Genomic DNA, 72089 nt, shown 5'->3' on the forward strand with positions numbered 1-72089 from the left:
GCTCACCTCATCCTTTGTATGTCTCTGGAGTCTGGTGCTGCTCTGGAAATGTCCTTTTTTGGGGGTATCTACCATCTGCTTTTGAATCAAATTCTTCCCACTGAACAGCAGTTCACTGCTCTATTTTCTCACATCAGCTGGTCCACTGAGTATTGCTGGGTCAAGGGTAAGGGAGACTCACCCTGGTAGGGCTGCAAAAAAATAATCCACCAAGGAGAACCAAGAGAAAGAAGGAAAATCCATAATTGGATTGTGCCCAGGCACTGAATAATTTAGGACAAAAAAATGAAAAAAAAAAAAAAGATCTGTGAGTTGACTGAAGAGACCCATACCTGCAAGGTATTTGGAACTGGCAAACATTTCAGCTGCTCCTCATAAAATGCTTTTGTCAATGGTTTACAATCTGTGCATTTGCTTCCTGCATGATGAAACCAAACAGAGACATGCACACGAGAAACACACAGGCATTAAACTGTCTGAGTTAAATTCATCCTTTGTGTAATTCCAGCAACATTTCTCTGCTGGATTTCAGTGCTCAACATATACAGAAGAATCTGGATTGATTTGAACTTGTATGAACCAAGCCAAATTTGTAATTACAAGGCCTGGCAAGGCATATATCTCTTTCCTGCTTATTTTGTATTTGCCATTGTTAACAGTGAGTGAGTTCCCCTGTTATTCACACGCCAGTCTCAAATCTATGGAGACTTTGGGGAGATGAGGAGCTTGATCTGAGAGAAATTGAAAACATAAGGCTCAAATTAAAGCACTCTGCAAGTAAAGTGAAGGTTTTTAACTATCAAAATGCAGGAAGCAGTGGGTGGCAGACAGTATTTTCTCTCTGTTTAATTTGACAGTTTAGAATATCACCTACTATTTTGTGAAGGAAATTGGTACATTTAGATTAAATCTTGAATTATATACCATGCAACACTGTCTTAGACATGGCTTCTCCTTTCATTACAAACTGCTTCTATGAGGAATTATTCCTCTTACTGCTTTTTTTCCTCTATATTCACAAGATTTCTGTGCTCACACCCTTTTTACAAACATCATACTATACTTCTCAGAGCAGATTTGTTTTTTCTTTGTTTATCTGCTGCATGTTATTCTTACAAACCTAATAGTATTTCCCCTTCCAGTTATACTCAGTTTCACCCCATAAATACATAGTAAGGGCAGTAGTTCCTACAGTCAACCTGTGTATTACAGGTTGTAGGACTCTCCTGAGCTGATTTGTGTTTCATGTAGAATACTGGCTTTTGAATTATATTCAGTCTGTATTTAAAAACTGATCTTGTCATAAGATGCGTTTTCACCACAACCAGTTTTTGCATCTTATCTCCATTGTATCTCCAGCCTTAATTTTCATTTTCTTGCTTTGTCTGCTGAATTGAATAACCCATTAACAAGGTTGTATTCCCTTGTAAGTACTTACAAACTCTTCAAATTTCTTTTTAACCTCTTCTTTCATTAACTAAATAGATTAAGTTCCTGCAGTGCTGCTAACAGATGCTTTCTCTTGTTCTTTAATCTTTCTCTGTGCTGCTTTGTTCCCACTCCGTTACCAATGTCCTTTCCAGAACACAATATTCCAGTTGTGATTACATCAATGTTCAGTGCAAAACCAGGACCAGCTCCACATCTTTTTAAGAGATCTGGGGCTCCTTTTTTGGCCACAGAACTGAACTGGGAACACATGTTCTTTCCTAGGAATTATGTTCCTACTTAGATGAGATGTCACATTCATAAAGAACATTGTTTCTCCAAATTGAATCCCCAGAGATGCCTAACTTCCTTTGTTTCAAAGACATATGACCACCAGCTGGTCTGATTAAAGTGTTTTTTTATTTATATCCACCTTGCCAGGTGGTAAAATTTGGCTAAGCATTGAATGTTTGCTTTTATATTTCCTCTTTTACGTGTCTTTCTGTTGGCCTATGTATATGTGGGAGAAAGTGGGCAATTTTTGATGTGCAGTAATATCATACATCACTTCTGACGCATCACAAAGTGCTCTAAATCCCTCTGCATCAGCCATCCATCATCTTAATTATATATTCCTCACCCAGTCTTTGTGTTATCTACAGTTCTCATCAACGACAGCTTTATGCTTCCTTCCATGTCTCAAGCAAAAAATGTAACTGGTGTAGGACTGGATCCCCAGTGAACTCCACTGAAAGCACACATCCCTGCAGTGACATTCTGGTATGTGTGCACTTGCCAGTTTTAATCCCTTTAATGTGTGTGCTGTTGATTCATGGCATCCCCAATCAACGTTTTTTTGCAGTATATGGTACTGACTGTTTAAGATGTCTTGTAGAAGCCCAAATATAGTGACACCACTAGCTCTATCAGGCAATTTTTAATCTCATCAGAGAAAGATATCAAGTTAGTTTGATGGATTTATTTGCCAAAAAACCCCACTGAGTGGAGATAATTATACTGCCTCCCTCTTATGCCTTACTAATTGGTTCCTGTATCAGCCTTTCCTTTGTTTCACCTGAGATTGATGGTAGTCAGTCTGAAAATCTGGAATTACCTGAGTTGCATCACTTATTCTCTCTTAATTTTTGTTTTTAATACTGGTGTTACCTTACTTTTTCTCATCTTCTCCAACTTTCCTGGTATTACAAGTTTATTGAAAAGATCAATACCAATGGTCTGGAGAGGCTTACATATAGACTCCTTTTAGACTCTCATATATTAATTTTGAGACTTAGTGCTATAAATATGTCTAAAATCAGTAGCTCTTATTTGATGTCTTCTGATGCACTGTTAGAGTGAAAATTGCTTCATGATTTTCTTATGAAATGAACACATCATCTGATCCCTGGCCAAAGATACACCAGTTACTCATTCAACACTTCTGCATTTTCTGGATTATTCTTGGCGATTTTATAATTTTCAGTCCTACTGTTAGTATTCCTTTTGCTCCCTTTATGTTCAAAATGTCTTTCTGACTACTGACAACCCTATTTACCACAGATTTGCATTCTTTACTCCACTTATTTGCTTTCTTGTTTTAAAAGTCCTAGTTTGTAATCTCTATCCAAGTGTGCATAATCAGCAATATTTTTTTCTTTTGTATTCGTTTTTTTCCAAATGTGACCTTTACTTTTACAGAAAGCAAGGATTGTTTTGTAGCTGGTGTTGGCTTGAACGTCAGTGGCCAGTCACTCACTCACACTTTTATCCCCAGTCATTTGGGCCTGTGAGGGCTGGCAACTTCCTTTAAAAGTAATCCCAATGAAGAAATGAAATATGTGAAATAAAGTGAAATAAAAGTGAAGGAAGTGAAATAAAAGCAAGAGTTTTGTAAAGAGTATAAGCTTATAAGAGGTGTCACCTGTGAGAGGCTGTTCCTCAGTGACTGTTCAGACAAGAGTACCCTGTCTTAGGCATGAGAAAGCAGTTTAGCTGTATTAACAAAAGCTGTGCTGGTACCTGGCCTTTATGGCCAGAGAACTGCCCTGGGTCATTGTAGTTGCAAATGCAGATTTCCTGTGTGCTTCCAACTGTCTGGTTGGGTTTGAGAAGACTTTGTTTGACTTTTGCCCACGTATTGCTGCTATATGTACTTAATAATCTAAAACCTGGGAATATAAACTTAATGATAATATCATCACGGCAATGCAAAAGCAGTGCCATATTAATTTTGTACTGCCAGGTCAGTACATTAAAAGCAAATGTGTTTTTTCATTGCAATGGTGAAGCTACCACAGTTGAACAGCACCACTGAGTGTAAGAAAGCCCCAATAGGGACTCGTTTGATCATTGGTTTGACCTTTAAAAGTGGATAATTTTTTAATGTGATTTTGCTTCTGCTCGATAAAAAAAATAAATGTCTGGAAACTTCTGAGAAATGTGGAACTTCTCTGAACAATTAAGATCATAACAAATACTGAACAGGTATCCAAGCTAATGCCAGAAATCTTTGCAATTAATTTTGTGATTGTGTCACAAATATAACTGGAGAAATTTCAACTGACTACAAATCTCCAGCAAGTCTGCTATGAAATAAATAAGTGAATTGGACTATGCATGTGAGATTTTGTTTCTTCAGAACAATGCTTTGTTAGTTCCATTTAAACACAATGAAGTTTTCAAATGATCACAGGTTTGGCAAGTTCTTATAAACCCAGAAACAGATGTATGACTGATTTAAAATATAAGGTTGCAGAAAAATACTGTGGTATTCCTAAGGTATGGATACCTTAGGAAAATCAGATTTGTGGGTATAGTGGATGTCTTTCCCCCTCCTCAATGAAGTATATTTTTCTGCACTGATTTCTGATTATATTTATTTGATACTTTGATCCGTGTGTACAAATGATGAGTTTTGTGCCAGTGTGTTGGTTGTGAATGATTGCTGACTCTTTAGCATTGAGGTGACAGTCTTCCATTACCAGGAGGCCACAAAATTGTTGGGGAGGCTTGTGGACAGTGCTGGCTGATGACAGCTTAATTACCTCAACTGCTTCAAACATACATGGACAACAAATGGGAAGGAAAGGATCAAACCTGTATAAACAACAACAGTGCTGTCTCACAGCCAAACCTTTCAGGATTCAAAGGATGGGTGCCCTGCGTAGCAAGTCTGTGCTTTGCCAGATGCATTTTGCAGAGCAAAGGCTAAAAGCTGTACTAAAATATCCCCCTGTGAAGCTTTGCTTGAAGCTTTGGAAAAGCGGAGCAGGGTGAACACCTATTTGCTCTCCTGTCTGTAGACCATCCCCCAGCTATCTGCAGAGCTGGTGCTGTGCATGTAGCAGGGCTGGCATTGTGCCACCTTTGGCTTCCAGCCTACAGCTGGTCCTTTCATCCGATCCATGCTGATGCTTCCCAAAATTTGGTTCTCATTTGAGCACTACAGCTCGCCTTTGTCTTTTCCTGCTTTGGGTGGAGGTTAGCATACTGCTTAAAGGCAGCCAAAAGTATTATAGTCCATTCTTTTTCTCATGAGGGAATGTAGAAAGAAAGACATTTCCACAAGATCTTAAACTCAAATATAATCATGATGATTACAGAGTGGGTAACTCCATATTTTCTTACACAATCTCCCAGCAGGCAACAATTAACAGGTGAGACCACAGATAGCTCAGCAGCACCATATTACACCTCAATGTCTTCTATTTGTACAAATAATATCACAGCTAATTTTCATAAAACTATGATCTCTGTATTTTAAGATGACACTGAGAGAGTAGGATCTCCTGGAGGATTCCCAGTTACAATGGATCTCTATCTTAGGTGAATTGCTCTGCAGCCTCCTATCTTTTTTCATTTGATGATAAGGAGTGTCTGAACCAGTCCTTAAACCAAGAGCCTACTTTGCCTTTGGATAACCAAATCTCACTCTGTATTACCCTGAAATTAAACAATCTATCATCCCTCCTCCAGGCTTAGATCTCCTTTCAAAAAATGCTGCAGCTCTGGCACTTAGGGTTTCCTGTGCTGCATGCCATGACAAGCAATAAAGCATTCAACACATAAAATTATGAAACCATACCAGAGAAAGTCAACTCTCAGCTGTGTCAATGTTGCAGGACAGGAAGCAAAAGTAATTATGTGAATTTGCTAGGAGAGAAGATGGGGGATTTTGAGTATAATATCTACATTTTAAGCAGAGGGATGTTTTTCAGCTCCACTGCCTTGGATGTAGATGAATTCACTTCTGTACACATATCAGTATGTGGTAATATTCTGCAAATGAACGTACAAAGAAGACTTTTTCAGAAGCCTTTGCTTCTGAAAGATGTCTTTCTTATATCTGCCTCTCTGATTTACTCCCTGCAGGTAAGAAGTGTGACAGTTCTCTGTGTGTGTGTGATTGGATTCTTCAGTCCTTGGCACAATCTCATCAACCTCTGATATCTCTTACGTTTCAGGCAAGTCTTTGTTGCTTCAGTTTCAGGCAGAGTCACTCAGCACAATCTTACAGTACAACCTGTCTGGATTTCTCTCACTTTTCCATCTTTAACATGATTGAAGTCAAGACGTATACCGAAGCAGAGAATAATTAATTCTAGTAATTCTGTCTATATTTAAGTCATGACAACTTTGCCAAGTTCCTCATCTTGTGCACATGAACAATTGCTTTTCCTCAACGTGGAGAATTTGTTTATTTCACTTTAGATGCTTAATTCATTTGCTTTAAATAACTACCTTCTTGTAAGCTGTTCCATACTGACTTTGGTCTCAGCAGTAGACGTGTTGCCAGAGGTAGCATTCGGATCTCCATCCTACTAATCTGTCAGGGGTTTTTGTAGTCCTGAGGGAACGGAAAAGGCAAGAAGGTATAGGAAAACAAATGTCATTACAGTTGCAAATATTGGGTTTTGTTGCTTATTTGAGTATCATTGTGTTACTGTCAAAACTGTGCACTGCACCATATGTCCTCAGGACAATTGCTCATGCCCTTCTGACCTTGTTGCAGCATTTCATAAATCTCTCTGGCTGTGTTTTCTGGAAAAGAAAGCAACAACTTTCATTATGAGATTCCACCAGGCTTTATTTTTCTGATTTCCAGTTATACGTTGCTGTGATTGTGAGTCAAACACTTGCAGGGCTTTTGCTGTGAAGCTATGAAAAACATTGCTTTAAATAAAAAAGAATTTATTTGTTTTACATCTTGGGTCTGCAGCTCACAGGCAGATAGTTGTCCAGGAGCCCTTGTGCATCACCAGAAGAAGTTCAGACCAAGGAGAGCTGCTTTTCCCTTCCCTTCCTTGCTGGAGGGCAGGAGGTGTCCTGCAGACAGGTCAGTGGCTCGGTGTGGCAGCTCGGTGCCTGTGGTGTCACATCAACACGTCATGTGAAGGCACTCCCTGCCTCAGAGTGTGAATCACAGAGTGGTTTGGGCTCACAGAGTAGAAGGGGTCTTAAAGATCATCTAGTTCCACCTCTCTGCCACAGGTAAGAGAACCTTGCACTAGTCCAGGCTGCTCAGGGCCTGATCCAAGTGGGCCTTGAACTTCCAGGCACGGGGGACGTGCAACTTCTCTGGATAATCTATGCCAGTGCCTCACCACCCTTAGAGTGACGAATTTCTTCACAATATCTAATATAAACCTACCCTCTTGCACTCTAAAACCATTAAGCCCTCATCCTGTCACCCACCTCCCTGGGATCAGTGTTGGGCTCTCTTGGTGCTGCACTAAAGGTGACAGAGGGGCACAGGGAGTCACCCCAGAGTGGCAGATGGTGCCAGTTGATGATTTCATTCCTGGCCTGGAATGCACAGCAGGAATGCCGTGGGACTGCTGCAGGACACTGCTGATCCTCACAGTTTGCTCTAAGATACAAAACTGCAACTGCTGGTTAGGATGTTCCTAAACCAGTTTTAAAGAAGTTGGTAAAAGTTTCCTGGGGAAATAACATGACATACTCCTCCTGTTCTGACAGTTCCAGAAATCAGCTTTTATATTTCATTGAGGGAAGGATAGATGCCCCGTTGGTTCGATCCAATAACTTTATTTCTCTTATATTTTCATGCTGTTTTACTTAGCCAGGCCGTACTTTCTGGTGGAGTATTACAAATCTGCTTAATGCCTGCTGGACTTGCAAGGATGCCTCTTGAAAGAAGTACTACTGCTGAGCAGACAGGAAGGGGGGTTGCTTTAGGATTAAAGGGTGTTCTGTTCAACTCTGACTGGTAGGTACAGGCAGAGGTGAATAAAACTCCTGAAAAGGGCACAGAATTTGAAAATGTGGTTACTGGTGTGATGTATAAAAAGCACAATGAGAAGCTTTTCTGAAAGTATTGCTAAGAAGATTGAAATCAGCAACACTGTAAGGTCTGTGAGAGCCTAATTTTGTGAGATTAACAACCCCAATTCCTATCCAAATAGGTTCCGATAAATTCATGTGACTGCTGAATAATTATGCACTGCTTATCTGACTGAACTTCCAGTCCTAAAGATTCAGCATTTCTGGACGGTTTGCTAAGCTATGGAAACCTTTAGTGAGACATTTTAACTGCAAGAGCACAGGCAACATCAGCTGATAAAATCTGACATTACCACGTCTCTAGTACCACATAAATATTTTCTTCCTGGGGCTCCAGTTTTTAACACTTTCTCCCTAGTAGGAGATTGATCTTGTTCCCATATATGAAGCAGGGACTATTAATGAGGTATTATGGAATGGTAGTTTAGGATCACTGATGCACACTGCCTTATTTTGTTACAGTGAAAAAATGACATTATGCATATTTGTAATAATGAAGAACAGCTTTAGTTCCATTCCTGCTACAGAAAACATGTGATAAATAATGTTCTGTCCAAAGTTAAGCACACTAAATTTTGTACTAATTGAGGCAAATATCATGCTCCTGTTTAGTGCAATCAAACATATTACCATTAATAAATGACTTGAATTTTCTTTCACATTTATGCTGCTTGCAGAACAATATTATCTTTTTATATGTTGCTATCTTAGAAGTCTTTCTGTTCTTAGTATAGTCTGAAATTTGTACAATAAATTGCTGTCTATTGAATCTTTAAGTGTCATGACATTAAAATGTAGGCAAAATTTAACTGTCATTTTCCTTTTTACTTTTTTTTTCCCCATCAGTTCTATACCTGACATTGATACCTGCTCAGAGCTTTGAAGCACCCATTTCACATGTAGTTAAATAGCTATTTATTCATTAGCTAGGGTGTTAACAAGGAGATGCACATCTGCAAGCCCATAATATGTGGCAAAGAGAAAATGAGGATATCTAAGTGCTGCTACACACGAGCTATGCCCAAGTCCTTCTGCTCTCTCTCTCAGGCTACATTCTTTAAATCAATTTGGTTCTTGCTATCTTCCTCCACCAGCTTTTCTGAGTCTTACTCATTTCTTTCCAAATACCCTAGCCACCTTCTTGTTCACCTTTATGGCCCATCTTAAAGCTGCTTGTGGAAAGTGCAGCTCTGCCATTTGCCAGAGCACAAATGCCTGCCTGCTTCGTGCAAGGACAGCAACACTGGGCAAGTATCCAGGCTGAGGAATCATCAACAGGTAAAATCAAAACAGCAGGAGACCAGGAGTCAGGAAACCAGTTGTAAAACATTCATTAAGATCACTGAGACCCAGGGACTCTTGGTCCCCCTGGTACACCAGAGACTACATATGTCTGTAACTTTAGGTATAGGGCTTATTTCATTAATATAAAAGCACCAGTATTTTTTGCATTAAGATTACACTGATGATTGTGTTATCTAAAGTATGTTTTATCCATTATTTAAGGTTAATATATGTATTAAGGTAGAAACTGGATGACTCTGTATGGATTTGCAGTGGAAGAAAGGAATTTTTTGAAACAGGATGTTGTAGGATGGCTCCAAACATAAACGTTTCCAAATTCAAGAAAGATACGAGGTGTGAGCTTTTCCTAAATGATGAAATGGGGCATAGGCACATATCTGGAGCTGAGCAGTGCCTCAATACTTTTACAGAAATAGGCACTGTGGAAAGCAGGGTATTCAAAATTCTGGGTTCAGTGTTCTGGACTTCCCATATTAAATGCTGAAACTGTATAGAAAGAAGTGTTCTCCTGGAGGTGCAGTGGGGCTGGCAAAGTTTAACATCTCATAAACCTTTAGGACACTTGAGATCCAAATCCAGCACAAGCTATTTCATCCAATGGGAAAACACAATAAAAAATGAGTTGATGTGGTCACGCTGCTCCAGGGAAAAAAATTTCTTCCCAGATCCTGCCCAACAACCTGCAGTTGCAGGAGCTGCTGTCTCGTATGGGAGGCAAAACTGATTCCTTCTCTTGCATTAGAGAGAGAGTTTTCCTCACTCGTGTTGTGAAGCAAACTGACTGTTAGTGTGGCCTGCACCTTGGTGTTTTGGGTAGCTGCTGATCCAGACCCAGAATTTTGTAAGACTTAGCAAGTGTGATTCCTTAATAATTTTCTGTGAGGGAGAAGCTTAGTCCTTGTACCTCATTGTTAGGAAAAGAGAAGAGATGTGTCCAGGGTTTCTGGAGATGCTGACTGCCTGGGTGGTGGTCTGTGCCAAGACGTGGCAATGTGACATAGTGCTGCACCAGGGAACACAGACACACATAGCAAGGAATGTGGTGATGGGGGAATGTCATTGCTCCTTATCGCCCAAGTGAGTGTGCAGACACCAGACTTCATGCTTATCTTTCTGTGCTGCTAATCTGTTGGCTTTTTCCTCTTTGGACTGCCTTGAAGATTGTATGGAAAGAGTGGTGCTAGTGGGAGAGAAGCAACCTCAGTTATAAGTGGTGAAAGAGTTTAATGCTGAGAGAATCTCCTCCAGTTGTGTGAGCTGGTGGGAGATGGTTGTGGCAGAATCATGCAGAAGCTGGTGAGAGCTGTGACTGTGGCACACCTTCCCAGATGCTTCAATCTCCAGTGCTGTCACCACTTGTTCCCCACACCCCATAAAAGCTGATAAACTGGATCAATGCAAGCTTTGGTTTAGGCATCTTATTGGATTCAGCATAGCAAAGGAAAAGTGATGGAGCCAGAGCACAGCTGCTCTTCAGAGCATTTGCAGTATCACAGGCATCTGGCTGTCACATCAGCTGCATCTGTTGAGCTGACGTGAGGACAACGTGAGCACGAATGTGCAGGAGTGTGCTGGTGGGAGGACAGAAGCAGAGAGGCCACTTTGTAAGATGTGATGTCACCCTGTGCACACATCTGCAGAAATTAGGAGCTAGAGCTGCTGGCTGTGGCATGGAAGATTATTCACACACATTAAAATTCTCCACTCAGTGTGTGATGTAAGGCAGCCTGTCGTCTTGCTGTTAGGTCTGTGGCCAGTGCACTCTGGATTCATGAAGATTTCAAAATACCCCTTGACATCAAGCTTTCTGGAATTTTCTTTGCTTTCATGGATGGAAACAGACACAGTCTCATGAGCTTAGCTGCACAGCACAAGAGCCATTTATTTGTTAGGTTTTTTTTCCCTCAGATAATGTTGAGATTCTGTTTCTGGAGTGATGAAAACAATTCCTGGCTTTGCTTTCACAAACTGAATATAGTTTTTCAGAATCTGCTGGATTATTACTAAACCAGTAACAACACATGATAATAACTACAGAAATTAGTAACAGTAGTATATAAATGATATAGTTTTAGAATATATCCTGAAGGCTTTTGCCAGTATATCAGATGTTCTTACTCGGGTGTTTGCTATTTTGCCTTTGAATTAAAGTAAAAGTAAGATATGATGAGAGTCATGATTTGTCATTCCAACTGGAATTAGTCATTGTTCATCAAGACACTAACCAAATTATCTGTTTCTAAAGAATTAACTTTATTTTACTAATATGTAAGGCTACTTTCCAAGTCTACCAAATGCTTTGACAAATTCTGAAGCTTTGTTTGAAGGGGATTAATCTTATCCAACTTCAGGCACTCTGACAGTCAGGTGTCTAGCCTAGTCCAGTCACCAGGCTGTTCCTGTCATCAGTGGAGAAAGGTGTGCTACCAGAAGATTCTCCACTCCGCTTATCTCAGACCCCTTTTGTATCAGGGCTCAAATCACTCTCAGGGTGCACATCTGCTCCCACCGACTCAGATCTGTACAAGGAGACAGGTGAGCCTGACACCTTAGCTGAATCAGTAGTCCCATGTTCCCAGGATAAGCTCCATGTCCCAGGTTGTTCCCATGGGTCAGGACAGGAAAGGCTGTAGTGATCCCATGGCATTGGTGAGCTGTTTTCTGTGACATGTGTCTCAGGCACAGAAATGAAACAGAATAAAGCCACTTTAGAACAGATACTCAGAAGGTAGCCCAGAACAGGGGGGCAGAGCAGGCACGGAGGGAGGTAGATTTGCAGCTCTGCTGCCAGTCCTCTAGGAAGTTAAGCTTTCAGATTTGTTGTGGATGCCTTGAAAGTGCCCAAAACCACGTTGGATTGGTCTCTGAGCAATGTGGTTTAGTGGAAGGTGTTGCAGTCCACGGCCCAAGGGTTCGGAACTATCTGGTCTTTAAGGACTCTTCCAACAGAAACCATTGTGTGAATCTTTAATTTACCCATTTACTGGGTACGATGTCTGAGCCTGCGGCACTGATTTGGTACTTTTGGCTGTCCCAGACCGTCCTGCTTTCCTGGCTTTATGTCCGGCAGCACCAGCGCTGCAAGCCCAAGCTTGGGCCGCTCCCGTGCCGTAGGTGCGGGGCCAGCTCTTTCCGCAGCGCTCCCTTTCCGCGGGGATCTCGGGCACCGGGCAGCACGGCGGCTCCACAGCTACACAGACCCGGGCTCCCGCGGCCGCTCCGCGACACTGGGGGAAGGATGCCGATCCCGGGAGCACATTTCGGGGGCAGCCCGGGGCGGCGGGGGCGGTGCGGGGGCTGCGCGGGGCTCGGCCCCGCCCGCCCCCTCGGTGCCGCCCGGCCCCGCCCGGCCGCGGCCGCCGTGCCCCTCCCGGGGCAGGGGCAGGCGGAGCGGGGCGGGGGGGACCGGAGCCGGCGAGGCGTGATCGCCCGAGGCCCCTCCTGCCTGCCGGGGAAGCCTTAAAGCAGCCCGGCGAGGCGCGGAGCCCGCACTCGGGAGCCCCGACGCACGGGCAGACGCGCCCCGCCGAGCCGAGAGCCGCTCCGCTGCAGCCGCCGCCGTGAGTGCCGCGACGGGGCGGGAATGGGAATGGGAATGGGGATAGCGATAGCGATGGGGACAGCGATGGGGACGGGGACGCGGGGCTGTCCGGGCCGGTCGGGGGCTGCGCTGGGGCGGCCGCGCTGCTGCCGCCGTCGGGGCAGGTGCTGACGGCAGCTCTCGTCCATCCCGCCCCGCCGTGCAGATGCAGGGCACCGTGAGGCTGTGGGTGTCGGTGCTGACTTTCGCCCTGTCGCTGCTGGTCTGCCTGGGGACGCTGGCAGAGGCGTACCCCTCCAAACCGGACAGCCCCGGCGAGGACGCCCCCGCAGAGGACATGGCCAGATACTACTCGGCGCTGAGGCACTACATCAACCTCATCACCAGGCAGAGGTAGGCAGAGCCGGACGGCAAGCATCTCCCTTTCCCTGTCCCCGGGCTGATTTTTTCCTTGGCGAGGCTCAGGGGAGGAAGGTGGGGTGCTCCTCACACTGGGTGTCTCTCGTTGCCTTCCCCAAGGACACGGAGAAAGACATGGTGCAGAGATTCCTTTTAGAGAGCAGTGCCCGTGAAACCCTGAGCTGCCAACGGGTCCTGAGCTGAATTTCCACCACCCAAGTTGGCAGAATGGGCAGGGGTGTCCATGGTGCCCCTGCTCTCTCAGTACAGACAGGCTGGCAGGCAGGACCGTGAACAGTGTGCACAGGGAGGGACCCCAGAAAGGAAAGATTACTGACCTGGGAGCTCGAGATAGCTGGACGGGGCACTAGGAGCAGTTTCCCGCTTCTGTTGCTGGCACTGAGTCCAGTGATGATTTTGGTGAGAAAAGGTGCCCATTGTGGAGATGTAGTAGTCCAGATGTTTTGTGGTTTGTAGGCTACTTTATGCACCTGTGAGTGTGAAAAAACCCCTAGTCCTAACAAAAACCTCCCAACATCAAGAGCTCAAGCCCAATCTAAGAGAAAAAGAGTGTGAACCCAAGTCTCCCTGGCTCTAAACTGGCTTTCTGGGTTGACTGTGCTTTTTAAAGTATGGGTAAAGGCTCAGTCTGAAAAAAAAGGGGCAAGTTATTATAAAAGAATCATCTTCTTTGATAAAAAATGGTCTGTCTGGTTAGGCTGTGTGATTGATAGATGTTTGCCCTGAGGTCACGCAATAGTGTGTGACACAGAAGAGCTTTGACATATTTAATTATTGTTTAATATCAAGACCATTATAAGAGGTCTAAAATTAGGCTTTCATTTGTCCCTCTAGAAGTCTGAAGAATTAAATTAAAAGGGTGGCTATCATGCAATTGAGAGCTTTCCCAGCAAGCCCCTAATGTTTTCCGCCACGGCCCTAAGAGCATAAGATGGATGAAGGGGCTGATAGTTCTTTGGTTCTGAACTTTTAAAGCAATATTCACAACTGGTTTCACATGGAGGCATGCTTCCATGTGGCAGTCTGCACTCAAATAACCTTTTGTCTAGATTACTGTTAAAATCCTCAAATTCTCAAATCCTCAAACTCTGCCTCTGCTGCTGTTTTCTCTTGCATGCGGTGGGATCTCCAGGCTGGTGTCTCATCCCTTGTTTTCTTCCTTTCCTCTCCCTTTTCAAAGGTGGCTCCTGTCCAAAGCCAAGTCATATTTAAAAACAAAAAATCCCAAATCCAAATGGTCACCCCCCCCACCCTGTCTCTGTTCAGCCTTCACTTCTGGTGTGTGCCCTGTGTGCTTGCTTTAATATTGACTGTGTAGCTTTTATTCCGATTTTATTGATTGTAAGTACACAACTCCAAGACGGAAAGCAGTTTCATTCTTTTGTGTGGATTTGGAAATGAACTCAAATAATTATTGTTTCTGATGGATAAAATTTATATTTTGTTCTTTAGATTTTCCTCACATTTCCTGTATTTAAAGGAGCAGAGTTGACCTGGAAGTACAAGAAAGTTGGCAGAAAAAAGCACTACAAAGACAACTCTATGATACACATTTAAAAGTTGACTAAAAAACCAAAAAGATGTGCTATTTTTCCACTGTGGTGAATTAACAGTCCAGAAATAAAGCCATTGCTACCTCCATTTGGAAAGCTTAACTGAGCTGCTGGAGGTTTCTTGTTTTGGCAGTGACGCAGTCACTTGCAAAATGAATTAATAACTTTTGAAGCATTTTGGACCGGTCTATTGGTCTGTTTCAGCAGATGTGCTCAAAGTTTTATCTCTTCTTACAGATTTTTATCTCTGCTTTTTTGTGCATGGTACTGCTTGGGAGCCCTGTGACAGTGGGAAGATGAGGTCCAGGGGCTCACCCTGCTCCTTCTGCGGGTGGGTGAGCAAGCTGTGCTCAGCATTTCACCCAACCTGGTGCCTGTAGCTGGTGAGGTGGAGCAGTAAGAACATGTTGGCAAAGGAGGACATGAGGAGATTGATGGGGTTTTTTTAGTTAGGTTCATCTGCCCTGCCTTGTTTGATGTTTTTGTGATCATGAATACCACCGCGCCCCTCCCTGCCCCCTCCTGGCTCATCTTTCTGCCTTCTGCTTCTGGCCTGACTCAAGCATTTGAGTGCCATTCCCCTCGGTGCTACTGTGACCCACAGAGTCTTTACCTGAGCTCAACGAGCTTCTTCCTTCCAGACCATCCTTCTCTTCTTGTATTTAGACCTTGTCCTTCTGGCTGTTTGCTCCATCCCTCCTTTGAAATTCTTTTTCACATCCATCTCAGCTTTAGACACCGGTGCCTGTCAGCTTTAATACCCCTTTGAGGTTACCTGAGGTAAACAGGTGCTTGTATGGTGCAGGTCATGAGACCTGTTTCAGGCCTCTTGTTTCTGATGAGATCCCTGTTCTTTATGTGCCAGGTCTTTATAACCTAAAGAGAGCCCAGCACAGATGCAGACTGCTGCTCTATGGATGTCTGTGTGTCTTTGGATTAGTTCTGCCTTCATTTCCTGAGCTGTTGTGTGGTCCTTGCCTCATACCTCTCTACCACACTGTTCAGGAGGCTTTTTTGAGTCCATCTTTACTCCTCCTCCTGCTATTTGCTGCTACCTGTGCTCCCTCTTGCTAACAAACGATTTTCTTTCCTTTGTCACTTGCAGTTTCTCAATGAATCTGTGGCTCTTCTGTGCTGTAGCAAAGCAGTCAGGCCATTCCTGCTGGAAATGTCTTGAACTGTAGGCAGGGGAGAGAGTATATTAAAGTGTGTATGACTTGGGCAGCACTGCTGCTCCTGCTTCATGTCAACACCCTTTAATGGGCGCAGGAGCAGATATCCCTTTGCTTTCATTTCTTGACAATTTTCTGAATCAGACACATCCAATTTTCTGAATTGGACATTGATGGGATTTGAATCCTAATACCAAAGTTTCCATAGGAAGCTTTGAGATTTTGCTGAGCCTGACATACTGTATCCTTATTCAGACTAAGTATGTTTGCTCCTTAAATCTCTTTGACTTCAGCTGGAGCTGTGGCTTATCAGCATGCCCCAAACTAGGCCTTGATGTCTCAAATAGAGTACAAAAACTGACCAGGTGTTTTCATCTGGCTTGGAATCCTGATATTTTAAGTCTTTTAAAACAGCCATGATTTTTGATAAACGTGTATCTCAGAGCAAGGAGCAAGGAGAAAGGCATGAAGCAGCTGGAGCAAAGATGTCTCTAGGCATTTGCATCAGGAAAAAGAGATTGACTCTGTCTGTGACCCCTATTTAGTAAGTCAGTAGCATGGATGCTTCCCAGGGGCAAAATGACAGCGTAGACAGGAGACTGACAAAGCAGGAATGGATGTTCTTTGGGCAGCCCGTTTGGTTGCAGTCAGTGAACACCTTTTGTGCAGCTTTGCTGTGTGAGTACACGGTGGGTCTGTCCATCACAGGTAGTGGCATGGAGTGGCCAAGATGCTGAAGGAACTTGTGTACAATATGTATCTCCCCAACATTGTGGTCCTCATTATTTGAGTGAATCTCTGCACTCTGGGTGGTTGCTGCCTATTTCTTATTCATGCAAAACATCCTGAGAGATTAGTGGGAGTTTTGTCCAAGTGTGAAGTGCTAGAGCAAGTTTTGATTTGTTAAATCAATTTCTTTAACGTAATAGAAAATTAGCTTCATCCTCAGTTGAAGTCCAGGTAACATCCATATTAATTGGAGCAGGGAACTAGAAAGAAAGAAATCCCTTGGTGGTGATGGAGTGCAAGGTGTTTGATTCAGCATCATGCCTGATTGCACTATTGTAATAGCATTTTACTGTGTCTGGCTGGTTCTTTTCAAATACCTGCTTTCAGTCAGCTCAGATTAAGAAATTTAACTTTCTGAAACTAATGCTTTGTCTTCCTGGAGCACAGGTGATGCACTAAAATGATTAAAGCAATGTAAAAACACAAAGGGTGGAAGAAAAGGATTGCAAAAATGAGATATGTTTCTCCTTTTAAGTGGAATCAATGCACTCAACAGTTAAAACCATTCATTTTTTTTAAATGTAGTTTGGAAGGTTGTGGTTTTTTTTTTTTTTTTTATTCCACACACTCTCCCATAAAGTTTTCTAGACACATGCTGGCTAGAGGGTCAACTAAATGTAGTTTGGAAGGTTTGGGTTGGTTTTTTTTTTGGTTTTTTTTTTTTTTTTTTTTTCTAATCTAAACCACTGGGATGACTGGGGTCACTGGAGAAGCATCATGATAATAATGGATATAATAATGGATAAAATGCAAGTCCTTAACTACACCTTTGATTTTTCTGAAATCAGAATGTCACACAAGCAGCATTCACAAAAGCTGATAATGTACTTTGTGATACAGAATGAAATTGCACACACAAGTTAAAACTGTGATCTTAATTCTTTCCAACCAAGGGAGTGTTTGCTCATAGGTATCACTCCTAGGCTAATGAATCCTTGTTGTGATGTTAGCAGGCTGCTCATTGCTACCTTTGTTTTCCCAGGAAAAGAGATCAAATTCCTTCCCAAGTAATGGAAATTGCAGTACTTTTAACTGTTAAGTGATGTACCGTATTCAGGATTAAAAAAAAAAAAAAAAAATAAAAGAAAAAAAAAAAGCAAATAGAAAGCCAGCTGCCGTGTAAATAAAGGACAAAGGTAGCCCCTGATATTTGGTCTAGTTGAAAAAGAGCTCTGAAAGAGCAAGTTTTCATTCTCATAGCCACATTAGTTGAAGATAGCTCAGTGTTTGCAAACTAATGTGCTGCTTGGGCAGCCCCAAATGTGCTGGCTGTCTTAAAAAATCTTGCAAAATTTCTGATGAAGGATAAGTATAATCTAAACCAATGAGATGATGGAACTGGGTTTGCAGGCAAGAACAACATGTTTGGAAGTCACATCATGCACAGCTTCTTCCCTCTTCCTCCATGCTCTCATCAGTAAGGTGCAGGGTCCTAGAATATCCAGGAGCCGCCATCAAATTGAGATATATTCAGAGTTCTTCAATATAATAATGTAAAATAATCATGGAAAAAATGTAGAAAAAATATGGAAATAGAACAAGAATTAACATTTGCTCACATGGCTAAGCCAAATTAAAATTACTGGAAAGTGGTATTTTTCTGATCATTTTTTTTTCTGAAAAAAAAAATCACTAATGGTTTTGTGCTCAGTCTTCATTTGTAAAAAGTGACATATACAAAAATATAACTTTTAAAAATTTTTCCTCAGATATGGAAAGAGATCAAGCCCAGATACACTGATCTCAGACCTCTTGTTGAGGGAAAGCACAGAAAACATTCCTAGATCCAGGTATGTATGGAGAGCTCATTTGGATTTAACAGTTTCATTTGTCATCAATAAACATGATTCATAGGGAGAAAACATGGCACCAAAAGCTGATTAATCATGTCCTAAAAAACCCAAACCTTTAATTCCTTTTTTCCCCAAGAATTAGCACCATCTATGAATGCAAGAAGTGCCTTACCAGATGTGATATAGTCCAAACTCCTCATTTGCTGATTATGGGAGCAGGCTATACCTGTTATTCAGAGAGGGAAGCACTCCCACAATGCTTGCCTCATTCTGGGCATTTTTACATACAATTGTATGCTGATGCCTGATGATGATGCCTTGCATATTAGAGCTCCAAAGATGACATGCTGCTCACATGAGTTTAATTTTTACCTCTAAAGATGTATAAATGGTAAATATGCACCTATACTAACTCATACACAAATGCACAGCAGTGACTTTTTTTTAAAATACAGTATTTCACACTGGTTTTGTATCTAATGTTTTACAAAGGGTAAAAAAGGCCTTTTTATTTCCATTTGCACTAGGCTAAAGTAACAGTGGTGTTTCAAACAGCACTGGGGTTTCAAATGTACGTAATGTATTCTAGTTAGGTAATGACAATTTAGCCATAATGTAAGATACTGTAGTAGTGACTGCAATTTACACAGCTGAAAATTATGTTGAAAAGGTAAGATGCAGGGGAAGTTTTGGCTCACGAAGGAAAATACTGGTTTTACTGACAATTCAGCATGACTGAGCTGAGTTTAAGCCTTTACTGATTGTCTGAAGTTTGCTGACAGTACTTCTACTGCAGAAATAAATGTTTTATGCAGTTGTCTTCTCAGGAGTCTCCAAACAAGTGCTCTGCAAAGGCTCAGCTAGACTAGTTGAGTACTTAAACATGATAGCCTGCAGCATTGAATTTAGGGCATGATCATGACAGTGAAAGGTGACCCAAAATTCCTACTGCCGTCCAGGGAGGTTGCTCATGAGACCTGCAGTTCTTTGTGTAGGGAGAGCCTTGTCTGATGGTTTGATGACTAACCACAGCTGTGGGGATGCAATTTTCTCTGCAGATGCTTATCTGGAAAACTGCATGGAGTGCAGTGAAATGTATTAGACTATTTGTGTTTGGTAATGACAAGGGAGAGCCCTCACATAATGGGAAATTTCCACTGTCTTGAATTTGAGGCAACACAGGGTAGTTAGTACTCATACTCTCTAATATATCTCCCTAATAGTCTAATACTCTCAGTAATTTTCACCCCTTCATCACAAAACTTTATTATTATTATTATTGTTTCAATAATGCTATTTATAACACACCAGGGAGCAAAAATTCATGAGCAAAACAACCAACTAGTCTGCAGTTAAGATCAAGAATTGATGAGAAGCAGACTTTTATTTCTTACCCCCTGTAACAGCACTTTAAACTGAGTATGGTATTTTTCACTCACTACTGACAGTTATGGGAGTACTGGGAACAATGATGCCTAGTTTCCTATGGATATGTTTTCTAGGATAAAACTCTGTATGGATTCTGGAGCCCACTCCAACTTTTTCTTCCATTTGAGAACACAAATTTTCTTTCTATCCAGTCCTGTGTTTCATGACACATCAGGAGCTAAATATCTCTAAAATTGGTGTACCTCTCCTGGACTTGGTTGAAATTGTCCCAAGGGTGTGAAAACTGGGGAGAAAGTGAGGAGAGGCACACAGGGCTGGACAGCTGCACACACAGCACGGCTGCCTAAGCCTTCTTCCTGGAGGAAGCCAGGCTAAATGAATGAAAGGCAGGCTGCTATTATTCCAAACTCAAATTAAGTAAGTGTTTTAGAAATAGTTTCACAAAAAGCTAGCTATGGAGCAAATGTAATTTGCACTCAGTGAATCAGTGACAGAGGGAGATACCTCATGAGTTTGTGGGAACTGAACTTTGTAACTAAGCACTGAGATAATGATAAATAACTTAATTGTATTCAGTCTGACAGGCCTGGTTTGACATTTCACTTTTGCTGACTAAAATACGCCCCAAAGGATGTTGTGGTCTGGGTGAATGTCTGACCATATGAAGAAAGTTTAGAGAGAAACTAATTGCAAAATAGGAAGTTAAAGATTAAAAAAAAAGGAGGTGCCTTGACCTGAGTGCCAGTAAGTTCTTATGACGGAAATGTGTGATATGACATGTTTCTGATTTTGTCTGTCTTGTGGAGTGATGAGAAAATGTTTAATACTCAGTAACAGGCTGGATATCTCCTGATGCTGCCTCTTTAAAAATTAGGTATCTAGTATGAAGTACTCATCTAGGTTGCCTCTGCAGTCATTCAGAGGGATGGGTAATTTCACTCACGAAATGAGAGAAAGAATGAACTTTCACTCATTTTGTGCCTAAAATGGGCACGGTCTCAGTTGCCTTCTAAGGTGCCCCTGTCTCTCCAGTGACTGTGGAGGCAGATTAGGTATTTCATCAAGACTTGGTGTGCTACTTTTAGATGGGAAAAATTATGGCAAATGCATTTCTCCTGGTCTTTTCCCATGTTCTCCTACTTGTTACCTTTCCTCCTGTGTAGACAAAACCACTGTTTGCAAGCAGAGGATCTCTGGATAGAATCCTGCTTTCAGCATCCCTTTCAATACATTTCAAATGCTTGATATTGAGCAGTGGAATACCACAATATTGTTTTAGGATGGTGGCTTTGAACATGGGTTTTGTTTAAAGGTGCTTACAGCATGATGTGATTTTGTTTGTCTCATTGAGCTCTCTTTGGAAGTTGTTTACTCTCACTAACTTTGAGTTAGTGTGGAAAATATATCTTTAAGAAATTTGTGTCTCAACATATCATAGTTTTCTGTCTTAATTTCACTAAGTGCTATTTAATGGTGTAAGGCAGCTTTGTAGCTAGTCTCAACCATGTAAAATGTGGACCAGGGTAGCAGGATGTTCAGACAAGTTCTGGTACCAATTTTTACAATCAAGTACAGATTTTTGGCACTTCATAATGCATCTGTTTTTGTTGGAGTCACATATACAATTTTCAACTGCAAATATACATATATATTTCTCATTGCTGCTATTAATGAATGTTTTAGGCAGTTTTAACACTGAATTTTTTTCAGTGGGGGCTTTAATATGTGTTTGATGTGGTTTTTTTTTTTTAATTCATAATATGTGTTGCAGGTTTGAAGACCCTTCGATGTGGTGATGGGATTTTCAGCACACCTTCAGAACTTTTCCTAGTTTTCAGTTCCACACCTCTGAAGCAAATCATAGCGTCATCCCCAGTGCATGCAGCCATTGTACCAAATTCTGTAGAGTTTCTCTCCTTCGTCATATTTGTATATACCTTTATTTAAATAAATTATTTGTGCATTCCAAAATATAACATATAACATAAATGAAAACAAACAACCATGTCATTGGTATAACAAAGCATTGTTTTAAACTATTAAAACTGAATTATAACCTCCCTGTAGTGTGGACAACAGTGGTGTCACAGTTCTTACAGTAATTACTGTGCAAAGTAAGATAAAGACATCATTTATTGTGGCCTCAGACTCAGCTCACAACTGTTTAAAACAATTTATCACCGACTTCATAACTTGGGAAAAGAATGTTCTGAAAGGTGATTTTTTCAGAATGGCCATTCTTAAAACTTTAGTGCTTACATTGACAAATGTAATAAAATTAATGGCATTTTTGAAATGCAAAGGAATAAGTCACTGCTTAATTCTGCTAACTCCTCAAAACTGGTTTGATGCTTGGTTGTAAGCCTGAACTGGTAATTTTAAATGAAACAGATGTAACATCTTTGTTTCGGCAATATGCGAAATAGCAGAAAATAACATCTAAAGTAACTCATAAACCAAGACAAGACTGCAATTATTTGTGCCAGAAAAGAGACATCTAACATTGCCTAAGGCCTTGTAAAGGAACAGTGATAAATCCCAACCCTTAGGCTACTTGCCTTCTGAGCCTCTCTCATTTGGGGTTATTAATGGTTTGTACCATGAGATCCACAGAACAGGGACAAGGCGAACTATCTCCAGGTTTATATTTTCTTATTTTTGGATTTTACGTGTTTACTCACTAGCCTAATGGGGGTCTTAGACACACTTGAAGTTTTTACTCTAAGTGGAACTCAAAGTATAAGAATGGCAGCACCTTCCCCTTGTTCTTAAGTGGTTCTAGTTCACAGATGTATGTCTTGCTGTATGGTCAGGACCCAGACTGTGCATTACTCAAATGCTGGTCTCTGGTTCCTGATGCACCACTTCTTTTCTTTAAACACTGCGACTAAACAATGCATAATAAAACACATAAAGGATTTCCAAACTGGAAACGAATCAGTGTGAAGGTTTAATCTATTTAGATTTCCTTCCCACTGTTCAAGTGCTTCCACATGGCTGTTGCCCCCAGGAGAGATGCATCAGTGCAACCAAGTTCCAGGATTCTATACATGTGTTTGCAAAGAGTTACCAACTTACCAGGACTGGTCAGCTTTTGTGGTCCCACTTTTGTGATCTTCAGCAAAACACAACACAGTTTTCCTTTTCATAAAACACTCTGGTGTCACTGGAATTGGCAAACAGCTTTCAGCAGCAACACATTCACTTACAGACGTGGTGATGATTCTATAGCACTACACATGGAATTGTGATGATTAAGAGCAATCTAGGGTCACAAAAATGGTTGGGGCCCGTGGGGTGTATGAGTTCGAAACCAAAACAGTGGGAAATTCCAAGTCAGAACTACAATTTAATAGAAAAATTAAGATAAAGGCAATAGTACAGAAACACTGTCAGAAACAGGTCAGAATATGACCTGACACCCTGTGGTGGTAACAATCTGATTAAATAGCAGCTACAGTCCTGTTGGAGTGATTGATGTGGTTTTGTTGAAGCGATGGTCCTGTAGAAAGATCTGATCTCTCTCTGGAGGTCCAGTGGTGGGTATCAAGCTCTTGTCCTCTGGGAATCCAGTGGTAGTGCTCCTGTGGTGTTCCAAGTCTCAGATTATATCCAGGTAGGAATGCTTGGTTCCGCCCCCTGGGTGGGGCATCTCAGAATGAGATGATGTAATTCTATGAGATGTGCTGGGAGACCTTGATGGCCCATTAGCAGAGATAGCCTCCCAGAGGGAGTTACCAGGGATGAGCCATGGAAGAGATAAGGAACACTGCCCCACCTGTTTAAGCAGCTTATGAAGATGGTCACAGAATACATACTTTGGTTACACTTTTTCATTGTGACCCCAGACCCTGGGGTTACAATGAAAAATGGAAAAAATGGTTTTCCATTTAACCCCAGGGTAAACTGTGGCCACCCAGGCAACTAGGCAATGATCTTCAGAGGGACTTCAGGATGGCCACCAGGTGCTGGAGTGAGCAGGTGTTCTTCAGCCTCAGGCCAGGACCTGCTGTGGCAGATTACAGAGAGTGCTCTGCTTTGAGTAATTATTAAAATGAAAGTTTTACTAAGGTATATGATGCACAATATCTTTAATTCCTGCTAATTTTTAGTATTTCTCTGTATATACTAATGACCATGTAAATTGCAGTATCAGTAGTGACCTAAGGTATATGATGCACAGTATCTTTAATTCCTGCTAATTTTTAGCATTTCTCTGTATATACTAATGACCATGTAAATTGCAGTATCAGTAGTGATAGAAATGATAAACAAATTTTATGTTGCTTGTACTGGTCATTAAAAATGATGACTTACCTTAGGGGAGAAAAGGAGAGTTAAAGAATTAGCTCACGTTAAACACTTGTGCTGAGTTGTTCCACTCAATTACCTGAGTTTTCCTGAACTTCGAGAACACTCATCTGTATAGAAAAGCTGTTACCTGATGAGCTCTTAAAGACAGAAGCAAGGCAAAGCATTCATACAATATTTATTTATCCACTCTGCAATATTATTTTCATTCTAAAATCTTCCTCTGTTCTCTGGGGCAGACCCAACATTGCCATAGAATTCCAGTGTGCTTAGTTCTTAGCTTCCTTGTGTACTTCATATACCACTCTTGACAGGCTAGGACACTGAAAATGTTGTATCAGCTCTACAAATCAGAGGATAGACTTAAAAAATGAGCTGTGAAATGAAGATAAATACAGGTTTCTTTGGCATGACTCCTGCATTTTTACTTCAGGTTTAAGTTTTTCATCTTTTTTTCTCTAACCATGAGAAACAGTGCCTTGTTTTAAAACAAAGGCTGAAATTTATGTTAGAATCTGAGGAAGTACCAGGAAAAACAAGAAGTAATAACCACAAAAGTAGGTAATAATGTTTTCTCCTTTATTTATTGTGGGTTTGAAATAATGAGAAATGTAAGTAAATAGATGTCAAACATTTAAAAGACTGTCTGCCTTTACCTTTGGCAATTACCCAACTTTGATTTAACCAAAGAGGAGATCTAGATGATCCCACCAATCTTGTCTTCCAGGACAGGAAGTTCTCTCTATCTTATTCTCTCTCCATCCCTACAAACCTAGCCCACTGCACTACTTTCAGCCCTGAGATTCTCTGTGCCAAAAGACCCTCCATCATGGTGCTCCAGTGTGGGCAGTGCTGCCCAAACATGGCATTGTGTTGGGGTGAGGTGGGATTTACCTGGTAGCTGGCAAATAAATACCAAGTTTCAGGTGCAGCATCAAGTGTTTTCCATAGTGGTTTGTGCCACCTTCTGGTGCTCAGCTGGCCCCTCACCTTGGTGCTTAGGGTGTGGTGCCCACGAGCACTTGGCTTATGTGGGAAGGGTATTTTTAAGCTGAACTGACCATTCCTTTGTGTTTCCCATAGAATTACATGCCTTGCCTGGCCACATGACCTTCAGGAGTGCTGTATAAATCCAACACTGGACCTTTTTTGGTATTGCCACCCTTGTTTTGTCACCTGATCACCATTAGCCACTAAAAGTCAACAAACATTAAAAAAAAAAAAATCAGCAGAATCAATCAAAATCATAGAGTACCAGGTTGGAAGGGAACTTCAAGGATCCCCTGATCTAACCTTTCTTGGCAAAAGCATGGTATAGTCAAGATGGTCCAGCAGCCTGTCCAGCTGAATCTCATAAATGTCCAACACTGGGGAATCTCCCGCTTCCCTGTGGAGATTCTTCTCCTTGTAAAAAATGAGTGGCTGATTGTTATTGTGAAAATTTCCTCTTGTGTCCAGTCAGAATCTCCGCAAGAGTAACTTGTACCCATTATCCCTTGTCCCTTTCTTGAGACTGCTTGTAAAAAATGAAATCTCCCTCTTCTTAGTAGCCACACTTTAAATACTGGAGCATGGTGATAAGGTCCTCCAAAGCTGCCTTTTCTCAAGGGTGAACCAGCCCTTTTGTCTCAGCCTTTCCTCATATGTCAGACTGCCCAGTCATCTGATCATCTTTGTGGCCCTTCTCTGGACCTCTCCAGCCAGTCCACATCTTTTCTGGTACAGCAGGGACCAGAATTGAAGATGGTATTCCAGGTGTGACAAGCATTGAGTTCAGTAAAGAAAACTGAAAAAGTTTCCAGATGGATTTCAGTGAAGGTAGAAAACTAAATGCGAACTAAACATAATATAACATACAGTAATGAAAAAAAAAATACTCTTGATTTGTTTTGGTGGGTTAGTTAGACCCGAGTAAGAAAGTGCTGCTGAGTGGAAATTGCCTAACTAATGCAGTAATTCATATCAGGTCAGTGTATTTTATTTACCTGGCTGCATTGTTATCAGTCATTTATTTATCTGTATTACAGCAGCACCTGGAGACTCCAGATATGGGGCTCATTGTGCTCCGGTCTGTAAGACCACAAGAAAAAAAAAAAAGAATCTGGACTACGGAGATATTCCATCCACGTGCAAAGAGAGAAAGTGGCAATTCAGGCTCATAAATAAAATGGTTAGTAAGTTATAGTGGTCCTACTGCACCTGCAGCCTTGCCCTTGTAGACTCTTGGTCTACAGCAATTAAGGATGTGCAATAAAACAAGTAGTGCAACATTATCTTGTTTCCAGTTAATATGTGTGTTTGCTAATCTCTCCCTTATCTAAGCTATTTGCTTTTCTCTAATGACCCTGTCTTTGCCAGGCCCAGAGACCTTCCAAGCTATATTTAGGGACAAGGAGCTCCCACCTGCCTGTAATGAACACCCAGCTCAGAAGATTTCAGACTTCTTTCTTTATCTCATTTTCCTGTGCATTCAATAGAAGGTCCTGGGCTGTGGGCTGCCAAGTGAGTGTCTCAGGATGTGTAAGTTCTATGGAAATATATGTGGAGTCATTCCACCTTTGAAGAAGCAGAATTGATGGGAGCAGGAGAGCCCTGAGGTGCCCTTGCTGACCGAGCTGATGGTGGCTAAAACTCAACACAATTATAACAGGCTTCCCACAGTAGCTTTCCCATTAAGCTGTAAAATTGGAGCAGGGTGCCCTTGCAGATCGAGTTGATGGTGACTAATACTGAACACAGCTATTACAGCATTCCCACAGCAACTTTCCTGGTAAGCTGTAAATTGGCAGCCTCTCCCAGAGGTACAAGAGTGTGAAATGCTCTTTGCCAAATAAATATGTTTGTATCAAATAAGAGCTAGACAACTGTGTGCTAAATAGGTGACAGGCTCTTTAACAGATCTTTCTTACTAGTTTTTCCACAAGTTCCTATGTTCTGTTTTCATAGAATCATAGAATGGTTTAGGTTGGAAGGGAACTTAAAAATCACCTAGTTCCAGCCCTGCCATAGACCAGGTTGCTCAGAACCCTGTTCACCCTGGGCTTGAACGCTGACAGGAATGGGTCTTCCACAACTTCTCTGGGCAATCTGTTCCAGTGCCTCACCACCCTCACAGTAAAGAATTTCTTCCCTTTTTCAAGCTTCCTTTCCTTTGAAAAACATCTTTTTATGTTCTGTTCTTGTTTCACTTTCTTTTTTATGGAAGAAAAGGATTGCAATTTGAAGTTACTCTGCTGTTATGATGCAGACTGTTCTGCCAGGGATGATTTTCTTGACTATACCCATTCATTCACTCTGCCATGTTTCTGATGATTACTCTGGTTCAGCTATCACCCCCACTGAAAATACTGTCTTTCCAGACACTTTTTCCATATCCTTTTCCATATCCTGTAGTGGCAAAGATTTATATTTTTAAACAATTGCTCCGGTACTTGTTCAGTTGCATTATAAGCCTTGAAAGTGGATTCCAATTAAGTCACCTAAACCAGGAAATAGATTTTATCAATTGAATATTAATAGTTCAGAGGTTCACACACATTTTGTTATGGTCAGCTTTTTTCTAAGAAGGTGGAGTTCAAGTTAAATAATCAGATCAATCAGAAATGTTGACTTCCATTCACATTTGAAACATTCAAACTTTGACATCATTTGTTTGCTTCAGCAGCCGTTTCAAATCAGCAATCAGAAAATTATTGACTTCTGATGTGAAGTTTTGTGTTGCTACACCAGGGCCTTAACTTCAATCTGCCTTTAAAAGATGAAATGCATTTAGAGCTGCTTAAAACCACATCTTAAACTGGCTGCCTTATCTGTGTTAGCCAGCAATACATTTTACATTTCTCCACAGGCACGCTGACGGTGGTACCCAGGCCCACTGCAGCTCGGCACACGTCACAGGTCTGTGCTTCAGTGCTCATCGTGACTGTCACAATAGCCTGAGAGGATTAAAATATATTTCCTGTTCTGTGAGTCAGACCTGGGGAATTAATAATAAGCTCCATTTAAATGGGAAGAAATAATTTTTATTTTCATATATCAGGTCTGATTTACCATCTTCTTTAAAAAAAACAATAAGCCCAACACTCCTGAAAATCACCTGCAACAAAAAAAGGTTCAGCCTAATGTTCTGTCAAGGAAATGGGCTGAGACAATTTGCTGCCATATTTAAATTTTCTTAAGCATGTTTCTTTCTCTTACTCCAAGCACTCAGTTGATATCACCATGTCATCCTCTTTTGTCCTTAGACTGCTAACACTCTTTTTGTGCTTGATAGCATTTCATAGAGAACCTACCCCAAACTTCAAAGCTTTCAAAGGGACATTGGCTGTCCCCAGGCCAAGCTGTACAGAGATATGTCTGCTACCCTACGGCACAACAACCAAATGTGCAAAATTACAAGCTCTTCCTCTTCAAGTGCACCTGAGGGTCTACAGGTATACTTCTAGTTTAAAATGTAGTTAAGGTACCTTAGATTGATGTTTCTCATTTCTTCACCAGCTGGATAGCTATTATCCAAGTAGCTATGGCTTACAGGCATTGACTGCATTTATCCAGCACTCCACTGTCCCTGTTCAACGCATCTGCCAACAAAGAAAGCAGTTTTTATACAGAAAAACATGTATTTCTCTTTTGGTTTTTTACCTCTTTTAAAGTTCCTTTGAAGTAAGGGATGTTGGTTTTGCCAGCCACATAGATTTCTGTGCTAAAGCCATGTTATCTCAAACTCGAAGTACCTTAATCTACATACACTGCAACAGGGTGAGCTTTTTCCTGGTATTATAACCCCCTCTCCAAGCTGTACCTCTTCTTTGAGAGCTCTGCTCAGACATTTCTGTCAAAATTGCAGTGTTTTGACAATTCCCATTAGGTAATCTAATTATATAATGTGAGGAAAAGCAAAATCAGATAGAAAATTGTCATTTGGAAATATCAGAAATTAATAAGTTGACATTGAATTAAACCAAATTGAAATATTTTTTAAGTAGTTTTATAAGATTGCAACATAAATCTTGGGTGAATGGTGATCTGTGTGGTATATCAAGCAGCAATTAGGAATTTGTGTTTTCCTCTTTTCACTATGGTGAGAAGTGACTCAAAAGGTGAATGCTGGGTTGTGGTGGTTGCCAGCCTTAGCACAGAATCAGCTCGCTGTCAGACTGGATCAATGTAAGTTGAGTACCTTACTGTTTTAGCAAGATTTTGGCTTAGTCCCCCTGTGGGAATTGCATTTCAGGCACTGCAAACTTTGATTAATGCAGATTGCTAGCAACTTTGAAATTCAGGGTGAAGACTGCATTGTGGGCCAGCAAAGGTGCTCTGAGCTTTAGTACAACACATGGCCCATCTCTGCCAGCAGCTGTGCTGGCTGTGGAAACCTCGTGAGCAGAACCCCACTGGAGATTAGAGGCAGGTAAAAAATTGTTCTAGGAAATTATTAGGTCCTGTGATTTTTGGGGAACACACATATTTTTGGCTGTGTAAACTCAAAGGGGGAATATTTCACTGAAAGAGAGCCTGCATTTATCAAAGATGAAGTGAGACTAAATGTGAAGTTGGGTTTCATCCTCAAGTGGCCGCCAAGTCACTGGCAGGGACAGCAACAGGTATCAGCCCCCTTCCCTGCCCTTTTCTCTCTTCTTCTTTGTCCTTCCCTGAACTTTGATTGGGGCACCAGTGCCCACATAACACCTGCATCTATGTTCATCTGGATTTATGAAAATCATGGGAACGGAAGAACATCACCAGGTAATTCGTTGTTTCATTTTCCTTCCTCAGCAGGGATATTTCTAGCTGAGTGTGAAGGAAACAGCAGCATGCCTAGATGCTCAGGCAGGATAGATTTGCAAAAAGACCTGTTATGCTGCTTGCTGAAATCTCTTGGGTTTTAATTCTACATAGTGAATGGGGAAAAAGGGAAAAGGGAGGCGATTTATGATTGAAGTTGGAAATTAGGGTTGGTAGATATTTCTATTCTGCTTTCTCCCTTCTCTGTGTATGGGTTTGCTCAGCTGTAAGGAAAGGACCCCAGACTTTTTTCTTTCTCAAATCCATGAGAGCACATGAGACAAAACTGCACACAGTTTTTAGCTCACCAGAATGGCTCAGCTGGCCAAGCCCAGACATTCAGCATCCAAACTGGGACTGCTGCTGAATCCCAGTGGTTTGTCAGTAGTGGTAATACCAATTGCTCACATGTTGTTCAACTGTTCTCACATCTTGGGTCCCTGGATTTTTTTGGATTATCTTCACCCAGAGGGCAGATGTAAACACCACCAGAAAAGCTGTACTGGAAAGCACCACAGCACCCCAGATAATCAGTAGGTGTCCTCAGAAAAGAGCGTTGCTTTCTTCTGTGGATCCCATATGGCTGGGCTGTGTGCTAAGATGTCATGCAAAATAATGGGATTTTTGTGCATTTTTTGTTGTTGTTGGTTGTTATGTTACTGTTTGCTTACTAAAATAATTCTGAACCAAAAAAAAAAAAAAACAACAAAAACCAAAAAAACAAAACAAGCAAACAAAAAACCCCAAAAACAAAACAAAACAAAAAAACCAAACCAAACCAAACCAAAACAAAACAAAAAAACCAAAACCAAAAACCAAAAAACCCTCTGGTAGGGTCTTTCAGTAAATAGACTAGAGGAAAATACGTTGGCACATCTCAGGCTTTTTATGCCGTTTTCTTAATCCATCCAACACAGACTGCTATGAAAGACACAGAACTAAAGCCAGCTGACCATTTGTAGGTGTCATTGTGGCAATTTCTGTCTCTGTCTAGGTGAGCAGTTTCATTAATACTGTGTATTCTGTGTATAAAAAGTCTGGCTTTCTTTCCATATCTGCTATAATAACTTCTGATTTTAAAAGTACAGCTGAGGAGAATAATATAAAGCATAAAACTGACCTCTCTCCAGGTTATAATATAAATGGCACAGGGAATATTTTAATGATGAAGAAAGACAGTCATAATAACATATAAAAGCCACTTTATAATGACTTTACATGCCCTCAAATATTCAGCCTTCTGCTGGACCATGATGGGTATGAAACAGCACTGCATGCTGTGGAGATATCCTTTGCAACCTAAAGGTTTCAATAACAGGATACCTGAGACTTGTGTTAAAAAGTTCTCCCTGACATGTAGTGGATTTAGGTTTTCTTGGGAATAACCTCTTAGGAATCCCAGTCTTAGAAATTATGGACTTGAATTTTACTTACACATTGATGTTTTCTTCTTTTACACTTTTACTATGGCAGTCAAACACACTTTTGCTTTGACCAAAGGCTGGCCCTGCTCTGCTCAGTGCCCCAAAACTGCTCCTTTCTCAGTGGAGGAAAGAGCTCCTCTGCCCTGTGGGGTCCTGAGCACAAATGGGAGCATGAGGGGCACAAGCAGGCAGAGGAGAGTGTGTATGGATAGGGATGGAAATTTCTGTTTCACTCCTCAGTCCCCGGTTGGCCTGGTCCCCCAGGGGCTGCAGAGAAGGGGGATTTCAGAGGAGCATGGTGATGGGTCCTTAGGGACCGTCACTGTTCAAGATCTTTGTCAGCAACAGGGACAGTGAGTTTGAGGGTACCTGCAGCAAGTTTGCCAATGACACTGAGCTGCGTGGAGCAGTCAGCTCTCTGGAGGGAAGAGATGGCATACAGAGAGACCTGGACAGGTTTGGGAGTTGGGCCTATGCGAAACAAACCTCATAAAATCCAACAAGGCCAAGTAATATGTTCTGCACCTATGCTGGGGAAATCCCAAGCACAGGTACAGTCTGGGTAGAGAATGGATTAAGATCAGCTCTGAGGAAAATGACTTGGGTCTCTTGGTGGACAAGAAGCTCAACAGGAGCCAGTGATGTGCACTGGAAGCCCAGAGAGCCAGATGTGTCCTGGGTTGCATCAAAAGCAGTGTGACCAGCTGGGCTTGGGAGGTGATTCTGCCCCTCTGCTCCATTCTCATGAAACCCCATGGAATGTTGTGTACTGCTCTGGGGGCCCCAGCACAAGAAGGACATGGATCTGCTGAAGCAAGTCCAGAGGAGCCCATGAGGATGAGCAGTGGGCTGGAGCTATGAAGACAGGCTGAGAGGGGAAGAGAAGGCTTTGGGGAGACCACAGAGCACCTTCCAGCACTGACCAGGGGGCTTATGTCAGAGCTGGAAAGGGACTTTTTACAAGGGCACATAGGGATGGGACAACAAGGGGGAATGGCTTTACACTGGATTTGGATTTGGATTAGATATAAGGAAGAAATTCTTCACCATGAGGGGAGTGAGGCACTGGAACAGGTTGCCCAGAAATGCTGTGGAGTATTCAAGGCTGGGCTGGATGGGGGCTTGGAGCTACCTGATCCAATGGAAGGTATCCCAGCCCATGGCAGGGGGAGTTGGAAGTAGATGACCTTTAAAGTCCCTTTCAACCCAAAACATTCAATGATCCTATTAAACAAGGAGACAGTGACATTTCCTGGAGTGGGAATTGCTTGAAGATAGACCACAGTCCTGCGGCTTGCTTGCCAGGGAACTGTCAAAGCCAGTATGGCTCCCAGCCCAGCAGTGAAATGGTGAAAGGCAGCCTAGCAGGGAGCCAAAAGTAAATTTTACACAGCTTCAGGGTAGGTACAATAGATGCAGCCCATCAGTGCCAGTTCAGCTGGCACAGCACCACCAGTCAGTGCTGCTCTGGGCCACCCAGGTGATTCTCAGGGCAAAACACTACCCCCTTTCTGGGTACACTGTGGTGTATCTATTGCCACTGAGATAATTAGATCTAATAGTTTCTATGCTTGCATGAAGTAGGATTTTTGCAGCCTCCTCATTACTTGCTGTCAGCCTGTGAAAAACAGCCAGTTCACAAAACTGAACATTTTTGGTGGGGATATTACTGTAAGTGATGTTAACAGGATCTGGATGTTACACCTCACCAACCAGGGAGTGGATGGCATATTTTGGCAGATTTACCCACTTGCTCCTTAATGAAGAGAATGTGATCAGACATTTTTTTCTGCATTGTTCAGAGAAAAGCTCAAAGGGAAATACTTGGAGAGTGCAATGACCTATTAAGTTGCCTGATTTGTGGCTGCAGCTGTTTCCTTTGAGCGAGCACTGGCAGGACTGGTGATTCATGGGCAGGAAAAGATCACTCTTGCATTTGGTTTGCTGCAAGCTGCTCTTTTGTACCTTCCTCTCTCACCAGGGCATGGGCAGCTTTGGGGGACCAATCAGAGCATCTGAGTGCTGCAGGAGAGGCAGGGTCATGCCTGGGCTTTCGAATAGCTGTTCTGAGGCTGCAAAGTACACATCAGTGCTGGGCAAAAAGAACAGTGAGATGCTGTGTTGCCACCAATCAGGTTAAGCCATGAGAACAGAAACATGAGTGTTTAAGGAATATCAAGCAAGTTTCTGTGTTTTTAAATAGGACTTTGGAAATCTACTTCCAGAAAGGCATGGAAGGCATCAGCCTATGCATCCTGAGCATCCCTGCTTATGCACAACTCCCACAGAGAAGAAACTGGGCTGGGGGTGGAAGGCAATAGTGAACCTGAGGCAGAACTTGGCTCTGAGGTTTGCAGAGTGCCAGACTGATACTTACACACCTCTGGTATGCTTTTAATGCAAAACAGTGAACATCATGTACTAAGCATTGGCATTGCTGGAAATGCTTGTAAATCATGGGCCTGGATGCTCCCATAGTGAATGGCAGAGGGTGTGGGTGACTTACAAGGACATTGATAGAATAGCAATCTTCAGATAATTTCTGGAACAAAACCTAAAAACTGCCAAAGTACTTCAGGCAAATTATAACACCCACCTTACATTTTAATGCCACCTTAAGCTGTATTCTGCATCAGTCAGCTGTGGGAGGAGATGACATAAACAGACAATTAATGTTTCTTTTCACTTGCAAGTTAAGATTGAAAAATGTGGTCACTGAGCTGTCTTTTTCTGACATTTTCTTAACAGCTCTACACTTTGAAGAGAAGTTTTCTGTCAGTTCCAGTGCTAGAGCTGTGCCATAAGCAAAGGGGAGAGCCCCTCCACTGCACTGGGTGGACCATCAGCATCCATGAGCATCACGTGTTTCCACTGACTGCAAAACTGCCTTCTTGTTGTCTGGGGCCATGTTTTGCCAGGTGTGGTGGGATAAGTATTTCAGAGGGTTCACTTCCCTGGTTGGAATCCAAACAGGGTTCTTTTGGGGAAGCCCTGCTCTCAGGTTCACCTGGAGCTGAATGGGAACAGAAGACCTGTTTAGCACCAGGAAGCTGTGGTGGCTCATTTGAGCACATCCTTTGGGCCTGTTTGAGCTGTGTTTGTGCTTGAAGTATTGTGCAAGTACAAATAACAACCTGTGATGGAACACCTGAGTGTGCAATGTTTTCTGGAACAAGCCCCACCTTCCCCCTGGTGCCCATCGTGGCACAGAAGCTACCTGGAAACACGGGGCTGTCTCCTACTCTCCAGTGTATGCCAGGCACCTAGAAGTGGGTTACACCAGTGATTTTCGTTCTTTGAGCTGAATTCTTTAAGACAGTTCTGGGTTCCACAGGTGTAATCTGCACTGTCAGCAGTGATTCTTTGGGTACTGACAAGCTGAGCTCAAGATATGCTGTCTTACAGGTGGGTGGTAGGGAAAAAAAGATCTGTCTTTTATAAATATATTTGGATAATTGCAGTTACTCAAATCACCCTCATGTCCTTTCCCACTCTCTCCTGAAGAGGAGAGTGTTAACAAAAGAAGTCTGCTATTTTATTGTTATTGGGATAACCAGATTCCTGACTTTTCAATCACAATTCAGATTTTTTTCTAAATGTCATACACTGAGTGTGATTGACTTTCTGCCAGATTTTTATTAGATAATTGGCACAGCACTTCTCCCATCAGTGAGCCACTGTGGGGAAAATGGTGCAAAGGAAGGAAAAATAGGAAGATGGAAGAAACAAACAGGAAGAAAAGAAAACTGAAATATCAAAAAAAGGCTTTTTTTTTTTTTTTTTTTTTTTGATAGAAGAAGTGTGCAACACAGCCCAGCACTGGCTTTACAGCTCAGTTTCACTCAGTTAAACAAGCCTCCATGTGTGATTTGGGTCTGCAGTAGTTACCCTTCTGCAGTCCCCCCAGTAGACAATGTCCTTTTTTATTTAAAGCACTCTTATTTCCCATCATGAAAGCTGACCTAAACCTAAATCAGCATGATTTCAATCAGATATCTCCACGAATCACTAATTCTGTCTCCTGAAATCTTGGGTGCGTGCTGACAGCACAATCAAGAAACTCAGTGTCTCTACAGAACAGGTTCCCCAGAGTCCTTGACGGAGCTGGGGCAAGCTGCTTCCCACACTTTGTGCTGTTTGAGCAAAATCTCGTGGCAAGGCAGGGGCAGACGAGCACGCTGCAGTGAGGTAAGGCAGGCTGTGGGCTCACAGTGTGTCAGACCCCCTGCAGCAGTGCTCTGGCTGTGTGTTTGTGCCTGTGCAGCCCATGGAAAACACAGAGCCTCCTTGCTTGGGTATGAACGTGCGCAGAGGTGGTTCCCATGCACCCACTGAGGTACTTAGGGCACAGCAAATGTTCAGCTGCCTGTAAACAGTCGCTCCTTGCTGACTGGAACAGCAGCACTCTGGAAGGATTTGTTTCCATTAAGCTGTACAAATTTTCCACAAAGAAACCCCACCCTTCGCCACAAAACCACAAACAAGCAAACACAATAACCCCAAAAAACCACAAACCAAACCCAAACAAAACCAACCAACCAACCAAACAAAACAAAACAACAAGAAAAACAATAAAAAAACTAAACCAAAACAACAAAAAAACCCCAAAACAAACAAAAACCCAAACACAACGCCAAAAAAAAAAAAACCCTGACAAAAGACAACAGAAGGGTTTGCAGCAACCCAGGCTGTCAGAAGTGTAGTAGTCTGAAAACAACTGAAGGGCTCTAAGTAAATAAGCTTAATAACTATCCTAAACATTTTAGCAAACAGGTAGCAAAAGCCCTTAGTGGAGAGGGGATTATATGCATGTATGAATATATATTCCTTCTACTAGAGTGAACAAAAATAAGATGAAACCAAGCCAGAAAGGTAGAAGCGTAGATGACCACAATTGCTCATAGTACAATAAAAAGAAAACCTGGCTCATTTATGCTATAAAACCATTAGTCATACTACTAGAAAGAGTGTTCACAAACAGAGAAATCTCATTTTGGAGGAAGCTGTATTTCCTAAATTGTAGTAAAGAAAATAATGGGATTTATGGGCATCACATAACTTGACCAAATATAGAACTGTGTAGCACCCTATGGCAAGAGAATGTTGCATCCAGTACTGATTGTTTAGCTGTGCTCTGTGTGTGTTTATGTACAGGTGTCCAAGCATTGGCTGCACATATACCTGTATCTGTACCCAGGCGCATATACACACTTGCATGCATGTAAATATTATTTTATTGGCATTTCAGGGGCATATATATTTGCTTCTGTTTGGTCTTGCAATCTTGCTTCTTCTCTTGCTTACTTTAGCATAACCAGACAACTGCTGCCATTCCCCTCCCCCAGGTGCAAGAGAGGAGGTTCTGTCTGACGGCGGAAAGAAATGGGAAGAATATTCAGCAGTTCTGGAGAAAAGCTAAATAAAGTGGCCTGCTTTCAGCAGTGCTGCAATTCACAAATCCTTCCTTCCTTCCTTCCTTCCTTCCTTCCTTCCTTCCTTCCTTCCTTCCTTCCTTCCTGGTGCAGGGAGGGGGAGACAAAGAGGATATTCATAATAAATAGGAAAAAGAATTAATCACATTATTCTAGGAAGTTAGACCATGGATCTTAATATTTTCAAAGATCATTTAATCACTTTGTTCCCTTCTCCCTGAAGGGAATCTGATTACCAACCCCTTCGCTGCATCCTAAGGTTGTACAGTTTTTTGTCAGTCTCTGTATGCTTAACCTCTTTGTCATAATATTGATTTTTAACAAAAATATCCTTTCTGCCTTGCTTAACTTTGATATGTCACAGAGCCATGTAACTATAGCTATCTTTAGATCATTGTCTAATCTTAGTATTTGAAATTGAGTTACTATGTCTAATCAGTTCTTCCCAGAAGTGCCTTACTAAAACCACAGAAGAGTTCATTAACAGACCCATCTGACTTGAGATTTGCCTCCTGCAGGCTCCCCTCAACCCCAAAATTACCAACAGTATTTTGAAAGAGACCAGTGATGCCAGCCTTCTCCCCATCCCTCTCTGGAGAGCAAGGCAGAGCCTGAGATGTGGCAGAGCCTGGGCAAATGGAGGGGCTGTGTGCAGTGTCTGCAGGGAGTGCGGGGCTGCTGAGCTCCAGGAGCACAGGAGAGGAGCAGGTGGCAACACCAGGGACCTGTGGTGTGGATGTGATGGCTGTCAGGGACTGTCAGCTCCACTGTACAGACTTTGTCACCAAATTCCTGGGATCTTGGATGCAAACATGCAGGCAGTCAGCTCTTGGCTGGAGGTATGTGTGTCCATGGCAGCTGTGCATCCCATGGGCTGCTGCCTTCTCTGATCTTGGCTGCCACTGGCTGCTGTGGCTTGTCCCCTCTGCTCTCATCTCCCCCTCTGAAGATCACGTGTCCCAGTTGTGACCCTGTCCCCTCACCTTCGGAGAGCCCCCCAGAGCCGTGCAGCACCGCCAGGTGTGCCCTGTGCCCATCCAGCAAGGACTCAGGGAGTGCTCCAAGGATGGAGGCTGCTGTCTGTGCAGCATCCGCCCTCTGCAAGGGGCAGGTCACCTCCCAGGACACGGCCTGGAGGACAAGATGCAAGGGAAAGATCTGAAGGAGAAACTGGAGCCCTTCAGGAGACAGAGGAGTCTGGAGCAGAGGGAAACTCCCCCTGGATTCACAGGGCTAACTGTGAGTAGAGCTGCTGCCTGCTGCTCTGTAGCTCTGGGGAGCTCTGGCAGAGGGGGATGATCACAGAGCACAGGCCCTGTCCTGAAACCACGTCAGGCACTATAGATGAGATCTTGGTTGAGTTCAACATGCTGACCAGGACAGCAGAGGTACTTAGGGAGGTGTAGGTACACAGTTTGTGGTAACTGGGAGTGGGGCTGTGGCTGAGCCTCATCCCTAATGGTTTGCAGCTGTGAAAAGCAGGTGACCAGTGTTGAAAGCAATGAGCCATGGAGTGTCTGAGTGTACTGATCCATCACAAAGGGAACAGAAGGCACAAAGGTACAATGCGTGAGCATGCGGGTTATGAAAGTTGGGCTAAAGAACAAGAAGGGCAGATGCTTGCAGCCTTTTGAGGTGATGTTATGTTACTCTGTAGGGGCAGATGCCTGAAGCCCTCTCCTGTGGTCTGGTGTTACTCTCTATGGGTTGAAGCTTTCTAAAATTGTATGATCCTCTGTGCATCGTGGCTGTCTCGACTACAATAGATGCTGTGGCAGGCAAGCCCTCTCCACCCTCTGTGCCATGGCTTTTCCCTGAGCTACTGCATCCTGCCCTTCCTTTCCTTGCCCTCTCTGTGACCACTGCTTCATCCATGGAAATCACTTCTGGCTCGGGTCCAGCCTTGGACGCTTCCCCCAGGGGCCTCTTGGAAAGCACTGCACGCGTGACCTGCGGTTTCTGCAGCCCTGTGGTGTCTCTGGTGCACACCTGATGCTCTGCACACACACACACGCGTGCATGTGATCATGCTAGACAGCTGAAGGAGCATTTCCCTGTGCCTGCTGGATGCAGAGGAGCAGAAAATGGCACATTGCTCCATCATTCCAGCTTTAGAGAGGCAATTATGTCAAACCTTGTGAGTACCTACTGTGTCATTATCAGCCTAAGCTTTGTTTTGCTGTTCTTTTTCAAGGGACATCTAATTAGGAGTAACAAACTTTTACACCGGACAAAGTTCATCAATTTGTAAACATTTCTGATTAGAGTACGTAATGCTTTATGAAATACTGGTAATTAAGTCCAGATAATAATCCTTCCAGCCTTTCAGAACAATCAAGCAAAATGTTAATTAAACAATAGGTGTCCTCCATGTAGAAAAAAAGTAGTTCAGGTCATGATAATTAATAATCTTTTGCTCTATTCCCCAAGCAGTTTTTATGACTGTGGTCTGTGAATATTAAAAATAATCTGGTGATGAGAGACCAGATGGCTAAGGAGGTTGAAAATGGCATGTGTTGCTTTTCACTTGAGGATTACGTGCTTCATTCAGATGTTGCTGCTTCTGATGGCTTTTGAATTGCCTAAATGAAATGAGTTGGTGAACCACAAAATTACCCCAGAACAGGCCATAATTTGCACCACTGAGGAAGAATTCCTAAGGCTCTGAAGGATGTAAAGAGGTTTACAGCTGGTTACATGTAGCTTTAATTAATTATTCTAGACACCATCTTATTTTGGGAGATATATTCATATACATATATATATATATTATTTAGGAGATCTATTATATTAGCAATAATTATATTATTCCTAAGAAAATATAGTAATTGGAATATTTATATTATGCCTAATTTTTCTAATGATTTCCAAATTATTAATAATAATTTTAGAGTATTCATTTTAGTTATTTCAAATTATTCCTATTATTTTAGGAATAATAACAGTCTTGATTTCCAAGTTGGACCAATCTGGTGAAAAAACTTGACTGACTCCTGTGAATTTTGCATCAAGCCTTTAGAAAGCAGTATGATTTACATAGATTATGAATGTTTGTTTGTTTCTTAACCCACAAAACATATTAAATCCATTGCCTCTTACAGGAATTAGATGTATTTGTGGAGATATTGCTTTGTTTATGATCTCCTTGTCTTCTGGGACCTTCAGTTTCTAATGCAGAGTCCTTGGTATTTTGTAGGGAAATAATGTTTTAAAAAGTAGGAATAAAAAGTGAAATAAACCACTCTCATGCAAACAGTGTCAAAGCTGGGTTTTGTAAAAGGGAGGACAGGGCAGTGCAGCAATTTTATGCCCAGGCTGAGTCCCTTCATTATTAAAGAGAGTAAGGTCACTCCAATTCCATTTTATCTTCTTGTTGCACTCCTAGATTTGTAAGCATCCCTGCATCTAAGGCATGTTGTGTTTTATTGAAAATTCTGGGAAGGCTCTTTTGTGCTGCAAATTAACTTTAAAGCTCCTTCCACTTTTTTTGTTTGTTTGTTTGGGTTGTTTTTTTTTTTTTTTTTTTTTTTAGGCTTAAAGCCTGTGCTCTGAACGTGGTTTAAGCAAAACTAGAGGTTCCTTATTCCATACTCCCACTACAATTACACATTGGAACAATTCCAATTTGCTGAGTATTTTCACTACTGAGTGGGTCATACTGCATCTAAAGGGACACTGGGGTAAGCCCTTCCACTGTCATTATAGGATCCCTTTCCAAAGAGCTATGCAAGGAAAAGCCTGTGGGAAGCATCACTTTTCCTTGTCCTTTCCAGCCTGAACCGTTCTGTGATAAGGGACATGGTTATGGAAAAAAAAAATAAAAAAAAAAAGGAGAAAAACTAAAGAAAGCTGCTTTTTGTGGAAATAAAAAATTATGACTATTAGAGATTGGAAAAACTGTGTTCTCCTGTTTGTAAGACCACCGTGCTCCTATCACTTTGAAAGCTTTACAGGTTGAGACTCACAAGGTGTAATTAAGAAGTTAAATGAGGTGCTTCAATAAAGAGCATCATCACTGAGAGCCCTTTTCACTTAAAGACCAACTCCTGTTTTGGAGCTGCCTCTCTCTTCATTGGTTACATGGTGATCAAAGATCTGATGATCAGGAAAGCGATTTCTGACCTCTGACTCTGGAAACTTCAATTACCCCCATAAAAGGGAGATGAGGGTGTTTTTCTCTATATCACAGAGTTTTTGTGAGAGTTGACATTTGTGAGGCATATCTGAGCACCACAGGTCATTCTGTATTGATTATATGATTCTCTACTTAAGCCATGACATTTATATATAAATTTATAGATGTAGTACTGCTTCTTTTCTCCCAGGGCTGATTTTTGAAATCATAGAATTCTAGAATGGTTAGGATTGGAAGGGCTCTTAAAGATCTCATCTAGTTCCAACACCCTCTGCCAAGGGCAGGGATACCATGCACTAGACCAGATTGCTCAAATTATGTATATTTAATATAGCAATCCTTCATACAAAATAAGTACATCTATAAATTCTCTAATTCGGCTTTGACTGTTTTGTTTCTTCTTCTTTTACAGGCACAGAGCCAGCAATGCACAGCACATTTAAGATTTTATAAAATGTTTTACCTGGTGTTTGGTCACAGGACCGTCTCATTTTCTTCTTGAAAAATATCCAGTCAACACAAATGCTAATTTTCTCAACAGGATTTAAAATTCACATGTAATTTTTGCAACTTCCTATATTATGTAAAGTCTTTAATTTCTCAGACTGTGCTACTGATGATGTCTGATGAATGCTGAGCACTTGTTATCTCTTATATGGAGCTCTGCCTAGTCAGCAATGACAGCTGATCCAATGGCTGCTGTAAAAGGCTCGCCTTGTCTTGGGGAGACAAGCCTTCAGGACAAACAAAACATTGTGTGCCAATCTGTCAGGGATATTTCTGCCATCTAGCAGGTGGCCAGTGCTCAAAGGCTGGCCTTCTTTACTCCTTAAAATTCAGGTGGTTTTGGTCACTCCAAAAAAGGGCAACAACCCCTTTGAGTCTTGCACACACGGCTGTGCACTGGGTAAGGGATCTCCCAGTTCAGTCCAGAAGCTGAATCTGGCTACAAGAATAGATCCTGCCAACAAAGGCTTTATAACTAATTCAAACACTTTTACCAGGAAGAAATTTGGAGGTAACCAGCCTATTCACTGACAATTTCCACAGAGAAGAATATCTCAGAAGAAAGGTATTTCCAGTATTGGCTTCAGCAGCTCCATTTTTAAGAGATAAACCAGAGCTACATTCCTGTTGTGAGATACATATGCCTTCAGTAACAATCACTAAAGACCAGGTTATTTTTCTGTTGTTCTCACACTATCCATAAAGCTGGCTCCATTCCTACCTCTCATGATCTGTTTGTGAGTACATAAAGCAGAGTATGTCTGGTGCTGTCTAATATGTGGAGAGGTATGGGAGTCTCTGTTCTTAGACATTTACATAGAAGAAAAGGGTTTCCCTCCCCCCCCCCCCCCATTTTCTTCTGCTACACTTCTGATTCTATTGTCAGTAGAATATTCTTAGGATTCTTCAGCCTTCAAGGACATGATTTCTTTTGTAATGGCCTTTATGAGAGTAACTTCACAGCTCAGCCAGTTTTAAGAGTTAAATTCTTTTCAAGCACTGAAGGACAGAATTTCTTTCAAGATGTCTTATAATAGCCAAATCACTTCAAAGGACTCATCATGGGACTACAGAAGTCAGAGGTTATTGGATGTCTTTAAATACATGCTATGGAAATGCTCCTCCTCTGATGAAAGTCAGACCCAGACCTAACTTTAAAGTCAGGACAGAAACATAGAGCTATCCATGATCCTGTAGTGCAGCCTGTTTTCTTCCCACAGCTATGGGTGACAGTGGGAGATATGAAGTCTTCCTGAAAGAGACCATAGCTCTTTTTAACCACCTGCGGTTTTTGTTCCTGGAAATTACAGCTATTAATCCTGACACCAAATATTTGGATGCCTCTAGGGAATGGATTTTTCTCTTCTCACAGTGCTACCAGATTTGTGCTAGAGCGTCTGATCACAATCAAGGCCACACTGATCAGTCTTGTTCCCACTGACACTAGCAATGGCACAGCATGTGCAAGGTTCCCTACTCAACCTCCTACCAGGATTCCTGCAGGCTCTGTTTCTGCTCCCAGCACCTTGAGCACCTCTGTTGCTCTGCAGGGGCCTCTGTGTCAGGTTTCATGGCTGGCAGTGATGGGGCAATCCTACTCAGGCCTGGAAGGGTGGAAATGCACAAAACACCTGAGTCTGAAGACATTCCTGGGCTTCTTGACGTCTTCTTCCCAAGCATTAAGAGAAATTCAGAATCACACGTGTGTGTTGTGGTGAAGAGTCTAGAGGGTAAGTCAAATAAAGACCAGCTCAGGGAGCTGTGGGTGTTCAGCCTGGGGAAAAGGAGACTCAGGGGAGACCTTATTGCTCTCTACAAAAGCCTGAAAGGAGGCTGTAGCTGGCTGAGGATCAGCCTGTTCTCCAGACAACCAGTGACAGGACAAGAGGACATAGCCTCAGGCAGTGCCAGGGGAGAGGCAGGCTGAACACCAGGAAGAATTTCTTCAAAAAAAGGGTTATTAAACACTGTAATGGACTGCCCAAGGAGGTGATGGAGTCACCATCTTTGGAAGTGTTCAAGAAATAACTTGCATGTGGCATTTAGTGCCAAGTCCTAAATTGAGAAGATGGTGATTGGTCAAAGGTTGGACTCGATGGTTTTGGAGGGCCTTTCCAGCCTGACTCATTCCATGACTCTGTGAAATACTGTAGATATGTCCTCGGTTTCAGTCTATGCTGGCAAACAAAGCAGCATCCAGGAGAGTGATGATCTAAGGAAGACTTCTGTCTAATCATCCTCATCTGCTGGCACCCCAAAGAGAATAACAGAAACTATGAATTTTCACCTTAATCTCACTCTCCTTCTACACACATTCCCCTTGGGAGAAGTATGATCACTTCCATTCAGAAAGGTGCTCCACCATTTCATAGAGCTGGATTTTAGTCCCCATTGCCAGAGGCTGGCTAAATGTGTCTTTCTGTCTTTCTTGCCCTGAAATCAATCTATCATCTGGTCTATTTAGTCTCAGCAATTTCTCTCAGATGAGCCTGGTTTGGCTGAAAGGGAACTCTGTGCAGGCCTTCACTACAATAAACTCAGCTTCTTGCACCTCAGAGGAAAAGAGTGAAGTTTTATGGCAGTGGTTATTTTTAATGCCAGAACAGAATGAAGGGTAGTAATGCCTAGTGGACTTAGAACCATGAATCTTCTTACTGGCTCGGCTCAGAATTGACATTATATCTATTTTCCTGACCATTCAGGGAAATTTTTATCTCTTGGCTTTCAAAATGCCTGCTACCATTTACCTATCTAGGCATCTTATCAAAAATAATCTTTATTTCAAAGTGGTCTATCAATTTTGTCTCTTTTGGACTCTGCTGTGACTCTTCTCAGAAGTGCACAGGGACAGGACAGGAGGACAGGGACACATGGCTGCAGCAAGAAATATTTTCTTTGCATAATAGGAAGAAAACATTTTCTCATGAGGATAGAAAAACTCTGGAGCAAGCTACCCAAAGAGACTGTGAAATCACTCCTGGAGATATCCAGAGTGTGACTGGACAAGGTTTTGAGCAGTCTCATCTAAGAGTTCTTGCTTCAAGAGGAGGGTTTTGACCACAACCTCTGGAAATCCCTTTCAAAAGAAATCACTTGTTTATGACTCATATCCTCCTTACCCTCTCCTGAAATCCCTAGGAGAAAACTGGTGCCTCCTTTCCACAAGCCAGGCATGCAGGTGTTTGTTGCATGTTGGCCCAGTAGCCAGCATTACAAATCCTTTCTAGGGCTGTGAAAAACCAAAGTGAGCACATATATGGCAACCCACTCCAGATGACCTTAAGTCTTGTTAACTGCTAAATTATCTGGAAGAGGCTATCAACAGTGTTCTGCTAAATCAGCTACCTCTTACTTAGTGACTGATTAATTGGTGTAAAAATTACATGGCAGTTGCCTAAAAAATTAGGAAGTATTCCTGGAAAGTCACATCACTCTAAGGAGAGGGACCTTCCCTTTTGTGTCCACAAACACCTATACTGTCAACAGTCTGAAAATGCCACCAGGAAGACCATGAAGGCTCTATTACAGAGAAACAATATCAGTACCTGAACTTACAAAATATTGCTGAAACTTCCTCATCCACCTGAGGTGTTTCAAAGTGAGAAATCTTTTCCCTCTTTGTCATTTAATCCCATGTTTCAGGAAGCGATAAAAAACAACTGAATTCTGCAGTATTACTGTGATCTTAAGCAAGTGGAGTACATGCCACTGTGTTAAATATAAGGCAAAAGTATCAATCTTTTCCAGTTATCCACCACCAAAACACCATGTACTGTAATTGTTCCATTTATTTCCAAAAACTAGAATCACCACAGCCTTGAAAGCATATTAGAATTTTTCTTCATGACAGAAATATTATCTGTACCGTGGTTTCTTTAAGTTCTTATTGGTACTTTCTTGGGAGATGGGATTTGAAACAAAATTAGATCGTGAGATACTGCAGGATTGTACAAAAGCACTTTTCTAAAAAAAAAAAAAAAAAAAAAAAAAAGGTGATTTTTACTTTTCTCTGTGGACAGCCAGAAAACATAACACCCTGATTTTGCAGTTTTTATTGTGTTACTCTAATTTTTTCCTGTTGGGTACTGGAAAAAAAAAAAACCACACCACTCTTCCAAATCATTATTTTCAGAGTTGCGTATTGCTAGCAATGAAACAGTCAGTGCTAACTCTGCCAGCATCTTCTCGATAATAAATGCCATTGGAAATGATTATGTGAGCTAGAGAGGTTGGAATAGGTGCTTTGTTTCAGTTGCCTTTCTCCCTGAACGCTGCTTTATGCATATAGATAAAATATGCTTAGGCTTTGGCTGATATGGCACTTTCTGCACAGGGTGAAGCATGACCTTCCATCCCTTCCCAGGGTGTTAGATGGCACCAAGCAAGGTAAAATAAGAGCCCTGCTTTTTGCTGTATCTTTTGGGGGTCATAGGGCATTGTCAAAAGGAGTTGTAGGCTTCAGAATTAATTTGTTATTTCAGCTCAACACCCAGGCACCTCCAGTGCCCTTGTATCGTTGAAATGTTGAAGATTCTCAGTCTGGAATTTGGATGGCCACAAGGTGACAGGTAACAAGAGAAATGAGTTTTTCCTGAGTTAATATAACCTACATTTTAATACATGGCATCAATTCTTGAAGTATTTTGTAAATCAGTCACATGCTATGAGGCAATACTGCATAGAGAAGAAGAGGAAAATCCATTTAGAAAGCACATAATGAGGTAAGATTTCTGGTGGTGTACATTGCTGAGGAACAGAAAATCATCGAGCTATAAAACATTCATGAGAAATGCAAATGATAGGGTTCTTGTTCAAAACTGTAAAATCAGTGTTTCTATTCTGAACTCTATTTTTGGAAGTTGTTCCTTATTCCTGAAAAATTGCTTTGTGCTGGAAGGTAGCAATAAAGATGGTAACCCTGGAGAAATGTTGTCTCATTCTTCTGGGTTTGGCTCCTGTTGGAAAAAGTTAGGAATTTGTTAGTAGAAGATCCATTTGGCCAAATAATAAGTGCTCAATTTCTGATTATATTTACATGCTACCCAATCATCTACCAGCAGGAGATTGCATTTAGGAAGAAATATGTTTAAGAGAATCACCCATCATGATACAATGGTTAGTGTCAGTCTCCATCATGGAATCACCATCCCTGAAAATGTTCAAAAAACCAGTAGTGGCACTTGGCAATATGGTTTAGTGAGCGTGGTGGTATTTGGTTGGAGGTTGGGCCTCATTATCTTGGAGATCTTTTCCAACCTCAGCGATTCTATGATTCTTCTCTGTAGCTCCAGCTTTAGAAGCCAGAGGCTGTTTGAGTCTCAACATCACCTGGCTTGATCCACCCTGCACCTGGGGCTTGGATATCAATGGCCCTTCATGGCAATGTTGGTGGTGCTCTGGGGAAGATCTTGGGGAAAGCCAGGTGGAAGGAGATGACTCTGCAGTCTGGTGGACAGAGTCTGCAGAGTCTCCATCAGTTCTGAAAATGAGGAAAAGGTACTCAAGGTCATTCAGGACCAGATTTTTCTCCTTAAACCATTTAGGCGTCTTAACGTGGGAAATTAAGCTCAAACACCCCCATGATAAGCTCTCCAGATGCCTGTCTGCAACATTAGTTTGCGAAGCACCTGTAAAATCAGGACCCTTGGCAGAACTGAATAAAGCCTAAGCAAGTTTCTGATTTAGGACATGAATGTTGTGACAGGAGCCAGGTGCCTCCCGAGCAGCTCCTCTCTGAGACAGCACTTCCTCTGGCATCAGAAACCATTTGGCCTTACTGAGAAGTGTGTGGCCTGACCCCCAAAATTTCCTTCTATGTTTTGTGTTACAGACAATTGTGTTGCTAACACAAGAGAGTGTGTGTCACCCCCATCCTGGTGGCAAGGAGCTGATAGGGCTGTCGTGGGGGATGAAGGTGTCTCACAGAGTTGATGCAGCTGAAGATTTGAGGGTGAGTCTGATACAGATGCCATTTCTGAGCCTGTCCCAGTGGCAGCATTGAAGAAATCTGTGTACATTCTTTACCTTGGCAGGTCACTTCCATTTATTCTCATAAAAGTCTATTGTGCAGATATTAATATCTGCAGCGCTCCTTAATTTCTGCTGTCATGATGTGCTTTTATTACATTAGAATGACCTGAAATTGTGTCCTAGTCTCATAGATCCTATTTTCACAGCTTGCACTGTGGGTTTAATTTCACAGTTTTTAGTTTCCCAGCTTAAAAATATGAACAACTTATGGAGCAAAATTAACAGTTTATTAGAAATATCACTCACTGCAAAAGTCTTAAGGGTAATTCACAGCTCTATAAAAGGTCGTGGTATAAATAATTGCTTGATGAATATGGACCATGTCTGTTTGTCATTAAACACCAGCAGAGAGCTAATGCACTTTAATAGTCCTGCTAACTGTTATCTGACAGGCATAGAAACCACAACCAAATGCAACAATTATGCTGAACAATTGCTTCTTACTCTTTTTTCTTTACACAAAAGATAAAATAATGACATATGCTGTTGTCTTCACCCATCAGTAGTGGTCACGACTTTTACTCCTATAAAACACAGTAACCAATAACTTAAATATTGCAATGTTGTTGCACTGTTTATCAAACAAAATGTTCCATTAATTCCACTCTTTTACATGTGGAAAGGCTGCATTCACAGTGCCTAACAGTGAAAACTGTTACTCCCCATCCTGTTTGTAGCAAACATGTTCAAGGTCCGTCCCTGGTGTAATCACTCTATTAACTAGGCCCTTGTGATCCACACATATCAGTGTAGTTCTCCACTTAGGATTGGAAGATATAGATTTAAATCTTATTCAAGACAAAAGCTTTTAGTGAGATTTCTCTAACAACTGCAATTACTTCTATTTTAATTTAGTCTTACTGTATTCAGTTGTGACTGAACCTAATTACAGCACACCTAGTCATTCTAATGAGGAGAAGGACAACAGTCTGTTGTGTTTGGGAATGGGTGCAGAAAGATAAAGGACACTGATAGACATGAATTCCCCCTTTGAAAATGTCTGGCTCTATTCCAGAAGAATTCTGGTTAAAGAGGCTAAAAGATACTCCATTCCCTTGCTCCCACTTTCCTTACAGCATCTGCCCCAAAGGCCAGGGATAATTAATCTGCCTGCTCCCAGCTGCCCTAGGAGAGGCTTTTCTACACACCAGGGGCTCCTTGAGATCTACCCTGAGCACCCGTGAATCCCCTCATCCTCCACCCAGCCCATCCTGAAAGGTCCCTGTGGAGTCCCATTCGGTTTTCTCCATAAGAAGATCCCTAGTAAAGTGATTCTGTCATACTTGATTGAGTTGCATTAAGAACTTCCCACAGATAAGATGGGTACTTCAGCTGACCTGGATCAGAAAGTAATCTATTTGTGTAAGAACTTATTTAGCCCTAGAGAAAGTAGGTGGTGCTGTGGCTCAACCAACGGGAAATAAGGCTTTAGGGTGTGGTTGTTTCATCAGCCACAGTCAGCTCCTCAGACTGCTCTGGCACCTAGATGGGATAGTGAATTATTAAATGTAAGTATTAATAAGGAAAGTATTAAGAGGGAGCATGTGTACAAAATCCATGAGAAAAATTAAACTTTTATTCAGGTCAGGATCCAACAGATGTGCCTGAAGCCACATAGTGAATGAGACAAATAAAATTGCTTATTAATTGATCTCTGTCCATCCAGGGCAGGAAGTAGCCCAGGACTACCATGGAATAAAGGGTATGTGGCCTTGTAATTAAGTGCTGTGTCATGATGCTCATGCATGAAGACCATGTTGAAATGAAGTAACATTGACACACCCAATGGAATTTTTGGAATTTGGTTTGGTTTTGGAATTTATTGAAGTTTGCAATATTGGTAGAATTGCATTGGCTAATGCAGTTTCTTGGTCACTGTGAGGCAAATGTCTTAAGAGAATGTTTCAAAGTAAATCAATTTAATAAAGAAACTACTGATTAGAAATGGGAACAGTATTATCAGGGAGTTGATCTTTGTTCTGATAAAATGGGATTACATTATGAATCTGAAATAATATCAGGTAGAACCTATTCTGTTTTCAGAGGCAAGACAGTATCTATGGCATCATAATAAATAATTACACATGAGGAATTATGACTTGGTTGCAGGATCTGGTTGCCCAGTATTTTGTTCAAACAGGATGAGTAGTTTAAGGGAGAGATACTTACACTTTTAATGAAAGAATTTGTCTGACATTTCTTTTCCCGGGACCTACCCTGGGAAGTGACACTTGCACAGTGAGAAATGAGCAGCTTCCCAAAAGGAGAGGCAGGCTGTGCTTCTCCAGCAGGTTTAGAAGTTCCTGCCCTTCCAGTTACCTCCCTATTTTTCCTTGACAGTTAAAGTTCACCAAGTTGGCAGGATATTAAAAAAAATATTCTACCTGCAGCTTACCCCTGTGCTGTGGTCAGCAGGGACTTGCAGAAGGGCCATTGATAAACCCTGTATGAAGAGATTGCTTCCTGCAAACACTTTTCATGTTTCTGATTTTAGTTTATTTATTGCTATTTCCTATAAGCTCCCTGGAGTCTTGGACAGCTTAGAAATACCAGGCTGGCATTTTTAACCTTGACTGTTCAGTCTTAGCTGAAAGGTTTACAAAAATCTAATTGCTTACCTACACAAGCAGTGGAATTACAGAGCTGCCAGTAATGGCATATGGGCATTGTGGCCACCCAAATATATTCCTTGGCAAGAGATTATTGAAATAGCAAAGGAAAGTTTCCAGATGTTACTGTCTTTGGTTGAGTGTAAACAGAGAAAAGAAGAAACCCCAGATTGCAGCAAAATCTGTCAAAAATCATAGGCCAAGTCATGGCAGAATTGCTAGTATAAACACAATGTAAATACTAGGATAGACATACATTAAACTCTGATGGATTTTTTTCTCCAAACAGGTCTAAAAAGGACTTTTTATAAAATGTTATCTAAACTGTCCCAGAATGCTCAACAGAGGCAATTAAACAATTGTATCCTTAAAAAAACTTGTCTAATGAAGTGCAATATTTTATGTAGTATGGAGAAAAAGCATGGCTACATGATGCTTTTACTTCCCCATTCCTGAAAGTGTTCCAGGCCAGCTTGGACAGGGCTCTGAGCAACCTGGTCTAGTGAAAGGAGTCCCTACCCTTTTCAGAGGTGCTGGAACAAGATGGACTTTAAGGTCTCTTCCAACCCAAACCCTCCTATGATACTGTGATAGGGCACAACAGCAAGTGGCAGGGTAATGGGGAGGTGTGTAAGGACCACAGTATTGCCCAGGTTGTAGGACTGAAATTAGCTGATCTCAACTTCCAGGTACAATATTTGGGATACTGGAGTTTTGGTTTTTTGGGAGATTCTTTGGGTGTTTATTTTTTTTTATTTTTTTAGGTGTGTGTGATTTTTTGTTTGTTTGGTTTGTGTTTTGTTGTTGTTTTTCTTTTTGTGGGTGTTTTAAAAAGATATTTGTTGCAGCGATGTGAGCAGACCAATGTATCTTCCCTTAAAGTTGTGAATGTATCTTCTCTTAAACTTGGGTTGAATATTTTTTGTAGTAAGGTTTCAAACAGGCTCTTACCTGTGCCAAACATTTTTCATTGAAAACTTTCACACCACCAGTCAAAAGTCTTAGAAAGCTGAGCTTATGATGTTTCCTTAAGATCAGGAGAGCATTCCCTTGCCCCAGGCAGTGTGACCTAGACTTGTGACCTAGATCAAGGCTCTGTACTTGACAGATGTGTGTCCAGATTGTCACATTCACATTTTCTGAAAAATCCCTTCGCCCAGGATTTTTCTCCTGGGAAGGTGAGAAGCCTCAGAGAAAAAGGAAAGCAATAATTATCTCATTTGCCTCTCCTGTGTTTTGCTCCTTTGGAATGTGGTTGTAGATTGTTTACCAACAGGTGATTGTTTCATTGGTTTCTGGTTTGAATTATTTTGACTCATTGGCCAATCAGTGCCAAGCTGTGTCAGGACTCTGGAGAGAGTCACAAGTTTTCATTATTATCTTTTTAGCATTCTGTAAGTATCCTTTCTGTATTCCTTAGTATAGTATAGTATAGTATGCTTTAATATAATATGGTATCATAAAATAATAAATTAGCTTTCTGAGAACATGGAGTCAGATTCGTCTTTCCTTCCTTCATTGGGGCACCCCGTAAATACAATTCCAGATCATCCTTCAAAACCTTTAAATACTGTCTACATCCTCATTAAGCAATCTGTTCAAGGCTATGCCTGCCTTACTGTTTTTGTTGGTATACAGTCTAGATTCCTTTTATTCCAACTCATTATTTCTTATCTTTCTCAGGATCAGCAGGGAACAGAGTTTATACCCATTACAGATCCATTTTACTTCAACTCATTATTGCTTGTCTTTCTCAGGATGGGCATGGAAAAAGTTTACTTATGCTTTGTTTTTGTCTTTTATACAAGTGAGATCTGGCATAATTTCCCTCTCACCTTTCCTTCCCTGGACTAAACAGTCCCATTTTCTTTAATCTCTTCTCACAGCATAGGTCCTGCTTTCTAGAGTGCTTTTTGTTCTCTCCATTTCCCTTTGGTCCCTCCCCACTTGGCCAGTGTTTTTCACAGCTAGTGCTAACAAAAGCCAGACCCTTATTACTACAAGTACAGACAGAAATTTCTTCCTCTGGCTCAGAGACAGAAGCCTAACTCAGGTACACCAGGTTTGCCTGGTTTGCAGCTGTGTGATACTTTTGACTCATGGCCAGTGTGTGGTTCACTGTAAAGCTTGGTGTTTTTCTGTGTTACTGCTGCATAGCCAGACATTTTCCATCCTCCATTTAGAGAAATAAATGTAGAACTTGGTGTGTCCTTATTGAATTTTTGCCTATTACTTTCAGGCCATTTTCCTAATTCATCAAGAATGTTTTAAATTCTGGTTCTGTCCTTCTTCATGCTTGTAGCCTTTCCAGCAGTGGTGTTGCTTGAAAATTTAATAAAGTATACTTGTTAATTCATCATCTAAGTCATTAATGAAAATATTGAATAATAATGGATGGGGGACAGATCCTTGGGGGATCTTTCTTGATACATCATTCTGTGCTGATTGTGAACTATGGGTAGCTATTACCTAAGTATGGGGTCCCCAGCCAGTTAAATACCACTGATAAGACCTCCAGCTAGTATACATTTCACTCACTTGTTTGTGAGTTTGTTGTACAGGCCAGTGAAGAGAGGGTAGTGACAGTGAAGATACTAAAGCAGTAGCAGGGAGTGCCTCTCTCCAATTCACATGGATTTTTTCCCTGTCATAGGAGGAAATGCACTTTCCTTGATTTATTATTGTCAGAACCATGTTGGCTGTCATTTATATCCTTTTTATGGTTACAAATTGCTTGATTAGTCCCTCTAGATTTGGGAGAGGAAATCAAGATAAGCTGACTAGTCAATAATTTATATTTCCTCCAGATTTGGGAGAGAACATGAAGAGAAGCTGACTAGTCAGTAATATTTTTGGCCCTATATCTCCTCTTTTCAGTGGTAGGAACAGCATTAACTTTTCTTTGCTATGAAATCTCTTGTTTTAACTAAGCTCTCTGAAGCTCCCTATCAGCTCTGAGGCTGCTCTGGCTGGCTCCTGAAAGTTTGCATTGCAGAGTGACTTCCCAGAGAGGTTGTGGCCATAGCCATAGGTCCTGCCCCATTCCCACCCCGCCCCCGGTCATAGTGGGCAGGGAGCTGGACCCAGGACTGTGCTCAGGCTGATCTTTTCTTTCATGGGATCACAGCAGCAGGAGTGGCTGGCTCCCGGCTGGGGGAGGGGTTGGCAGGGCACTGTGGACACCTTGCCTGGCTTGAGCCATTCCTCCTCAACTGGATGTGTGACTGGAGCCCAGTACCCAGTGTGACCTTCCTGAGCCACCAGGACTGAGAAAATCTAACCTTCACCAATACTGTCAGTATACCCATTCCCTGCTGTAGCCTGATTTTTTATTTCCAGCTGCTGGTGTTAGCTACATTAGCTACGTGGTCCCAAGTGACCCTTAGTGACTACTGAGGATACTTGGCACCACATAATCTGTAGATAATTTTCCTGCTCCATTACAAGTTTAGATGACTCTTAAGTCATTTCAATATTATCAAAGCCTGAGTACACCCTGTTTATCCATGTCCCAGGGGAGCTGTATCTGGTTTTACTCCTGAGCTTTTATGGTTGTGCCCCTGCACAATTATCCTTTCAGTCTGCCCTTAATAGACAGAGGGTTTCTGGGAGCTTTCTTCCTTTCTCTGAGGAGGCAGAAGAGCTTGTGGCTGGCCGTGCTGGTCTGTGACTCTGTCTTACAGCCTCCTCTGCCAGGATGGAGTTTACACTTCTGTCCTTCATGTAGCTTCTGCAAGGAGATGCCCAGCCTTGCAAGCTCGTTTTCCTCTAAGGCTTCCAGTAGGATTTTACTTCCCTGCAACAGGTTTTTATGCCTATAAAATCCATTCTCTTTACACTATAAGTTTGTCTCTTTCTTTCTGCAGGAGTTGTAAAACCCCCCACACCACACATTGCCCTTTATCTTCCTATTTTCATCGCCCTCTTTCTGCCTTGACCCAATGCCTGAGCACTTAACTCTGTGTTACTGGTGGAGTTTGACAAGGTGCTAAGACACAAGGAAGTGTTTTCAAGGAAAAAACAGGAGAGATACAGCCAGGGACACACATTTTTGTCTGTCTGAAATGCAGACAGAAACTATTTTAGCCCACCACTAAGGTAAGTGGATCAGCTTCCAGGACAGCCACATGAGGCCAGATGTACCAGACAACTCCAACTGGAATTCTCTTAGGTCTCATCTGGATTCATTGATACTCAGCCATGGCTTATGAATAAAAAGTGAAGGTAAGGCTAATACTCCTTTTATTCATTCCACCATATCTCACATTATATATATATAAACAAAATTTTCTCCAGAAGTAATGCTATTTTTAGTTCGCTTCTTCTTCTCGAAGCCAGGACAACCACGTGCTATGGTTGCTGATAGCAGAATGCTTTGTTCATGGGTCTAAATGACAGATTTGTAGCTTACAATAAAACTGCCTGCAGGTTTATTTCTGTGCTGTCATGCATTTCAAAAGCTACAGTAGAGTGAACCTGAGCAATGTCCCAGCCACCATTTGCCATATTTACCTGATGATAAATGTCAGGTCTCTGTTGAGTTTCAGCAAGAGAGCAGATAATGGCAAGCAAAAGAGCTTGGGTATAACAGCATCACCAACAATCTGCCTGTGACCCATCACATTTTTTTATAATGTGACAAGATTATAAATGACATCTATAACCACTCCTCCTATGACAAGGGCTAAAAGATAACATCTTCCTTCCATTCCTGTGTACCCATGGTCTTCCGGAGAGTTCAGGTTGGGGCCTGTTTGTACTTGCCTTAAATTTGAAGGCTTGAGAGTCACAGCTTAAGCCTGTCTGCCAACAATGGCTCCACAGATGTTCACAAGGATTTTGATGATGGTTTCAGAGGGGCTATGTTTTGCTCAGTTTTTGTGCCAAGGAATGTTAGTCCTTCTAAGCAAACAGGATGCTGTAAGGGCTGTCCTTTAAAAACAGTAACAAAAGCAAAATGTCTTAGGACACTCACAGTGAAATCACAGAAGTTAACAACACCGCAAGTCCTGCCAACACCAACTCAAATTATCTGAACATTGGTTGTCTCTTGTGTCTAGTTGTGGAGAGCTTCCCCAAGGTACCAGGTACCACCAAACAGAGAAAATATTAAAGACAGTTGCTATTGAAAGAAATACTGCAAAGACTTTTCCAGTTTATTAGCTTTTAAAAAAAAGACCCCTAAATTTTGTGTGTGTATTTATTTGTGTTGTTTGCATGCTTATCACACGTGCACAAATGCTGCATTCCAGATCCATTATTGCAAAGCTCTTCAGAGAGTCTCAAAGAGTTGTCAGTCTCCAATATGCAAAGTAGTTCAGTAGTATGATGTCAGTAATCAGCATGAAATCAAGCATTTAAGATTTATATTGCTAAAGCACCCTCTAGTGGGGCAGGGACAGAACAGTTGTTTTCAGCAGGGATGGGATAATGGCTCCACGTATCAGGGAATAGGCAAGTAAAAGGCTGGATACTGGTGGGATAGGCAAACACGCCGAATCTTTAGTTTGCAGAATCACAGAATTATTTAAATCAGAAAACACCTCCAAGATCACCAAGTCCAGTCTTTGACTGATCACCACCATGTCAACTAGACCAAGGCACTGCCACATCCCATCATTTCTTGACCACCTCCAGGGATGGAGACTCCACCACCTCCCTGGGAAGTCAGTTCCAAAGCTTAACAGCTCATTCTGTGAAGAAATTCATCCCCATGTCCTACCTGCCTGTCCACTGGTGCAGCTTGTGGCTATGTCCTCTTGCCCTGACAATGTTTAGTCAATGCTCCTCCTGTCCATGCAACAGGCAGAAGTCACAATAGTATGTGAAAGGTGGCTACGCAATTTTATTGCATGTAATCACAGAATGACAGCATAATTTTCTTCAGAGACCTTTGGAGGTCATCTCATCAAAGCTCTCTCTCAAAGAAAGTTCAAAAAAATCAGGTGGTTTGTGACCATTTCCAGCTGAGTTTGGATATACCTCCAACAACTGCTCTTCCCAATATATTCCAGTATTTGAGCATTATCATGGTGACAAAAAATATCCTTGTATCCAAGCCAAATTTCTTTTTTTGCAATTTCTCTTTATTGCCTTTCAGCCACAGCTGTGCACCTCCAAGCATTCCCCATAATTTCTCAGGGTCTTTACAGTGTCGTGATCTTGAAATACTGGAAAAAATATTTGCAGCCACTGAAAGAGAGAAAACTTTTGGGTCAAGGCCTGGCTGAAAATGAGTTGAGGTTTGTAGGAAAGAAATTAGTCTTTGTTCACTTGTTCAGGGAAAGAACATTTTTAGGCAATTTGTAAAGAAGCACAATATCTTCAAAGAAGATCACTCATTTTCTTTCTCTTTTTCAAGGAAGGAACTGTGAGGTCCCGACTGAGGGTAATCACTTTGTTGCAGGTGGGCAGGAGTGGGGACCCCAGGGTGTTCACACAGCTTTGTGGGCAAAAAACTCCCATGATCAGTACAGTACCTGATAGCTTTAAATAATTAATCATGTTTTGAGAGGGATGGGTGTGACCAAAAGCAGAAAACAGCTGAGCCATGGAGAACCAGAAGGTCACCAAAGAGGGTGATGGACCCACAACTGGTAGTGATCCCTGCTTGATGCCTGGCCCTGTGTGTTACCTGACTGCAGCAAGCAGGTGGAGAGGAGACATGATAATCTGACTCCTACATTTGGGGGTGCACAGCATAGTCTTGGCTACATTTTTGGTAAGAAGGTTGACCAGCCATGCTATGGGACAGCTTTGTATATATCTAGGAAATCAGAAGCATTGAGGTCTGCTGTTTCTTTTACTTCCCTAAAATCAGGCTTTGAAGCTGCTGATGTCTGGATAGATGCAGATCCCAGGTGAGCACCTTCTCCAGACCTTCCTGGGGGCACGGTCAATACCTGTGGATGCAGCACCCACCCTTCCCCTCTGCAGCTTCATTGCCACACTGTGCATGCCTGCTGCCTCCCCTGCACTGCCCACAGCCTGCCAGCCTTGGACAGGGTGTTTAGAGGAAAGATTAGGTGAAGAGTAATCATAGTTCTTTCAAACTGGGTAGATAAAACTAGAAGTGTATAATTAGTGGTTTGGTGGCTGAAGGAAAGGAGTTTTGTTTGGTGAGTGGTCAGCACCTGCCAACATCCAAACTCATGGCCTCAGTATTTGTGTGTTTGCCTGTAGGCACCTCAGCATGAAAATACTCACCCAGGCTGGACACAGGGACCGAGCCTCCCCTGGACTTGGAATCTGTCCTGTGTTTTCCATTTTCACCTGCCACCGCCCACCCTACCGAGCTCTGCATTTCTGTGACCTTGCTTGGCAGGAAAACCAGAGTCTCTGTGGGTGGCCAGCTGCCAGGGACATTCATTTTTTCCAATTAGTGGAAAACAGAGGGTGTTACTTCTACCCATTATTTAAAAACAGCACCAGAGCAGAAGGCCATGGAGGACATCCAATATCCTGGTCAACATGCCACTTTTGGAAGCCGGGGTGCTCTACTCTGTGGAACAGAAAAACACCTTTCCTCAGACGTTTTGGAAGAACTGTAGCAATGATGGTTTGAAAAAGGTGGGTGGGGGAGCTTGGAGCCCCTGAACCATGAGTGCCTTTGGCCCTCTTCAGGCAGAAGTAGGGAGGCACTGAGCACCTTGTGCAGCTGAAGTGTTCAACCTGGTGCACTCACTGCCTCAAGGAACTGCCCAGGTGCTCCAACAGCCTCAAGACCTGTGTTCCTGTGCTCCTGAGCTCCACAGATCATGGTAAAAGATGATCTGGGAAAGCACATGCAATCATAATAGACATCAGGGCACTCAGGAGACTCTCTTTTTTTTTCTCTGATGGATTTCAAGAGTCCTTCCCTGGATTTTCGCCTGACTCTAGCTCTCCTGTTCGGCACCTTTCTGTTACACAATTTGGCTTTTCAGATGTTCCCTTTCAAAGCAGTAGTTTGGAACTGGAATTAAAGAGAATGGCAAAAGGCCTTAATCAGAGACCTGGCTTTATAATAAGTACTTTTACAAGTACTTATTTTATTGCACTGTTTAATAATATATTTCTTTTCTGTAGCTGCAGTGCTGAGGAGGCAGAGCAGCAGCAGGTAGGACTGTTGTTAATTCTACGCATCGCTATAAATTATTTACCTTAACGTGTGTAGAAGTGAAATTGCGCCTTATTTTAGCATTTATAACAACATTTTATCAAGCGTGGTTTAAGCCTATATACAGTTTCTGACACTAGAGGGAGTACATAATTTATTTTATAAAAATAAACAAGTCATGTGTTTTGAATATAAAATCCATCAGCAGGGGAAAAGCAAAAATATTCAAAGAGAACTTTATTCCTTCACTTCATGTTATACTCAAAAAAAAAAAAAAAAAAAGAAAAGAAGCTGAGAACTGCCTTATCTAACTAGGTTATGCAACTGTGTCTGTCAAAGCTAGTGTGGGGCAGATAACCAGCCAGCCTGTGCTCAATTTGTGTGTTTGTGTCTATCGAGTCTGAACACATGGGGTGAGTAACTAACCCACGGGATAACACACACAGACATCTCTGCCCACAGGTTTCTATCTCTGGTGCTGCTGTGTTCCCAGTGTTCCCCACAAACACCACAGTGTCTGAACAGCTATGTTCCCTCCAATGTGTTTATCCTCTCAACATGCTTGGGAGGTAGGGAAGAAGTACTATCCTCTTTTATGGCTAGAAAGTCAGGTGCAGAGAGGGTGAAAGATGCACCCACAGCCTGGCAGAAATTAAGGCCACGACCTCTCTGTGCACCCTCGCTTAGGTTCCCAATTCATCTCTGGGTACAGCAGGTTGTTAAGCTGCAAGGTGCCTTTGCCTGGCTGTTTTTTCCTGGCCACAGGTGCAAAGGTTGCCCAGTGAACTCCGTGTTGTGTTTTTTGTGTAATTGGATAGACGTGTCACCGTGACCCTCTCTCCAGTCCGGTTAGCAGGAGCTGAGTCAGGCTCAGGCTGACGTGGAGACCCTGCCCTTTGCAGGGTGCTGTGGGGGGAAGCAGCTCCCTCGCTCCTGTGGGGGTCAGAGGCCATCCTGCACAGCCCCCACTGCTGCTGTGACAGCGGCTCTCACACAAGCTGAGGCAGATCATCTTGTCCTCATGCTAACTAGTCACAAAATTGAGAGGAATATACAAATGCAGTAATTCAGGACAACCTGGATGGTTTTGCAGCCCAAAGTCTTGATTGTCGTGTGAGATCAGTCACTCCCAGCCTGTGACAGTGTCTGTATCCATTACAATGTCATTATCTGACACAGAGATCTCCTAAAAGTCTCTTTATCACAGGGAGGATTTCTTTTACGTGGTAGAAACAAGGTCAGATCTGAAAATGCTATCACCTTGTTCACTGTACATGCCAACAACTTCTCAGAGTCCCTGCTGAAGTCTTCCACCGAGGCCTCCTTCAGCCCATGTGGCACTGCACTTGTTCAAGCAACAAGCAACTTCAGCAGCTCATCCCATTAGGGTTTATTATGGAGTGAAATTGCACTGTTTTTAATAGAAGTTCTAATACCTTTAGCAAAGGATTTTGTTTGTTATGAAGTGGTTTGGGGACAGATGTTCCAGTGTAAAACACTGTAATGTTTGTGGGTGGCTCTTATCTCCCAGCAGACACAGACACCCAATGCTAAAGCCTTGGCAATGAAAGGTGGTCTATCACACTTTGGCCCACCCACAAACACACATGGCCAGGTTCAGAGAGCTCAATGAAAATAGACCAAAATAGATCTTCTTCCCTCTCCCCATTTATCCTTCAGAGCACTCAGTGCTTCCATCCTTCCTAATGTTTGGTTGCTCAGGCTCCAGGGCTTCCTGAGAAAAAAACCTCAGCAGCATTCCACTCCTGGGAAGAACCCTATTTATGCTGAAGATTTAAGGAGCTGAGTCTCACTCCCACAAATGTTTTCTAGAACTGGGTAATGATTTGTTACTGAGGAAAATGCCCCTTGGGATCCTGAAAAATCCATTTAATGCAGTGCAGCTGCATTTGAAGATTTCTTTTGTTTGCACACACAAAACTTACAGAGAGTTTTTTATGCCTAAGAAAGGCAAGATCTAAGCTATGCAGGGGGCACCTATCGTTAAGCATCAGGACCTTCCTGTCTGTTTTGCTCAGATATGAAATATTTCTCTTCCTTTCAACTGCTACCCATTGAAAATAAAGGGGTTTTTTTACTTCCTCCTGTGTACATACAGAAAGAACAACAAAAAATTGTAGCTAGGTGATGAAACACAGTATTCAGTGTCTACCCAAATACCAGAGCACATACAGTCTATCATCTCCTCAAGTCAAAATTTTATGTGGAATAGGAACCACTATGTGAAGGAAACCACTGCAACCCAGGACCATGAAGGAATTGAGGCAGGTAACTCCTCATTGACTTCAGCTTTTTCTGCATCTAAACACCCAAGTCTTCAGCCCCTCGTCTGTCAAATGGGGCTGTTGAGCCTGGAGAAGCAATAGCTCTGGGGACACCTTACAGGACCTTCCAGTACCTAAAGGGGGCCTACAAGAGAGCTGGAAAGGGACTTTTTACATGGGTCTGTAGTGAAAGGACAAGGGGGAACGGCTTTAAACTGAGAGTGGATATTAGGAGATTAGATCAGGAGATTAGGAGATTAGATATTAGGAAGAAATTCTCTACTGTGAGGCTGGTAAAGCACTGGAACAGGTTGCCCAGAGAAGTTGTGGATGCTCCATCCCTGGAAGTGTCCAAGGCCAGGTTGGATGGAGCTTGGAGCAACCTGGTCTGCGGAAGGTGTCGCTGCCCTTTGCTGGGTGTTGGAAACTAAGTGACCTTTAAGGTCCCTTCTGAACCAAACCATTCTATGATTCAAATAGGGAAAATATCTCTACATGTTGTGACAATAGACTGAGAGAGACTTGAGTCAAACGGTGTAGAAAGGGTCACAGAAACAAAACCCAGTTCTTATTAAAAAGAGGGTCAGTGGATGGAGGAAGGAATAAAAAACTGAGAAGAGGAATAGAAAGCCTAGACTAGTTTTAGAAAAAGATCGAGCAAATAAAAGCGTGGGAAGAGCCAAAGCCTCAGGGACAAAGTGATAAATTTTTTTGTAATGCTGCATGTACAGAATATCATAATGAAAAATGCAGCAGCACTGCCAGGGGACATGGCTGCTTGGGAGGCAGAAGCTGAGCATCCTGGAAGTGAGGAAATAGCACCAGTGTCCCGTGTTCATTACTCAAAGCAGATGTTCAGTTTTAACATGGGTTTAGTAGCAGAGAAGCAGAATTTTGCATGGCTTGATGAATTTTCATATGTGATTAGAAATATGTACAAGTTTGGTGTTCCGAGGCTGTGGTACACCTGTGATGTACCCGTGAAGGCACATTTATGGCCTCTGGCTGGAAATCCCATATAAAACCACTGCATCTTCCAGCTTCCCCTTGCTGCAGCAGCTTCTCCCAGTGAAGGAGCCCACCTCCCACTCGCACACCTTGCACTGACATCTTCCCCTCAATTGTGTTTACCTGCATGCCAGCTCATGTGTCCATAGATATTGTATCTATCTATCTGTCTCTCATGGTTCCTGGTTTCATTAATCTCTTCTAAGTTCTTATTGTGTTCCGTGCTTAATTCTGCTGATGAAATTGGTATTTTTATTGGCTCCTACTGCATTACATGTGTTCAGTGACTTTTAAAAAAATCAATTAACTCAAATGGGGGGATGTCAGAATGTTCTAGTCTGTACCACAGCTCAAACAAAGCTGCCAGCCCTGCCAGCAGCTTTCAGTGTTAGAAGTTGAGTAAATGGAATATTTAACTTTTACATTTCTCCCTAGTACATGATAGGGAAAGGATATCAGTGATCCAAAGAGATTCAACAGAGACTGATTCCAGACAGTTGTGGCTCTTCTCACCATGAGAAATGTAAACATTGAGTGCTTTTTAGACTTGTTGCTGAATTTAGTGCTCACAGGAGGGTTGAACAGTTAAAGCAGTACCGAGTCAGACCCACTGTGGGGAGCAAGTACCACCAGCTCCTTTCCTGGGTCCCTGCTAAAGCACTGCTCCTTGGCTAAGTGTAACGTGCCTGCTATCCTGGCTGGCACCCCTTCAGTAGAAGAGCACACAAATTTTTGGAGCTTGGAGCACTTAGCATTTAGATTGAAATAGGAGAAAGCAATTTACCTTTGCCTACTATTGCCACATGACGAAATTACCCTGACCTTGACAGCATCTTTTGTTTGTCTGGAGCACTGTGAATTCAGGGGGACATTTGCTACATGATGAACACAAATTAATTGCCATCATGGTTAAAATGAAACCCCTGAATGAAAGTTAAGGGAACATCTTTACCTCTAACTGGATTCCTCAAATCAGACTCACAAATGGAACTCAGTATCTGAGAAAACCCTGGCTTTCAGATAAGATCATCTCAGATGAGGAAAAAATCCTCTTTCTGGTCATGGGCTGCTCTTCATACAGCATCCAGAAGGACTATTTTGCTCCAGAGGCAGAACAGCACAGATCTTTTCCTGATATAAATGCAAAATAAGCCAACATATCCAGTGATGTATAGAAATCTGTGTTGTAGAAAGCTAATTTCCAGATAAGAATTTCATTTCCTGTATTCAGGAACTATTCAATAAGAAGTGGGGAGAAAGAAAATGAAAAAATTAAAATAATTTCATTAAGCTACTTTCTTCCTCTCCAGATAGCCCATTATCTAATCTTTTGCGTTTCTAATAAGCAGTGATTGGGCACCTAGTTTGTCTATGGCTGATGTTCTATGGAAGAATTTTAACTTAAAAACAATAAAATAAACCTTCTACCACAAATTCTTTTAAAATGTGATTCAATGTGTGGCTGTAAAAGTAATTCAGTTTTTAGAGAAAGAATTGATGAACATGTGTGTATCATGCCTGAATTAACCCCCCTGCAGGTGGAATTTTGCAGGGAGCAATCAACCCACTCAAATTATTTGCCAAAGATTTTTGCCTGAAAGCTGATATTTCTCAGTTGCCCTTCTGGTAGAAGGAACAAAAAAAAAAAAAAAAAACAAAAACAAAAAAGAAAAAAACAAACAAACAAAAAAACCCAACCAAACAAACAAAAAACACCCAAAAACAAAACAAAACAAAAAAAATCCTGAAGTACCCAGGAGCCTCACCAAGGAAGAAAACCCCAAGCAAATATTGATTGTAGCCAATAGAATCATGAAAGGCAGGATCACTTCTGTTGGCAGAATTTGGGTAAAAGCCTGACGTATTAACGAGCTTCACCAAGGGGGAGAACAAGAGAAACTCTTGGAAGATCATCAAATCATTAAAGTTCAAAAAGAATTTTGAGATCATCAAGTCCAGCCATCAACTTGGCATTATCACCATCATTAAATTATGTTCTCAGGTGTGATATCTGGATGTCCTTTGAACACTTCCAGGGATGGTGACTCCATCACTTCCCTGAATAGCCTGTTCCAATAATCTACAAAGCTTTCCACAAAATTTTTTTCCTGATATCCAATCTAAACCTCTGGCACAGCCTGAGGTAATTTCCTCTCATCCTTTCACTTGTTACCTGGAGAAGAGGCTGATCCCCACCTGGTCACACCCTCCTTACAGGTCATTGTAGAGAGTGACAAGGTCTCCCTTGAGCCTCCTCCCTCTGCTCCCCATGGGACCTGTGTTCCAGACCCTTCTCCAGCTCCGTTGCCCTTCTCTGGACAAGCTCCTGCACCTCAGTGTCCTTCTTGCAGTGAAAGGCCCAGAACTGAACCCAGCACTCAAGGTGTGGCCTCACCAGTGCCATGTACAGGGGACAATCTCTGCCCTGCTCCTTCTGGCCACACCACTGCTGATCCAGGCCAGGCTGCCATTGGCATCCTTGGCCACCTGGGCACACCCTGGCTCTTGTTCAGCTGCTGTCAACCGAACCCCCCGAGATCCATTTCCTCCGCGCGTCTTTCCAGCCTCCCTGCCCCCAGCCTGTGGCACTCCTTGGGGCTGTTGTGACTCAAGTGCAGGACTTGGCACTCTCAGATACTGCTGTGTTTTTGCTATTCAGGGGAAGAGAAGAATGCACACACTTTTCTCTCTGAAAGAACGATTTTCTTTCCAGTAATTTAGAACTATGAATGCACTCCTAAGGAGGGGGAATGAAAGGAACATTAACTCTAAAGAGTGATTTAAGAAAAACATAACTTTGAGAAGGACAATTTTGGCATTACTGAATTTATAACTTGCTTTTAAATGTAAGAATGGTTAGGGAGAAATTCTCCCTTTTCACTTTATGAAGAGACATAAAGGAGGTGTACTGTGAAAAGAAAAACCTCAGAAGGTTAGAGTCAGATCAACATACAACTTGTTAGATTTGCATGAGCTAAAAGTTGTAGGTTTTCCCCATCACTTGAAGGAAAGGAGTAATTTTTTACTGAAATTCTGAACAGGGATTCTATCTGGTATATTTCTAAATTTTATTTTATATGAGGAATCTTAATATTTCAACCAAGTAAAAAATAAAAAGAAATTACTATTTTGTGGGTTTGTACTCTCAGAGTTTAATGAAATATTTCACATTTCCATGTAAAATGTGAAATATATTTCTTCGCAAAATAAAGGTAGCTTTTTATTTTAAAAAAACCCAACCTGTTAAAATACAGACCCATTAATGCCACCACCACTTCCAGCAGCATCCATTGGTCTCTCCTTGGCTAAGGAAATCCAGGAGACTGTCTTCAACCTTAAGAGCAGGAACTCTTCTGCCCCCTCTGCCAGGTTTCTAGGAAGAAGAAAGGTAAATAGCCACCTCTGATCCGTTGGACATGAAGGGATAGGAGGCTGCTGTGGGTTCACAGAAGTTGGTTCTGCTGTCACAAAGCCTTTTACCCAGCCCACTTGATTACTAACAAGAAAAGAGAAAGCTGCAACAGAAGAGAGTTCAAGGATACTTATCTCAGGAGCTGGCTGCCATAGTGGTTATCATTTTGCCTTTTGCAGGATGATTGCAGTTGATCACCTGCCCACAAATGTGAGGGAACGTAAATCTGGAATTTGTGAATTCATCTGTTGTGTTTTGAGAGGAGGGAGGCTTTTGGCAGACAGTCAGTGGAAATAAACTTTCTCTCCAGGGCTCAGAGCTATGTTGCAACTGGTGGAGAGTATTTATGCCCTCTCATCCACGCTTCAGAGAGGCTGCAGTTCAGCCAGCTGCAGGGCTCTGAAGCAGAAGTATTGCTTAGCAAGAGGGGAAAAGTCCATCCACCTGACAGACAAAACTGCCAAATATTTTCTTGCTCTGAGAAGTTTTAAGCATAGGCTCTTTTCAGGTACTTTAGGAGGATGTAGACATAAAATGTCAATAACTGATGTCAGATCAATTCTAATCCTTGATGCCATCAGTTTTGTTTCTTTCATGAGAAGATTCTGTCCTTTTGGAGGAAAAACCCCAACATAAAAACTAAAGTACTTTTCAATTTAATTAAATCTGTGAGCTTCATCCTTAGTACCACAAAGCAGTGTCACTGATGAGGGAGCATCAAAAGCTTGCCAAGCTTAGGTCAATTAGATAAGTACCCCAAGCACAGCTGCTAATCTGAATCACTTAACTAGTTTTAACCACTTGAGACTGAAAATGAAGCTCAGTATTTCATACAAACAGGCGTTCCCATTTGATTTGCCATATTTTTTTCTTCCATGAAGAATGGAAATTCCCATTTCAGTATCTGTTTCCTTTAAAATATGAATAATAGCTTAAAAAAAAAAAAGAAGAGAGAGAAAGGTTTGGCTCAATTTAAGTTTAAGTTCTAAATAAACTCTCTGTAGGGTGTGGAGCTCTGATGTCCTCAGGAGTTGTTACAGTGAGATATAAGATAGTGCCAATAAAGAACTTCAAGTATTCAAATTGCACTCTCTATAAGCCCAAAGAGAAACAAAGTGGGAAGGTGTGGGTTCAAAAGGCTAAGGCTGGGATTGCCTAGCTGGCCTTAAAACAAGATATCTAAAGAAAATTTCTAACAGTTTGAGTAGCTGGTCTGGGCCCCTTAAAGGGACATAAGGCTATATCAAACATTATCTGTTGCTGTTTCAAATCTTCTGATGGGACGAGCACCCTGTGGATTTGGCTGTGACCAGTGGGCTGGTTTTCAAGGCTTAATGCTTGCCAGCAGCCTCTGGGCGAGGACATTCAGCTTGCTGTAAGGAAAGGTTTCTTTACACTTGACAACAGTATGTTATTCCTGGTTCTATGACACGTTTATCCTCCAGGCTCAGCAGTCCCTGGGTGGACTCATTGTGTCCCTGGGTGAGAAGGACCACCCTGCGCTCCTAGGCATGTCAGCTGCTGGCAGGAGAGAGGGATCCCCAAGCCATCACCCACCTGGAGGAAGTTGCCTGCAGACCACAGCATCAGGCAGGGAAAGGGAAAGGCTGGGGAAGTGCATAGGCAGTGTTCTCCAGGCAGGCTTTGACATTTCAGCAGCTCTACAGAGCAGCTGCCCCCTTCTCTTTGTTGTGCTTGCCCAGCAAAGCTCCATCTCTCTCTCCTCTGGCTTTGTACCCAGAGCCATCCTTTCTGCATGGCAGTGGGAGACACAGACAGGGATGGAGGTGCAGATGTGTGCGTGGTGTTACGGTCCTGCTGGTGTGGGTGCTCACACAGGAACACCCAGCCTAGGATGGGAATAGGCACCCCAATTGTGTGTGTGGCTGACTGCACAAAAACACACCAATGATCACACCCACTCAAGCCAAAAACTGAGCTAGCTCAGGATCATCTTTCTGTAGGCTGCCTAGTGAAGAATAGGAGCAGAATGGACATACATGGCATTTCCTCCAGGTACCCAAAACTGTACTTTCACAGTTTTAAGTTATTTTTTGTCAAGATCTTCCTGGGATAGATGTGTTTTTTCTATTCACTAGCTTCCAAAGGCATCTTTCCCATCTGTGTGTCTCCAATGTCCACTCCAACTCGTAGTGGCTCCTTGTAGCTCTGTATTAACACCACTCTCCTTTCCAAACCCTCACATCCCTTTTATTGGAGAAGACAGGCAGTGACTGTTCCTGGGCATCCTCACCATACACTTCACACTGTATACTTCTTTCACTGAATTGTCTCTCTCCCAGGCTGAAACATTCTGTCCTGGAAAAGTCATTGCCTGTACTGAAGCTTTCTGTATCTAATCAGATATTGAGGCTGCTTGTACATTTTACTTTACTGAACCTTCTTTGGTTTTGCTATACCATTTTTGAGATTAAAAGACCCAAACCTCACAGACTAATCATTAACACAGGTGAGTCATGAGTTTGCACACTAGCACAGTGTTCTTCCTTCTTTTATTCATTATTCCTATCCTACCATGCCCTAATGCTTTATTTAAGGTTAGGTTTTTTGACCCCCACTGAGTGCTGGGCTAGCATGTTCATAGATTTGCAAAATAGGTCCCAAGATCTTGCTCCTGACTGCCGATGGTCATCTCACAGCATGCCGTTTTGGCTGTGAAACTAGGATTGCTTTTTCTCCCCTACATATACCTTTACAGTTATCTATTCTGCATCACATTTACCATGCTATTGTCTTGTCACTAAGTCTCATTAAAGTACTACTAAAGCCTTACTTTTAAAGTCAGCCCTTGTTCTTTATAATATAAATATTTTGCAGCTGTCAACAAACTTTCCGCCCTGTTCACTGCCTTTTCCAGGTTGCTTATGAACACCCTGACAGCAATTGTTGCACTACACAGCACTGCAGAATTACTCTGGTCCCCTCCTCTGCTTATTATCTTTTTATTATGCAATGATTTCTTTCTCTTGATAGGGAAGCCTTTGGACTCCCTCCAAAGCCTGTAGTGGGGAATCAAGAAAAAAGTTTGCTGAAAGCATTTAGATATCCAAGTAGACTATATCAACTGAATTGCTCTTATCTGTATGTACATTGATCTTGTCAAACAACTCCAATCTGTAAAAATGGAAAAGGTCATGCTGACTCTTTCCAAGCAAATCAGATTTATTGAAGTGTCAATGAATTTTGTTCTTCATTACATTTTCTATTAATTTGCCTACTGCAAAGTTTTCAGACTTCCAGGTCTGTTCTTTCTCACATCTCCCCTATGTCCCCTGGAAACTTTGTTAATAAAAGTTGGCCAGGCATTTGATATTTGATAACAACTCCTTGCATATCAAGGGAGTTTTAAGCATAGAGTTATAGTCTGCTACTCAGTCATTTAGTTATTTCCTCCTTGAGGTGCATTGAAACTCCTGGGTGATATCACCTGGGTCTTGGCAACCCGTTGCTCTCCATTTTGTTTCAGTGTTCCCAGGCTTGGTTTCTGGGCACAGCTATTTCAGACAAACTTGCTATCAGAGTCTCCCCTTTCCAAAATGGTTTCTGATGTGATAATCTAAAGCATTTATTTAGTTTCTCTAATAGCTGTATTTTCTCTGAGTGCTTCCTTCAAACTCTGGTGATCAATGGGCTCCACTGATTTTCTGGCAAGCTTCCTGATCCTGATGTTCAGGAAAAAGAGATTTATTGCTAGTTGTGATTCCTTTTGCTAGAAACTCATCAGACCCCTTTTTGGCTGTCAAATTGTCATTGTACATGTAATCTTTCAGAGTGTCTGTTACTTTCTAATTTATTCATTTGGATCCAACTTCAGCTGTTTGAAGGATTTGCAGTTATTCTTCTAATAACCTCCCTTATCTCACCATTTTCAAAGCTACCATGCACTGCCCATTTTCAAGCCTACTTGATGAATAATGCGCACTGGCCTTGTGCTTTCAGCACAGCATCCTTTAGCAGACTTCATGTCTTCAGGAAATAATTAATTTTCTTTGTTGTCACATTGTTTCTTTTAAACAAAATTCCTCATTTACATACGTTTCTCCTCCAAGCCAACTCAATAATTGCCTGTTTTCTGATCCTCAAGCAGTTTCTCCATGCAATAGTTATTGACTGTTTCATATTACATTCTTGCACAATATCTGGACCATCTGCATGTAAATTATTGAAGTCTGGTGTTTGTTACTGCCCTTCCTGCCTCTCTGGCATCTTGGAATTCCCCGCTTGGAATTCTGCAGCTGGTGTCAACATCCTGGTAACAGAGGCAGGATCATACACAATGTTCTGCCTCTGCTTTAATGGTAATACCATATCAGCTCTGTCATTTCAATCCCCACAGATTTTATGTTTCTCACTGATGAGGTTGTTTGTTAATTTTATTGATTTTAGCATGGCTTACTCTATGTGCTGAATATATGGCATTACAGAATCCCACTTACCATTCTCTTTCCATTTTTATGCCTGTTATGTTGATGCCTTCACTTAGGCTACACATGCCTGTTCTTTTACCTTGTTTCTTAATTAGGCATTACATGTTCTGCCTTTCCCTGTTCTTCTCTCTTTCCCTGGCAGATGTGGGTTCCAGGAGCATTTCAGAGACAGCTTCTGTAGAAATCCTCATTGTCAGCACCTCAGAGCTCCAGCCTGACCTCTAGCACCTTGCATCACCTCTCTCCCACTCTTCCTTCACCTTGCCTTTCCTTTCCTACAGTACTGCTATCCACATGGACCACGACCATCTGGTGCTCTCCTTCACTTCTAAGGAGCTGATCAAGGCTCCTCATTAAGTCCTCTCCCTAAACACTGGATGCTATGTCCACACAGAATCTGTGCTTCCCTGAACAGATTTTCTTGTCTAGATGATCCCACTGACCTTCCCTGGCTTTATCCAAGCCCACCTGTGACCACAGGCTGCAGGTGCTGTTTGCACAGCATTCCAACAGCTGCAGAAATAAATGGAGCCAAGCGCATCCCAGGTCAGAAACTTAGCTGCACCTTTCAGGAGCCTGCAGGCACTTCAGTGTGGATTTGTCAGTGGAGCACCTCTCTAACAACATAACTGGATGGCTCTGACCCCTGAAGGGCTATTCAGGTGTAGAAAATTAAGCAGTTGAACAGGAATTTGCAGGATTTGGGTCTGGATGTGTGAATTTAAGGCAAGGTTTTGCCTTCCTCTCTTCTGTTAATTAAGTGGAACAACTCCAGCAGCTCAAATAAACATGTGGGATTTTAATAAAATGCACAATTACAGAGCTGATTATCAGGATGCTAGAAAATACCATGTAAATCTTTTCACACATTTCTCTGACTCAGTATTTTCCCCTCATTCAGTTTCCTCTGGCAGAGGAATGGGATGTCTAGGCAGGCTGATCATAACAGAAACATTACTAAGAGCAACTGCTTTGCGTAAATTTTCACATGCAAACTCTGTGTAGAGGAGGGGGAGAGACATAAGGAAGGAGTAGTCAGTTTTGTTAGCACCTTTGCTTTATCTTACATGGAGCTGCCTGTACTGGTAACCCGTAAAACCAGTTTTAAACACGAGCTGCCAGGCTCAGGAGTTGTTGATGCTGAAAGCTGTTGTAATTTGTGTTCATTTAATTAGCTCAGTGTTGGTGCTGTCCTGTGTACGCTGCTGACCAAGCTCCTCCGTAGGGCTGCCATAGTGCTCCTAAGTCCTGTGATGAGATTGTGCAGAAAGCATTAACCTTCTTTGTCTGACCCTTTTATTTGCACTCCCCCCCAGGCTTTCGTTCATCTCCACTGCTAGATCAATTAAAAAAAGGAGGGAAAAAAAGCATTTCCATTGGCCATTCTGCCAGCACATGTGTCTAACACGAGAATAAATGCTTATAAATGCACAAGAGCTCAAATACTGTAAGTTATGTTTTAAAGACAGTGTTCAAGGTTTAGCAACCTGATTCCCACTGACATTAATGGAAGGCATGAGGCTAAATCATAGTGCATTGCTTTCAGATCTGACCCCGGAAGACATTTCCTGATGGGAAGGGGCACAGCCTGAGAAATAAAAGTTTGCAAAACAAGAGAGCTGAAATAATTGGATAAGAACTAGGAGACATAGGTGCAAAACTGAATGAATTATGATTCTGATAAGCTTGTGTGTAAGCAATAAATCCCTCAGAGGAGCGGAGAAAAGAGAGACTTTAATCATAGTGGCAACATTTATGTATTTTTACTCAGTGGAAAATGTTATAGGCTTGACCTCATTTTTATTTACTGGATCTGAAGATGCTGATGTCCTCTTGACAGGGAACACTGAGTGACAGCCCGCAAAGCCTACAAGCTGCAGAGCGCACAACCTCCCAGCAGGTGGCTTGGGCAGAGCAAACCAGGCTGGGACGTTGGGGAAAAAGAACTTAAAATAGCTGCAAAAGAGTATCAGACAGTTCATTCATGGCTTATTGATGCCACAGATCTTAGTTACATTTCATTGTCTGAGGCATAAGGCAAAAGATCTTTCCCAGCCTTGAGTCCTGTATCAATATATCATGATGATTCAGTTTAAAGTATTAGGGGTTTTTGTCTTTTATGATTTTGAGTCAGTAGTGTGATGCCAGTTTACATAGCTGGGCATCTAGTCTGCAAGGTTTGGAAGATGAATGTGGCCTCCACTTGGGGACTTGTGAGTGGGAATGGATCCCATGGAGAGAACAGGCAGGAGAGGATGGATTTTTTTGTGGCATGCAGCTCAGTGAAATGAAAGGCATTAGTACACACCCACTGCAGGAGATCTCATGAGCTGACACGAGGACAGTCCTGTGAGGCTGACAGTAACATTTTCAAATTGCTGTTGGAAATTATTAGCTCAAGTTTCTCAAGTTCCTTAAGTCCTGCTCCTGTGTCACTTGGAAGGTTTTTAAAATAGAACACCTTAGGTTTAGGGAGGCAGCCTGATGGAAGAGTGAGACAGTAAAAACAGACAGGAGACTGGTTTTTCAAAACAAACAAACAGAAAATCCTTTCTTCCCTCTGTTCTTCCCACAAAATTTTCTGAAATACTATATTGTTTTGATAATTTGTAATTTGCAGCAAACCACAAGAAGCATTGCCAGCATAAAGTAAGCAAAATCCTAGGATTCAAATAATGAGCAAGTCACCATAAAAGTGATGGAGCCAAGAAGAGAAATTGTATTTTGGAAAAGCAACAAAAGAATAATGAAGACCAGACCTAGACTGTTCACATTTGTGACACTGGTGTACAAAGAAAAAGTATCATCAACTGTATAAGTCAGGAAGCCAACAAGAAATATCCAGAGAAGGATGTACAGAAGATTTGTCAAAATGGTAGATTTCTCTCTTGCAGCCAGAATAACAAACGTGCC

At 42.1% G+C, this 72089-nt stretch overlaps 1 protein-coding gene across 1 annotated transcript; it reads left to right on the plus strand.

Annotated features, from left to right (window-relative positions):
- The first annotated feature begins 12493 nt into the window (after positions 1–12493).
- NPY (neuropeptide Y) lies at positions 12494–21756 on the plus strand. The gene is made up of 4 exons (XM_041466529.1): positions 12494–12596; positions 12783–12970; positions 18221–18301; positions 21465–21756. Exons 2-4 carry the CDS (start codon positions 12783–12785, stop codon positions 21487–21489), a joined length of 294 nt encoding a protein of 97 aa, XP_041322463.1. The 5' UTR covers positions 12494–12596; the 3' UTR covers positions 21490–21756.
- The last annotated feature ends 50333 nt before the right edge of the window (positions 21757–72089 follow it).

This window comes from Pyrgilauda ruficollis, unplaced genomic scaffold (assembly GCF_017590135.1).
Source record: "Pyrgilauda ruficollis isolate IOZ18807 unplaced genomic scaffold, ASM1759013v1 scaffold2, whole genome shotgun sequence".
Taxonomy (NCBI): domain Eukaryota; kingdom Metazoa; phylum Chordata; class Aves; order Passeriformes; family Passeridae; genus Pyrgilauda; species Pyrgilauda ruficollis.

What these genes read in the sequence shown, in the direction of transcription:
- NPY (XM_041466529.1), top strand. Translation starts at nt 12,783, where the DNA reads ATGCAGGGCACCGTGAGGCTGTGGGTGTCGGTGCTGACTTTCGCCCTG. An exon ending in AACCTCATCACCAGGCAGAG is followed by an intron (nt 12,971 to 18,220) that starts GTAGGCAGAGCC and finishes ATTTTTCCTCAG; the next exon opens with ATATGGAAAGAGATCAAGCC. An exon ending in GAAAACATTCCTAGATCCAG is followed by an intron (nt 18,302 to 21,464) that starts GTATGTATGGAG and finishes TATGTGTTGCAG; the next exon opens with GTTTGAAGACCCTTCGATGT.